Source organism: Cryptomeria japonica, chromosome 10, assembly GCF_030272615.1.
Source record: "Cryptomeria japonica chromosome 10, Sugi_1.0, whole genome shotgun sequence".
Classification (NCBI taxonomy): Eukaryota; Viridiplantae; Streptophyta; class Pinopsida; order Cupressales; family Cupressaceae; genus Cryptomeria; species Cryptomeria japonica.
Window position 1 is genome coordinate 444,308,584 of NC_081414.1, and position 72,089 is coordinate 444,380,672.

At 36.5% G+C, this 72,089-nt stretch overlaps 1 protein-coding gene and 1 pseudogene across 2 annotated transcripts; both read right to left on the bottom strand.

Moving 5' to 3' along the window:
- Positions 1-12,383: 12,383 nt before the first annotated feature.
- LOC131067546 (probable glycosyltransferase At5g03795) lies at positions 12,384-14,603 on the bottom strand. 2 transcript variants are annotated; one of them, XM_058002606.2, is made up of 4 exons: positions 14,286-14,603; positions 13,997-14,069; positions 13,484-13,832; positions 12,384-13,382 (listed from the first exon to the last, which is right to left on the bottom strand). In XM_058002606.2, the coding sequence occupies exons 1-4, from the start codon at positions 14,404-14,406 to the stop codon at positions 12,693-12,695; spliced, it is 1,233 nt and encodes a 410-aa protein (XP_057858589.2). In that variant the 5' UTR covers positions 14,407-14,603; the 3' UTR covers positions 12,384-12,692. The 2 variants fall into 2 exon arrangements, with proteins under 2 accessions (XP_057858589.2, XP_057858590.2); XM_058002607.2 differs by having other exon boundaries at positions 13,918-14,069; positions 14,286-14,353.
- A 5,202-nt stretch (positions 14,604-19,805) lies between these two features.
- LOC131067493 (probable glycosyltransferase At5g11130) lies at positions 19,806-21,921 on the bottom strand (annotated as a pseudogene).
- Between the last annotated feature and the right edge of the window lie 50,168 nt (positions 21,922-72,089).

The window sequence follows — 72,089 nt, forward strand, 5'->3', positions numbered from 1 at the left end:
TTGATGGCTTCTCTTGTCCTACCATTGGTTCTATCACCCTTCCTGTCGAAGTCCATACTAAATCCATAGATGTTGACTTTGTTATCATACCTTCTTCTGAGCAATTCCTTGTGAAGTTGGGCTATCCTTGGCTATCTTCCATGAAGGCTATTGCTTCTCCAATCCACAAGTGTCTTAAATTTCCTCACAATGGAGAAATCATCACCATGAACCATAGCTTATTTTGTCCATCCGAAAGAACCCCTGGTGTTCCTATTGATCTCTTTTGGCCTAAACAATTTCAATCTTTTCCATCAAGGAGCGATTCTCTTTTTTAATATTATCAAAAATGAAAGACGATATGATCTTATCCTTAAGTCAACCTAGATCGCCAACACTTGACATTCCTATTATTCTTCAAAATAAGGTTCTTCCCCTCTCAGATAGAACTAATCTCCCTCCTAAGGAAGATTGTCCACCTACCCCTATGGATGTGACTTTACCTTCTCTTGAGGAGAACCCCAATATTCTTCCTGAGGTTAGACCTATACCTCCTCCTCATGATGGACTTGGTCTCCTCCCTACACCTAATATTCCTCATTTCTATGGCACAGTTCCACCTCCTTCCTCTTATCGAGAAAAGAGGCATGCTTCTCCTATTGTTCAACCAAAAAGACCTCAACCTAAACCTTCCACTATTAAGGAGAAATCCATTCCTCCTTCTTCAAATGTTCCTCCTCCTTCTCAGCCTTCCACTAAGACTCGACATAATCATTGTGCGAGAGAATGCCATGTTCGAGCTCGTGAAGCTATCCCTCAAAATACTCAATCTCCTCATACTCTAACAATTGACATGATTCCCTTTTCTCCTAAGAAAGATGTTCAACCAACATATCCAAATCATAAGTTGCATAAAACATGTGATGGTTTTACTCCTATTCCTGTTCTTGCTCCTCTTGCTTTAAACTTTGATGAAGAAATGAGTAAAATGTTATTCATAATGGCAATACAACTCCTAATGCTTCTGACAGTGAGCATGAATATATTGATGTGGGTAAAATTTTATCAAATGAGTTTTCACAAACCCTAATCGTGGCTCCTAGAATTGAACAAAGTGACTTACAACATGAGCATAGTCATTGTTTGGATCTTGTGATAGCCATCTAGTGTGCTCGATATTGCTCCTTTGGCATGTTTCTCGTCTTCCCAAAATAGTGATCAGCAAGATCGGGAGGTGGATGTCGTGCTAGATTAGCGATACTAGCACTATAGATATTTCTCTCTCTTTTCTTTCTCTTTTGTGACGACTCTTCTATATGTATCCATGTTCTTCTATTCTTCCCTTAATGTCTACTTAGGGATGATGCAAAGCATTGAGATCTTCTCTTGGTCTCTTTCATGTTGACTCAAAAGACATCCTCTCTTCCCTTTCTTCTAAGGTAGTTTCCTTCTTTGGGGAATGAAGATTATTATATGCATATACATACATGATATACATGAGTTATCATACAACATACTGACCCTAAGGAAAGCAACACTACCTCATGTTTTTTGTTCATTATCCTTGGCTTTATACCTCGATTGGGGGCTAAATCCTTGGGATAACATGCTCCTTTTCTTTTCTCTCTCTTGGGTGTATCCTACTTTAAAGTAATCGCTCCCGATAAGGTGCGTGTGATCGCTTTAATGTGGGGGCATACACTTCACTCATTCTTTCCTTCTGGTGATACTTAGAATTACTTAGTGAACTTTTCTTTGCTTTGTAATCTTTTGTATCCTGGCTTTCATGACTCATAGTGAAGGGAACTTTGCTACTCACAGTCATGGTTCTCCCCTTCTTGATCGTCCCTTTTACTTTGTCAATCAAAGTTGTAAGATCTTAAGTCCACTGGGGGCTTGGCGCATCTTGCCTCCTTGACGTGGTGAAAGTCTTTCAATCTTGTTTCTTTGTACTTTACTAGCAGTATCGGCATACACTTATACTCCCACTAAAGTGGGGGCTAAATGTAGTTTCATAAAATTGCGACCCTAGCAATTTATGACCGCATTAGGGTCCTCACACATGCGAACTCGAATCCTCTAGCCTAATCGGAGACCAGAGAGTGCTCGGCTTGTGAAAATTACTTCTTCCTTGGCCTCCATATCACTCTATCCATACTTTGCCCTGGAGACAGGGGTAGGATAGGGGCATGGCACCCCTGTCTCCTCTTGGACAGAGGCATGGCGCCCCTGTCCCCTCTTGGATAGGGGCATGGTGTCCTTGTCATCCCAGGACAGGGGCATAGCGCCTCTGTCCCTACCCTATTTTGGGGCAGGAACTTTCTAGTGCAAGCATTGTGGGTTGTGCAATGAGCGGGAAATCTCCCCGATGTCGGCTCGTGATGATATTCAAATCATTGAAACATGTATTTAAGGGGCATTCATCCTCTCATTTGCATAAGTCAACAAGTTGGATAAGTTCAATAAGTTGGAAAGATTCAAGTGGCATAAGCGATCAAGCATTCTTTTCTTGCATTGAGCATTCTTAAGTCTCCCTTCAACACTAGGTGTTGCATTCAAGTCAAAGATTCAACCATTGAGGAGATCCCTTTCAACATTCAATTCCACACAAGCATTTCTATCAACATTGCTACTACAACCTCCCTTGAGGTAATTTATAATTCAGTCTTCCATTTACATCTACTTGCAAGTACTTTCTTTCATTACTTGGTTAATTCCAAAACTCGGGTTTGACCTAAAGGCAAACCTCTAATCCCAACACATTTCCCTCTCTTTTATGTGTGTAGGTTGCAGGTGCACGACTATACTTTCAGATTCGGGCTTCATTTGCAAAGGCAGAAAAACCCTTTTCATTCCATGGATTTTTTGGAGGACCGTGTACATTCCTGCCAAGGTCCGGACAACTTTTCGTCAAATTTGTATGGTGACTTCATCTCGGCCTTTTACTGCCAAATCCAGGTGCACAGCTCCATCACATATTCAAAACTCAAGTTATAATCGATTCTTTGTCACTTTTGCACTACATAATTCAATTAGTTTCCTTTCTAAATCAAAAAAAGGGAATAAGGGGATCATCATAACATTTTTAATTCATTCAGTATTCAATCTATCATATTTGTGTGGAGATTAGAACTAGTGAATTACCCCTTATCTCCCTAATGTAATGGCGAAAAGTGCTTGAAGGGTAATCAATAGTGAAACTCCCATCTCTCTTTGAGGGAAAGGGTTAGTTTTCCTCTTGATCTATCACTCATCATTTTCCTACCATTACACTTATATTCGGACACATGAAGAAATTGTTTGCATGGATGAGTTAACTAGCATGATTGGGGGATTATCTATTTTGATTGGATAGTTAATTCATGACGTAAAATTAATAATTTATTTACACTAACAAGACTTGCAATTTTGAGTCTAAGACTCGATTTTTCATGTCCTTAAAAAATTAAAATAAAAACAAAACAAAGACTCAAAACTTAAACAAATGAAATGGAAAAAAGATTGAAAATGACTATTTCACGAATTTTGAAGAGATGACTAGGCAAAACTATGGGGACAACTAAAACATTCAAAAAAATATGCTCTTAGAGAATTGGGACTATGAAGAGGACTAATTTCATAGGGGTTATCCCAAATTTAGTCCCACTCTAAATTTAGAGATAACATCACCCACGCATGGCAATTAAATAAACTAAAAGAATTATTTAATTAAAGAATTTGGAGAAAGGGATTAAATATATATAGATAATTATTTAACACTGAAATAATAATTGGTTTAGAATAAAGTGAATAATCTAATTGAAGAGGAATAGTTAGGATTAGGTGATTAAGATCAAGATTGATTGAATAGAAAGAGATAATGATGAAGATTAATTAAATAAAGAAGATTTTTAATTAATGGTTTAGAAGAATAGTAACTAAATAATTTTTTAATTATTTAATTATTAGAAGAATAATATTAGTACTAAATAAATATTGTTAGGATTCCCATAGATACTAAGAGGGGGGGTGAATCAGTATCTAACTGGTGAATTGAATTTCTTAACTTAAAACATATAGAACTTATTATAACAGTGTACCGGTATGCAAGAAATAATGCAATAAACAAAATTAAAAGCAACCACATGAAAAACACACCATAACACAATGATTTAACAAGGAAACTCGGTGTGGGAAAAACCTCGGTGGGATTTGTGACCCACAATATTCACTTACTGGCCAATAAGAGAATATTACTGCTACAAGAGAGGCCTGCACATGTAGGAAGGCCAACTGCCTAGAGCTCATTGCTCAATGGGAAGTCTCACTGACTTACAATGATGGATTATATAAATCTAGTATCTTGTATTGCTTCAAAATAGCATCTATAATGATAGTTCCAGTACCGGTTTCTTCTCTGCTTCTTACATAAACCCTTAACCTATAATTCACATAATAGGTCTGCCTTATTTCACCTAAATACAATTTTCTTCCTTACTCTTAAATGTTCTACAATGATATCTCTTATATAAGAGTCATTTTACAATGATGCCAAGTCAGCTTACAAAGATTTTACAATAATAAATAAAATATAATATAACAAAAATCCTGTCGGCCTCTGTGCCGGTATGCTTCCTTTCTCTGCCGGTATCGGTGTTGAGTCTGATCTTGCTAGTGCCGGTGTAATGCCTTGCCACTGCCATAGGATTGTAAGGTTGCCATCAATGACAAAACCTTCAATCACCTACAATGTCTCATTGGAGTGTGCATATGCCAAGAATCTCCCCCTTTGGCATTGATGGTAACACTCATGAGAAAATTCAAAAGTGTATCCAAAACTTGTAATCCAAAAATGTTTCCAAAAATATGCTACCAAAAAATACCCTGAGCAGATAAGTCTTCTGATGGTTATTTTCTCATACTACTACTCCCCCTTTGGCATCAATGACAAAGGTTGCCAAGATGTTAGTAGAGTTGTAGTCTCACTCAACCTTGTAACTGGGTGGTTACAATTTGAAAAAGATCTGCCAAAATCAAGTTTATACTTTCCATAAACTTCTTGTTGTCCTTTATTGCCGTCTCTGTTCTTTTAACTGTACCGGTGAGGTGTTGCATATGCTCTGCCGGTGTTCTCTGTCCCTGTACTAGTGCCTCAGATATTTCCTTCCGTAATGATGTTAGATAGTCCAATCTTGGACTCAGTCTTAGTCTCAAATGTTTTGCCTTATTTACTATTCTCTCCTTTTCTCTTTCTAACTTAAGTAATTCTTCCTCAAAACTTGTTATCCTTTGCTCAAAAACTGATAATGTATTAGGTGAGTTAAGAAAATTGTCTACAAGTTTATTGATTTCATCCTGTACCTTGCTTATTTTCTTATCTATGTCTACTGTCAAAAAGTTTGTCTTGCAAGTATCTTTGTACAGAGTTTTAAATTCCTTTAATAAGTTACATAGTTCCGGTAGAAGTCTGTCAAATTCCCTAGTACACTTCTTTATTTGATCTTCAAAGAATTTTTGCTTTTCAATTTCTACCTTACCCTTCAATGTCTCTTCCTTTATTTGCTCAATAGTCACTATGTTCTCAGTGATGTATTTACACAAAGTATCAAGTTGTCTTAAAGAATCCTTATTATCTATGTTACAGTTAGGAGCTATTACCTTCAAAATTGGGATTGTGTCATCTATAGTTTTATAAGCCTGTGAACTACAATCTGTTATCTTTTGATGGAGTCCAAAAGTACTTTAGTTACATTTGTTGATTTGTAACCTGTTGAGGAGGAACCAACATTCTAAATTCCGCCTGTGGAGGAAGTAACCAAGCTTGTAGTGACCTCTGGTAGGTCAGTCTGTGTTTCCATTTCTTTAAGCAATGGTTTTTGATCTTCTCCTGTTGCCGATGGCACTGTTTCCATGTGAACTTGTTCCTGTTCTGGAGCCTGTTGCTCTGCTTGTCTCTTTGTTTGTTGCTCTATTTTAGTCTCAATCTGAGTCTCTACCTGTTGCTTTGTGTTATCAACTTCAACTTTCCTTTCAGTATTGTCAATGTTGTCAGTTGTCGATGGCTCACTAGCCATATCTGTCTTGCTGGTTGATTCTTTGTCTATCACAATGTTGACCTTTTGTGTATCAACACCAACTGTGTATAGTACCTCAGGATTAGGATTTGTATCCTTTGTGTCCATACTCTCATCTGTTAGTTGATCTTCAATAGTTGTTACCGGTGATGTAATTTGAGGCAGTGGGGATAAGTTATCTTTTACTTTGATGCTCAGAGGTCCACCAACCTTTCCTTTTCCTTTGTCTCTCTCCTTCTAGTATACCTTTATTGGTTTGGGGTTCCTGCACTCTTCCTGTTTTTCTTTCTCAACAAGAAATATGTCCCATGCATTTTCTGTTTCCTCTGTTACTTCATTCACTCTTCCAACCATAATGCAATATGCCGGTGTGCAGTAGAGAATGCTGATCGGTTGGCTTCTGCAATTAAGTCATCTATCTCCTTAGGTGAGTTTACTGGGTAAACAACAAGTAACTTTTCAATTTTGATTTTCTTATCAAGCTCTACAACAGCTTGTCTTCTTGCTTCCATTCTTTTGAAAAATTCATCTGGTAGATCATCTATTACTTCCATTAAGAACTTCTTATAGATGTCCATGTGTAAAGTAACACTGTTTTCAACTTGTTCTTTGTCATCTGTTGATAGTGTATCATAGACCTTTCCTATGTTTTTGAGTTTCCCTTCCTCTATGATTTCATATAGCAATTTGTCAAGAGGGGCCATGTTTTGTTTGGTCTTCTTCTTCTTTGGTGTCAACTTTTTCTTTGGTGTTGTCTTTCTAACTAGAGACCTCACTGTCTGTTGTTTTTGTCTAGTCCTTCTAGGTGAAGGTGTGGATGCTGGTGAAGGATCCCTTTTCCTTACAACTCTTTTGAAAGCTACAGGCATGTAACTCTCCGAAGAAGTAGCTACCGGTGACAGGTGAGTCTCAGGCTGTAGAGTTCCTAACTCAACCTCAATGATACCGGTTTATTTTAATGCATCTTCTTTAATAGCCTTAGCCTGTCTAGAACCTCTTCTCACAACTACTTCAACCTTTTTCACTCTCTTCTTAGATTGAATTTGTTTTTCTATGGTCTCAGCACTACCAAATACTTCTTCCTTTGGTTTATTTGGTGCTTCCAGAAGTGCTTTAGCATAAGTTTCAATTATATGATCATCAGTCTCATAGCCCATCTCTGTTACCCAAATTGTTCTTGGGATGACTGCTTCCATCTAGATCTCATCCTTTTTTATTACAAAACATATATCATCTTTGTATTTGTTGACAATTTTATGTGATAGTCTGATTCTTTTGCTCATCCTAACCTTTAGTGCTTGAAAATAGTCATGAATGTTCTTTTCTTTGTTCTCACCCATGTTGTTGAATAGGTCTGTTAACTGTTTTCCTACCGGTATATCAAATCCAAGGTTCTTATGGCCAATACCGGGAACCTATTTAGTTATGTGTAGCATCAAGCATACAAGTAGATTTCCAAATCTAAATGTTCCTTTCTTATCCTTCTTGATTTTGCCTAAGTTATCAATCAACTCATCTTTTAACCATTCACATACATCAATTTTCACATTGTCTTTAACCATGTCATAAGCACTTTTAATGCATAAACTGGAAACTGAGTTAAGTCTGTTTGCATGAGTTGCTTTGTACCCTAAAATCATGCTAACAAATCTCACATTTATATCAGTCACATCATTAACCCTCAGAGACCTCCTGTCTGATGTTGCACCAGTTAAGTTCATTACTAGGTCATTGGAGACCTTCTTAGTCTTGTCTGGTCTGTTACCGGTGGAAGGTAACCCTGTTACTTCTTTCACAACTTCCTTTGTTATTTTGTGTACTAAATCAAGCCAAAAGAATGAACCATGTACCCTTCTTAAAACTATCCTAATCACCTCCTTGGGAAATTTAGGAATGCAGAGGATTTCAGTGAATCCTAGGGTTTCAACAATTTAATGTTCTGGTTTTACATTACCAGAATTGTCACATATAACAATCTTATACATGCTTTTAATTTATTCATCTCCTAATTCCTCTATGTTGCAATGAATATATATTCGGGGATCTTCTGCGAAAACAACTCCCTTTGGAATTTGGGAAAAAGAACCTACATTTTCATCTTTCTTAGCTAGCTGAAATATGGGCCTAGGGCATTTTATAACCTCGACTACTGTAGGGTTTGCTATGAATTCAGGTGCAGAGGAGGATGCCATGATGATGAATACCTTTTTCTTCCTTTGGATGGATTGATTGCCGAAGTGCTTTGCGTCTTTGCTCGAAATCCCTTAGCTCTGCAAATTTCACGCTCTTTGAATGTTTGAAATCTTGGTGAAGTGAAATGGAGCCAAAACCACAAATTTATAATGTTTATTTGCCATCTACCACATTTAATGTATGCCGGTTAAGTAGTCACTTAACATTGTCTGTCGGTATAGAAGTAATTTCCAACTTCTCACCATTAACCGAGGGAATTATAGCATATGTCTCATTGATTTCCAAACCCTCAAGAAAATTTTCTTCAATTTGATGAAGAGCTTCCTGCCGGTGGAGTATTACTCGGTCCTACCGGTGAAGCATCACTCTGTCCTGCCGGTGAAGTGTTGATTGGTTCTACCAATGGAGGAGTATTCCCAACAATATTTAGGTCTGACTTTCTAATCCATTGTTTTGAGAATTCTTGCTTAACCTCTTCAACTTTTTCTTTACCTTTCAAGCTAGAAATTTTGTTGTCTGCCAGTGATCCTTTACTTCTACAGAATTTTGCAATATGCCCAATCTTGTTACATGCATAACAAGTCACATTATTCTTCTGAATAGCTTTCCCATATCCTATGTCGGTTTGTGTTCTGCATTGATTAGATAGGTGTCCAAATCTTCCACAAACATAACATCTCACATTCATTCTGCAATTTTCAGAGTTGTGACCAACTTTGTTGCATTTTGAACATTGACCTGTGGGTGTGTTGATATTCTGATAATTTCCAGATCTACATTCATTTTCTCTATGACCATACTTGTTACAGTTAAAGCATTTTCCATTGAATTTATAAGCATTAGGTTGCCTTACCGATTTGCTATGATCCTGTGTATTTGCAGTACTGGAGCTTTCACCAACTTCAAAGCCAATTCCAGAAGTGTCACCTTTAGGTTTTTGATTCTTCAACAAGTTACCAAGTTCCTCTGAGCTTTTCTTGGATTTCTCTCTATGTTGATTTGCAGTATCTAGTTCTCTTTCTAAGACTTCTTTCTACCTCATCAGTTTATTGGAGTCATTCTGAGTGTGCATCAAATTTGTCTTCAACAAATAATTTTCATAACTAAGTCTTGTGTTTTCATTTGCAGCATCACTCAGTCTTCTAGTCAAATCTTCTTCATTCTTCTTTCTATCTTCAATTTCTTTACAAAATCTCATAGTCATATCCTGCATCTCATTCTTTGTTGTCATGTTCTCTTGTTTCAGCTTGTTTATCATATCATTAAGAGTTTCTTTTTCATCATTCTCATTTTGCATCTTTTCACAAAGTTCTCTTCTCTTGTTTCTTGAAATGGTAAGATTTTCTTGAAGTGCCTGAATGATATCCTGGGCTGCCTTTAGATCATCTTCTAGTTTGATATTTTTCAGATTCTCTGCATCATAGTCTAAAAGAGCTGCTTCTAGTTGCTTCATCAGATTTTCCATATCTACCGGTGTCAAGATCTTCCTCAAGCTGTTAGGCTTTTGAAAATAGAGGACCAAGCTCTGATACCAATTGTTAGGATTCCCACAGATACTAAGAGGGGGGGGTGAATCAGTATCTAACCGGTGAATTGAATTTCTTAACTTAAAACATGTAGAACATATTATAACAGTGTATCAGTATGCAAGAAATAATGCAATAAACAGAATTAAAAGCAACCACATGAAAAACACACCATAACACAATGATTTAACGAGGAAACCTGGTGTGGGAAAAACCTTGGTGGGATTTGTGACCCACAATATTCACTTACTGGCCAATAAGAGAATATTACTGCTACAAGAGGGGCCTGCACATGCAGGAAGGCCAATTGCCTAGAGCTCACTACTCAATGGGAAGTCTCACTAACTTACAATGATGGATTATATAAATCCAATATCTTGTACTACTTAAAAATAGCATCTATAATGCCAGATCCAGTACCGGTTTTTGCTCTGCTTCTTACATAAACCCTTAACCTATAATTTGCATAATAGGTCTACCTTATTTCGCCTAAATACAATCTTCTTCCTTACTCTTAAATATTCTACAATGATCTCTCTTATATAAGAGTCATTTTACAATGATGCCAAGTCGGCTTACAAAGATTTTACAATAATAAACAAAATATAATATAACAAAAATCCTGTCGGCCTCTATGTCAGTATGCTTCCTTTCTCTGCCGGTGCCGGTGGTCTGAGTGCCGGTGTAGAGTCTGATCTTGCTAGTGCTGGTGTAATGCCTTGTCAGTGTCATAGGATTGTAAGGTTGCCATCAATGACAAAACCTTCAATCACCTACAATGTCTCATTGGAGTGTGCATATGCCAACATAGAAGAATAGTAACTAAATAATTTTTTAATTATTTAATTATTAGAAGAATAATATTAGTACTAAATAAATAATAAAATTATTTAAGCAGTTTTAAATGAGAAATTGGTGAAAAGTGTCAATGGAGACCTAGGACAATTTTTTAGTGTCTATAATAACATATATGAGGACTCATTTTCCCTTATGCTTATTTACTGTAGCTTCTAAATAGAGTGATTTGATATAAGATGGATCAATAAGAGACATTATTTGGAACAAACCTAGGTTGTTATAAAGAGAATGAGTGATCCACCTAGGTTTAAAATGGATCCATGTTGATAACATTAGGGTATCACAACTCTCTTAAGGAATGGTCCAATATTTCTCTATGAGCATGTGATGATTTTAAAATATTTAGGTTGGATATTTGTAGGATAATCTTCCTAAGATGTTTAAGAAAGTTATATTGTGTGACTTATTGGGAGGATAAGGATGCCCGTCAAATGGTACCCTGACCATGCTTGGTGGTGACAACACAATTGGAGTTTTTATTGTGATGGTATTGGCTTATGAATAAGCATATTTAGTATGAATCACTACTAAATTATATGAGGTGGATGACTTAGTAGTGTTGATATTATTTTTGCAGTTATTTTTTGATGATATTTTGTTTAATATAGAGGACTAAATTTGACCAGACCTTAGAAATGGATCTTTTTATATACATAATTGCTCATTATGAAAGGAGGATACATCAATTTCTACTCACAATACCATTTAGATTTGAGTATATTCATTTATTAATGTATTTATTAATTTTTTTATGCATTTTGAGATGGTGTGGCCTTTGGCATGATGGTACAATATTCATTTTCTCTTATACCATGTAGATTTGAGTGTATTCTAATTAAAAAAATTGGTGTGTGAAAACTTTATACTTGTGGATTGAATGAGTTTTTGAAATAATATTCTCATCGAAACAATACTTAGATAGTTTCACCCATAGATGGAGAAAGGAAGCAAATATATTGTTATCATATAATTAGCCAATATCGTTGTTTTCATGCTAGGGATGAGGTCCCTTGATTGACACCTCACTAGTTCATGGCTCTAGATCAAATATAAACAATTATTCGCATCATGTTCAACAATTAGCCAATCGCTATAGAAACAATTGTTCACCAAAATATAAACATGAAGTTACAATAAATAAGTAATAGCATTAAAAATCAAATTTAAAATACTATTCTAACTCATGCAAACCTATGAGTGAGCATTAAATGTGATATGCTTATGTTGTGGTCTTGCATGAAGAAATTGTTTGCATGGATAAGTTGACTAGCATGATTGGGGTATTAACTATGTTGATTAGATAGTTAATTCATGAGATAAAATTTATAGATTTATTGATTTATTTAAGGTAAGATTTGATATTATATTTATATATTTGATAAATATATGAATATTTACTTATGTATTTATTTATTTGAATGATAGGTAATTAATTTATTTTAATTAAACAATAAGAAATTGTTCAATTAAATAATAACACACTAAATATTAATAATATAAGATGATAATATATAAAACAATGATGATTAATAATCAAACCCACACTCACATATTTAATCAAAAGTAAAGATAATAAATATAAAGATTTGAATAGAATCTCAAAAGATAAAGAATAAAAATAAAGAAATAAAGTATTTTAAATCATATGAAAATAAATATTATCAATTAAAACACTAACCAAAATGATCATTATAGTATTAAACGAATTAACTAAAGACGTTGGTTAAGAGCAGAATAAATATTCTCTCTGAAAGAATGCTTCCACATGAGGCTCTAACATCAAGATGCCCCCTGCCATAATTTATAAAATAATAAATAAAAAAATTGTGTACACTTAACCCTTATAGAATGTTCGTATTGGGCTGGAGAAATGGGGTTAAATATATCGTATCTTTGTTTGTACGCTAAGAATGAACATTTCTTTCTTTTCCTTTCAATTTGTCGGGGAATGAATGTGAGGTGGACCTCTCCGAAGCATGGATGAGGCCTCAACTAGTTTGCTTTACACAGGAAGCAAGGAAAGAATGATACTGAGTAATTATACACATACATGTAAATTTCAAAAGAATTTGTGGGTCAGTAGTCAGTCATGTGGAGTAAGGTGAACGTTTAGTCTCCTGAGCCAAATGGAATGGAGGATCATGTGGAACATGTCGTAGGGTTTGGGAGGCTGATTTAGTTCAAAATGCGTGCGGACTTGCTTCAGTCTTTGCTGCATCTCCACATATCTTGTGAGAGGGATGGAGTCGAGTATTGTCCTCAGATTGGGAATTTCAGTGGAAGGAAGGAAGAGGGAAAAGGCATTCCAATTGAGGACGTCGCTGAAAGGAAGAACGTAATCATCTGATATTATGACCGGCACACACTCACTGTAGATCGCCTCTACAATTCGGGGGCTCGCTACCTCGTATCCGCTGGGGCACAAACAATATTTGCTCTTTTTCATCATCTCATTATAATACGGGGCGAGTTCCTTTGGAAGGTATTCATACACTCGAATATCAGAAGAAGAAGAAGAATCATTATCATTTTTCCAGTGCTTTAACAGCAAAGGTCTGATTGGCCCATGATTTCCACCTGCAAAAAAGGCAAGAAGAGGCCTTCGTAGAGCAGAATTACCTCCCATCATTCCGTTTGCTGCACCCGTTCTAAAATTTACCTCGGGTAGTGATGCATCTTTGGCGGGATTGAATCCTTCTGAGGTATTTGCGTTGCACAAAACCCTAATTGCTTTGTTGAAAAGATATGGATTTACCTTGGATGTTTCTGGCGCCTGAAAAGTGCAAAGGAAGAGGCGAAATCAAGAAAGGAAATTCACAAGGAAAATCAAAATTCAGATGAAGAAAATTAAGGAAGGTTTGAGTAATGACATGCCCAATCATGGCAGGACAAGAAGAAATGATCTGCGCCAAGGCTGCGGTTCCAAAAGGGATACTTGTTGCTCACTAGACTAATGTAATCGCTCACAAAGCGTTTCAGGGGCGTCGTATCGTACGTATTAGGCTTGTATACGTAGCTCACCATCATTACCACGCTGAAAGGAAGGAAAAAAACGTGAGCCTTCTCCGGGTCTGACGTAAGGAATCGATTTCCCAATTGAATCTCGTGAATAAACCTCCCTTCTGTCGTGTATATGTTTTTACACGGCCCATTGTGCACCAGAGGCAGCTCTCCCTCTTTATACACAAACATCTTGAACCTCTTCTCCATTTCCATATAACTCCTGCAACAGCAAACATTTATATTTACTCAAAAATAGACTCAAACTCAAACCCTAAATACACTAAGACTGGAACTCCATCGCTTACCGCTGAAATGCAAAGGCGTCCCTATAGATTACGCCGCGGGGTGTGTATCCATTTGCAGGGGGAAAGCGAAAGTGCGCACCTTTCCTTATAGTTGCTCGTGCCTCTTTCAGCTCCATTTCCACGCGCATCCTCCCTTGCCTTTTTCCTTTCGCCTGCACATTAATTCGATCTTTCATTATATTTTCGCAGTCCATCAGATTGCACAGGAAAGAGAGCAAATAATGGCAAGATTGCCAGAATTCATCGAAAAAAATAGCTAGGAAATTAAGTAAACCAAACAAATTTACAGATATAGTCTCGTATAAATCTCTTAATTTACAAATTGGTTTTTTTATACTATACTCGGGTGCTATTTAGACTATACTCGCCTGAATCTTGTCGGCAATGCTTTTGGCTGTGGAATTGTGATATGTTGCGTGCAAATGATTGTGGGTGTAGTCCATCCTGGGATTTGGATGCAGTGGCACAGAAGAAGAAATCGAATTCCATTGTGCAGGGATAAAAGGGGAGAGTAAATTGAGATTGTATGAATCCAAGAGTAGAAGAGTGCAGAGAATAGAGAGAGCAAGGGAGAAAGAGGAGGTAAGGTTACAGCAAGAGGAATCCATGATGACAGGTAAAGGTCTCAATGTGATTCAACAAATGTGCGACATGGGCCGGTGTTAAGTAGTATGTTTGCTTTCGATGAAAGCGGCGAAATGGATGGGCATCAAAGGGAGACTTGGGATAACGGGCCTTCCACGAGAGATGCATATATGGAATAATTAACGGTCCCATTTAAAGGAGGTTGTCTTCGACACTTAAAATGGAATCATCTTTTTTAGCGCCGGTGTTTCAAGGGCGGTACTAAAAGTTCCTCCGGCCTCTTTCACGGTCGTATATTTTATGTAACATGATATTATTTGATTATTTTTTGGAATTTTAATTTTTATAAATTCTGAAATAATTGTAAAGGTGTATTTTATCTTTTTATGTCATTTTTCATTTAGTTTTTTACTTATCTTAAAAGAGAATAATTTTATAAAAGGACATATTGATAAATGATTTAATTTTGTGTACATGTAAATTCCTTTTTATATCATTATTTACTTATTTACACATATTTCAATTTTTATATTTTTTTCTCATTCATAAATCTATCTCTATAGAATTCCTTTTTTATATCATTATTTACTTATTTACACATATTTCAATTTTTATATTTTTTTCTCATTCATAAATCTATCTCTATAGAATTTATTGTCCACGTGCTTTTACCTTTCCATTTACCAAGTCATTCATTTGAATGCAAGATGTATATTTATGCATAGATGTGAGCTCCAAATTTTCGAATTTCAAATTCAAAGTTTGACCAACTCCCACCCATTCCTTTCTTTCATATGTTGACCAAACACACATTTGTGTAATTTATCAATTTATCATTATTTACTTATTTACACATTTCAATTTTTATATTTTTTTCTCATTCATAAATCTATCTCTATAGAATTTATTGTCCACGTGCTTTTACCTTTCCATTTACCAAGTCATTCATTTGAATGCAAGATGTATATTTTATGCATAGATGTGAGCTCCAAATTTTCGAATTTCAAATTCAAAGTTTGACGAACTCCCACCCATTCCTTTCTTTCATATGTTGACCAAACACACATTTGTGTAATTTATCAATTTATCATTATTTACTTATTTACACATATTTCAATTTTTATATTTTTTTCTCATTCATAAATCTATCTCTATAGAATTTATTGTCCACGTGCTTTTACCTTTCCATTTACCAAGTCATTCATTTGAATGCAAGATGTATATTTATGCATAGATGTGAGCTCCAAATATTTGAATTTCAAATTCAAAGTTTGACCAACTCCCACCCATTCCTTTCTTTCATATGTTGACCAAACACACATTTGTGTAATTTATCGATTTATCATTATTTACTTATTTACACATATTTCAATTTTTATATTTTTTTCTCATTCATAAATCTATCTCTATAGAATTTATTGTCCACGTGCTTTTACCTTTCCATTTACCAAGTCATTCATTTGAATGCAAGATGTATATTTATGCATAGATGTGAGCTCCAAATTTTCGAATTTCAAATTCAAAGTTTGACCAACTCCCACCCATTCCTTTCTTTCATATGTTGACCAAACACACATTTGTGTAATTTATCAATTTGTCATTGTATTTAAAGGTATTTAATTGCGCTTATTTTTATTATCAAATAACATTGAATATCATCCACATTTCAAAACAAAAGGATGAACTAGTTGTTTTGTAACTAATCTATAGGCACAAAATCAATGCTAAGTAAAGAATAGGTCTTTCATATAATTTGTAGTATTATACTAATAAAGGTACAATTTCTCAAACCAATGATAGTTAAATTTCATAATCATCATCAAGGGTACACATCTTTAGTCATAGAGCTAGGTACCCACTATCCATTGCATTTTATTTTTATAGTTCATATAATTTTCTTTCAAACTACATTAGCCCACAAATCATCATTAATCAAGCTAAGTCAATTGTTGCTTATATGTGTGTGCATTATATTGGATGGGCCTATTTTAAGGTTAGGGAAAGCATTTTTTTTCCTTTACATTTGGTGAACCCATCCAATCCTAAATTACCTACATTTTCCACCAAGGTTATCTTCTTAATTTTAGGGTTTACCAACTTTTTGATTTGATTTTCCTTTGTTCTTTGTTCTTCATTGATTTATCTTTCTTCTAAGTTTTGTTATGCTTGTTCACATATTGTAGCTTTTACCCATGTCCTACCCAATACTATCTACTCTTTAGCACCTTATATTAGATTTGATATGGGACTCATCTTATCATTTATGATACATTTTACTTCATTGTATTTCATCATTTATTTACTCTCATTATGTTTTTAGATATTTTTTACATAATCTTGTGGACCCTATGCTTTTTGTCCTTGGATAGACCTTAATTTTCATTTCATGAATCCTCATGGCCCCTTATCCTCAATCTATGAAATTCTTCCATTACTAATTACACAATGTTTATATTATGTGTGAATGTGTTCCATTTGTCCTTGACTTACTCATGAAATATATAGATTACAAATAGTACAACATTGTCCATGTAAGATTTAAATTATCATTAATATGATCCTTCTTATTAAGGATTTGATCATTACTTTTCCTTCTCTATTAAATTCCCCCCATTTATCTATGATTACCATGTGTTGCATACCCTTTCCACGAATATTGATACTATTACATACTTGATTCTAATTTTGCATACTACTTTTGATGATCTTCTCTTAAAATGATACACTCCATGGCATATATATCATAGAGGATATATAAAAAAATGTGTGTGACTTCTAATGCTATGAATAATACATTATATGATGAATATCTACAAATTATAACATGATTGAAATAAGTTATTGTACAATATCACATATCATAAGGCTTATAATTCTCCATTATTTACATCTATTAATATTGATTCAATACCCACTTCTCATGTATAAATAATGTATCTTCAAATCACTCTATACATAGGCATACATAAAAGGAAGTAGATGTGCAAAAAATAATTCATACATTAACATGTGAGAAGGTATGTGTAAAAATTGAACAAAACATAAGGTTACATATAAGGATACATAATAAAACTCTACCATAACTTAGGTTATGTGCACGTAAAACCCATATAAAAGAAAAACCACAAACTTTAAAATATAAATAGATTGCATTCTCAACAACAAAGGGTTACAATACAATCTCAAGGAGGTGCCCTCATAGGATTATCACCAATAGACAACTTTAAAGAGTAATTCTAGTTGTGTAACGATATCTACAAATCAACTATTATTTACTCCACTCCAAGCACCCAATTCAAATGAAAATAAACCGAGTCGTTTCAAAATCATGTACCAATACATGGTCCCAAAAGTGGTTCCCAAATGGCACAAATTTTAATACACAAGTTAGCCATAATATTTTAGGCTAATTTTAGAAGATACCCTTTTTTGTCATAATCTAGATCATTAAAATATTTCTTATGATCCATCAAAGATCTAAGATAATTTGGATATCCCTCTGAATGTACTTTCCAAATATGTAATTTATTTTAATACCCACATAATAAAAAATAACTTTTTGAATGGAGTTCTAAAAACTATGTTTTAAAAATGACCATAGCATGTATGTTTATTCAGAAGTTCATATTGGGCCCGTTTACAAAAAGGGGCCTGTTATTTAAATAGCAGGCCGGCCCCCATTACTTTTTGCCTCATAGGTCATTAGAATATTATTAAATGATTATTAGAATCTAGGGCTTATTTTTAGTTCCATCATTTGAACTCTATATAACAAGGTATTCATAAATACAATTATTTATATTAAAATGTAACAAAATATTAAAGTAAATTATATTATATTTCATTTCACATGGTATCAAGTATAAAATTATGTGAAAAAAGAGTATTTATTAGTGTCTTGTAGAGAACACAAGGGTTTGAAGATAAAATCATGTACGTATTTTTGGTAAAAAAACATTAGCATATTTTGAGAAATAAAAAAAATTTGGTAGTGAATCGTGGTAAAAAGGGTAGATTAATGTAGGTTTAAATCACAGGAAAAATAAGAGATTTTTTTAAGGAAATTCATGCCATGATTCCATAATTTAATCACAATTATTGTTTCAAGTGCATCAGAAGTCTTCTTCCTTCACCTCTTCCAACACTTAGATAGGACACTTGCCAACATCCTCCATAAAATAACCTTTGAACTCTTCTCCTCTTTCATGGATTTTAATTCACCATGAACTGATCACCTCCACTAAATGTCACTATCGCTAATCCGCAATTGCAACTACATACACCAACTCAACTCATTCTTTTTCACCTCTATTGCATGAAACAACAAAATCAATTACCTCAATTGCTACAACATCTTTTCCAACCTCTTTTATTGCAATGTCTTCTTCATTACCATTGATTGTAGCTATAACTTCCTTGGGTACACCTTCACTTATCATGAACAATGTACCATCCTCATTAGGTTCTTGGTCGACTTCTATGACAACCTCTTCCTTTTGAACTTTCGCCTCTTCTACTACCTTAACCTATGAAGTACTTTCACTTCCATCGTATTCTCATCTTTCACTTGCCAACTGATGGTCTATTGCAACCATTCTCTCCTCTCTTTCCTCTTGATTCCTATGGGTTGATGCTATGACATCTTTTTTCTTTCAACTGCAACTATCCTTCAATGGGGCTCTCCACATCCCATAGATCTCTTACTAATAATACTCTAAAACTCCACAATTCTCTTGAGCTCTCCTGCAATCACTATCACTTCTCACACTAAACATTCACCTTCAATCACTATCACTTCTCACACTAAACATTCACCTTCACAACTTCATCTCTCAATTAATTAGGACTTCACACCTGCAACAATTCTCTTGAGCTCTCCACAACTGCTTCACCTATTGGCTTCTAGAACTACATTTTAGGCTACTATTTGAGACTACATTGGCTTCTAGTACTACATTTTAGGATACTATTTGAGACTACACAAAGTTACTATATTTTAGGATACTATTTGAGACTACACAAAGTTTTTTTAAAATCTCTTCTCCCAAATCATCATGAAAGAAAGCTTCTTTCACGACCATTTTATCAATCTCAAAATTAAAGACTATTATAAGATATTGTTAAAATTGAATAAATGCAAACTTAATAACTATAGAAATCACCGATCATTCATTCCCTCAACCTAAAAAATTATCTAAGTAGAATTTCAAAGTTGAATATCACTTTTATAGAATAAGTACAAAAAAGGACTTTAACTTGAGCTAATCGGAAAATAGGGTTTAAAATTGTGTAAACCTGATCTCTTATACTGTTCCTATCGTCCTAGAGAAATGGGGTTAAAAGTTGGCTTTGTTAATACGCTAAGAATGAATATTCTTTCCTTTCCTTTCCATTTGCCGGGGAATGAAGTGCGGTCGACCTCTCCTCGTGTATTTTCCTTGAGAGCATGGATTAGGCACTAGTGAGTAAGCAAGTAAGGAATGGTACCTATACATTCTCATGAGTGAGAGTAGATCCGATCCTTTTCTCAGACATTGTTTTTCTTGGCTCGTCAGACAGGTATTGAAGTTGGATATAATGAGTCAGTGATGTTGGGAAAGCTGAACGTTTAGTCTCCTCAGCCATATGTCATGGACGATCATGTCGTAAGGTTTGGGAGGTTCATTTATTTCAAAATGTGTCCGGACTTGCTTCAGTCTTTCCTGCATCTCCACATATCTTGCGAGAGGGATCGATTCAAATATTGGGAGGTATACCGAAAATGCCTTGCAATTGAGGACGTCGCTGAAAGGAAGAACGTAATCATCTGACATTATGACCGGCACACACTCACTGTAGATCGCCTCTACAATTCGAGGACTTGCAACGTCGTATCCGCTGGGACACAAGCAATATCAGAATAAGGGAGGGAGAGTTGCTTTGGGGTGTGTTCATACACTCGAATATCAGAAGAAGAAGAATCATAATTATCATGTTTCCATTGCTTAAACAGCAAAGGTCTGATTGGCCCATGATTTCCACCTGCAAAGAAGTCAAGAATAGGCCTTTTGCGTTGCCCAAAACCCCCTAATTGCCTTATTGTACAGATATGGATTTACCCTGGATGTTTCTGGCGCCTGCAAAGGAAGAGGCGAAATCAACCAAGATACAATAAATATAAAAAAAATAAACGTGAAGAAAACAAGGGTGTAAGTAGTGACATGCCCAATCATGGCAGGACAAGAAGAAACGATCGGCTCCAAAAGGGATACTTGTTGCTCACTACACGAATGTAATCGCTCACAAACCGTTTCGGGGGCGTCAAATTGTACGTTTTGGGCTTGTATACGAAGCTCACCATCATTACCACGCTGAAAAGAAGGAAAAAAACACGGGCTTCCTCCGGGGCTGATGTAAGGAATTGAAGCTCGTCAATAAACCTCCCTTCGCTCGTGTATATGTTTTTACACGGCCCATGGTGCACCAGAGGCACCTCTCCCTCTTATATACAAACGTCCATCTTGAACCTCTTCTCCATTTCCCTATAACTCCTGCAACAACAAACATTTATATTTACTCAAACCCAAACCCTACATAGAAATCAAAATACAGTAACAGTGGAACTTGGTCGCTTACTGCTGAAACGCAAAGGCGGTCCTATAGATGGATGTGTCGCCATTTGCATGGGCTACTCGCGCCCCTTTCAGCTCCAATTCCACGCGCCTCATCCGTTTCCCTTTTCCTTTCACCTGCACATTCATTCAATTCTACATTACATTTTCATTTGTTCATCAGATTGCACAAGAAACAGAGCAAATGATTGTAAGATTGCAAAAATTTGTCCAGAAGATAGCTTCTGAAAATAAGTAAATCAAACAAAATTAAAAAGGTAGTCTCGTATAAATCTCTTAATTTACAAATTTGTTCCATTATACTATAGTCGAGTAATATTTAGTGCATGGATGGAGATTTTTTAACAGTCCCAGAAGATTGCAAAATTATATCATCGAAACAAGAAAAAAACAGAGCCATTTTGGAAAAGTGCTAAACCATTATCAAAAAACAAACTGTCACAAACAAATTTAGAAAGCTAACATAGACTGTATAAACCTGAATCTCGTGGGCAGTGCTTTTGGCTGTAGAATTGTGATGTTTTCCGTGTAAATGATGTTGGCTGTAGTCCAACCTGGGATTAGTTTGCAGTGCCAAAGACGAAGAAATCGAATTCCATTGATCAGGGACAAAAGAGAATAAATTGAGATTGTATGAATGCAAGAGTAGAAGGCTGCAGAGAATACCGAAAGAAATGGAGAAAAAGGAGGTAAGGTTACAGGAAGAGGAATCCATGAGAGAGAAGATTTGATTCAACAAATGTAGGATGGGCGTCAAGTAATATATTGCTTTGGACGGAGGGTAGTGCAGAGTGCAGTCAAAATGAAATCGGCGAAGTGGATAGGCATAGCAGTGGGTGTTCCACGAGAAACATGGATATTGTCATTAAAGAACACGTTTCCACTAAGGAGGTTTCCCACCCACTGTTTAAATGGAATCATTTTTTTACGCCTGATGGTGAGCATGAAATTTATCTGTTAAATCATGTTTATCAGCAATAAATCACGGCTAAAGGGCAAAAAAGCGCGAAATTAAAGAAAACGGCCGCTTTGCACTGACAAACTGCAATGGCAATGAGGGCATCCGCATGTAGTTATCCTCAACCCGAAATGAAGGCAGGGGAAGGGGAATGTAAGTTGGCGGCTGAAATGGGGGCTCACATTACGGCCGAATTAATAAAAATGCGCGGGTTTGCTGAAAGTGAGTGGCAGAGGAGGATTTGAGGTTGTATGGTGAGCAAAAGAGAGGGTATTAAATTAACGGATCATAGAATATTTGACCCGAATTACAACTGTCAAACCGAACTCAATACTTGTATTGCACGTTTAATAACCGTTTTCTTGGTATTACTCATCAACGATTTCTACATAAAAGGTGGAGTCACGTTCTCCGAGTTTTACGAATTCATAAGGGTAAATAAGTTTGATTTTATTTTGCATTCATGTTCACCGTTTTTTAAGCATTCTAATGTTTAATGCATTTAATTTTATTCGTTTGCTTTGCATTCTTTATGGAGGTTTTAATTTTAAGGGGATTGAATTTTAAAGGTCAGGATTCAAAGATGTCACGGAAATTTAAGGACATGATTTTGTGTATATGGATGGCTGATATCTATAATGCGATTGTAAGAGGTCTTTTGGCTTAATAATTATGTTGATTGGAAATGGAAAAGAATTTTTTTATAATCTAATATAATGATTCATATCTTAATATGAGACTATTCTATATTCTTTATAAGAGACACTTATTTTAAAATTGAACTTTAAAATTGTGATTTGTATATCATGAATATAAATATAGTTCGTAACTATTACTACTTTTTACCAATATTATACATAAGTATCTGATCTCTCAAAAATAATTTACTTATTCAAAAATAATTTGTGAAATTGGTGGTCTAATGAAATTTAATTTTTTTATTATTATTTTTAAGTAGTCATCTTAAATTCATACTAATAATATTAATAATAATCTGTATAATTACAATTTAAAACAAGTGTCACATAGTGGCCAGTACTTGCCTTGTTAATTTATAGTTGAAATAGTAATTTATTAATTGTAACTAATATATTCTTAAATTTAATTTATTTTTTTAATTTGTAGTTGAAATAATAATTTATTAATTGTAACTAATATATTTTTAATTTAATAATATTGTTTTATATTATTTATCTTGACAATTTGTGATCGCATTGATACCTAATTTTTTTTTATGTATATTATAAACTTTGTCATGGTACATGCAAAGTTTGGAGGATTTTAAAACAATAATATCTATAATTATAAAATATTTCATGAATAACACATTAATAACTATATTTTAGTTATGATATGTGAAAGTTTTTACTGGTCAAGAAAATATGTAATTTCCACTCTTGTGTGTTCCTTGTGTTAATTTTTATTGATATGATAAATGTTATTTTGAGTTTTTTATTAGTGTATTATGTGATTCATGTGCCATAACATTGCACCAAACTTTTCAAAGAGGCACTAATAGTTCCATAAATTCCCCTTTGTGCGTCGTTAAGTTGGATGTTGTAATTTACCCAATTTCAATACTTTGTGAAGGGTCGTGGAATATTTGACCTTGGGCAGATCCAACACTGGCACGCACAGTACTTACCAAAAGAATTACCTTAACAAGTGAACAATAGTCACGTACCTATAACAAAAGTCCCTGAAGTATAGTTACGCTCAATTTGCTAAAATCTATTGGGTTCGTAAGTTTGGGTGAAATTCAGATTTAGCTAATATATGCTACAGTTTTTGTCCTCAATTTATGAGAATTAGTAGGCTGAAAGATACATGGTCCATCCATCTTCTACTAATCATCACGTAGGAGACTTGCTATTAAGAAAAAGAGGTATATATACATTCAGTACACAATTGAGTATACTAACTGCACATACATTCAGCCTGGCCCCATGGAGATTCAACGCTACAATCTTGAGTCCCAACTGAAAGGATGCTTGAGCATCTGAGTACGAGTGACCTGTCTCTGTCCAAAGTGCCTCAACAAATGGCCTCATAAAACATTGCCTTTGAGCTGTTATATGAATACAAGTTTTATTTTTAATTTCGTAAGAAAATAAATGCCAGTCTAATAAGAAATCAAGTTGCTGCACATTTACCATATTACATGGACTGGGCTTAGAAAAAGAACATTAGCAACCAGGAATATGATCATATGCTTACATTTACATTTACTACATAGACTTTAGAAACCTCATCGTCACTATCTCATTTTAATAATAAATACAAAATGTAATGTAAAGTATTTATATAAAAATTCCACACAATTTAAAAGTAAAAATATTTTAATTTATTACATATATAATTTCAATTTAAATAGGACTTGAAGAAATAAAGAATGATTAAATTCTCTCCTCTTATAATTTTTGGTGGACCATAAAAGCCTTACATTATAGATAGAGTTCAGATTAGCTGGATGTGTCACTTTTGCTAGGTTATAAACTCATGGCGTCCTTCCTGGTTTTTTGGTAATCCAGTTGCCAAAGGATCATGACTAAAATCACACCTAACTAATATCAATCTTCATTATGTAATCCCAAGTTATAAACAACACAACTGGATATTAAATTTTCCACATGAAGCACAAAGCAATGTCTTAACTGCACAAAAAGGCCAAGGAGAATTAAAATACCAGATAATAATCTTCTTACAGTTGTCTATGCCAGTTTGAATTACTAAATGCATTATAATATTAGCCATATTTCTTTATTAGTCGTGGGCAGCTAGTTGAGTGGTAAAAGCCCATTTTCTGTCTTCTGGAAGTTTGATAGCTTTGTTTATTAGCAGTGATAGATATTAATGCAAACTTCACTGACAATATCATCCACAAAAACCTTGTCTTTGCATGGCTATCTTCGGATTAGCAAACAAATGTATCCAATTATGTTTTAATCACATCAATATCAAGATGGTATTTGATAAGAGTTAAATGATTCTGTAACTGGGCGTTTGAATTACAGTGATGTAAGCAATTACATGGTTGATCTTCTATTTATGAGGAATGGAGCTCGGAGATCCATAATATTTCATTAAATTTGTCAAACAACACAACCAAGAAAGAGCCTTCTGAAATCACAAACTAACTATAAAATACAAAAGCAAAAACATCCATGTCTTCTTAGTGCCATAAAAAAGGCCATGCTTGTTCATAGAGAGATTATGGCTATGGATAGAATTAGTCATGTGATCGTGGGGTTTGTACCAAATGTGACCACTACCATCTCACTTAAGCACCGCTAAAGTTATTTGGGATTGGGACCGGGCATATTAAAATGTCCTGTGAAGTGCATCGAATTCCCCATCTATTTGTTTCATGAGAAAGAAGGATTACCATCTGCAAAAAAAAATTCAAAGAAAACTTGTATTAGAATACAAAGATAGGGAGCAATGAAATATGAATCTTAGTTTATCAATTAATGTTTGTTTATCAATTGGCTTGAAGAGACTACTTTTTAATCTGATGGAGCTGCTTTAAGAAATTTTCTCATAAACACATACGGAGATGGGAGGGTAAGAGAAGATCTGAACTTATTGAGGATGGATTTACCGTGCAATCAGTTTGAATGCAATGTGATTCATGACTACAACCCATATTAGCAAAGGACATGAACCAATGTTTCAGAATTTTGAATGTACGCATTTATGAATTATTTTGTAACACAGAACTTACTTGTAGACTGGTAGTATTGCATTTAGTAGAAAATAATCTGCACTTTCTATCAGGTGGGCTAAAGGAGAATGATATTAAAGGCTCATTTATGCCATTGCCTGCACATAAGAGCATGTTATTAATATGCATGTGCAATCAGGTTGAATGCAATATGCTTCATGACTATAACCCATATTAGTGAAGGACATGAACCAATGTTTCAAAATTTTGAATGTACGCAATTATGAATTATTTTGCAACATACTTATTTGTAGACTAGTAGTATTGCATTTAGCAGAAAATAATATGCAGTTTCTATCTGGTGGGCTAAAGGAGAATGATATTAAAGGCTCATATATCCCATTGCCCGCACATAAGCACATGTTATTAATGTGCATGAGCAATTGTTCTACAATAAAAACTAAAATTGAAATTTAGTCTTAACATAGGCAGTAGCAATGAAATAGGGTGCAATGCATTCTACCTTTAACATGCAAAGCAACTTTTTGCACATGCTTTGTTGAACCATAGATGTTGAAAATTAAATTTATAAAATGTTGATGTAATTAGTTACTATTATGATCATATACTTTTCGATAGCTGTAGCGTAGTAATCGATTACTAAAAAATAAAAATAAATAAAGCTAAATTGTCTTGGAGGCAAATTAGACAGGAACACCTGTTCGATTTCCAAGAAATGGTGATCTGGATTAGTGCTGATTTTCTAAGAGATGCAGGTCTGCATGTTTGTTTAGGGTGTGATTTCTTAACAGACCGTGTGCAGAAATGAATGCCCCTACAACTACGAAAATATATTAGAAAGCCACATACATTCAAATGACCAATTTAAAATGAAATTCTCCACATAATGAGTACCTACTTAATTCTAGCATTGTATAAATATGGCTATAAATTGTTTTATGTTTCTTCTTTATATTTCAGATGTGGAGAATTCCCTGTTGAGATTTCAGTAAACAAAAAATTAGCTCATGATATGTGTTAAGAACTTGTAGGAAAAGCAAAGGAATTCAGATGTATTAACAAGAGGTCTTTGAGAAACTGCAACAATCAAATCTTTATGTGAACATTAATTTGACTATTGAACAACCTCTTGTAGATGACCAAAATGTTACACAAACTGTGAAGCGTGTGATACATCGAAGAGTTGATGACTAGGTTGCACTTATTTCCCCTTCCACTACAGACTAAGAATTCATAATTTTTAGTTTTGTTATGTGCAATTGATAAGTGGTTTCCTAAAGTGTTTCGACCAGCTGCAGCTGCGACTATTGCTCACATAGATATGTATGCAGAATGTGGAAGAGTAGAAGGCACGTGAATTGTTTGACAGAATGCCTCAAAGAGATGTCATCAGATGGAATGAAACCATTCTCAATCCTTCACACACAAAGCACAAACCATTCTCAATCCTTCACACACAAAGCACAAGCTCTAGGATAGCGTATGGAAATCTAAAAGAGCATAAATTTTGTATCCTCCCAAACAACTTGATGCCAAATTATGTGAAGTGTTTCACTTGATTTAGTTAAAACAGGGCAAAGTATCTTGCATAGTACAACATTCGTTGCCAAAAAGTCTGATTAGGAGGGTTGCCAATATAGACATCACCAACGCATTAAATGGTGGCCTGAGAAAACAATAATACAGGTGGGTTCTATCCTCGATTGATTTTTGTTTTTTTTTAGTTCTTTGAGATAATTGCATTTTTCTGTATGAAAGTTTTTCAGGAAGAATACCAAGTGTTCTTAATGTTGAATCTATTATTAAGCATGGCACCAGGTCTACGCTATCATCTCTTTTATCCATCTGCAGGGATTGTTTATTAGCATTATTAAATACGATGGCTTTGGGCTGAATTGGACATCCCTTCAATGTATGGTCACATGGAAGGAACTATAGTCTTTTTCCTTGCAATGCACATCATTGCTTTGTAGAAACTAATTTGAATGCTAGGGTTCATTGTTTGAGCAACACATATTATGGGCATCTCTAGAAAGGGTAGAAAGACAAGCTTCAATAAGACCAAATGCTTGTCTTCAGAAAGTGCTCGTGCAGAGCCTTTAGAATCCAATGGAGTAGTTGAAAACAGAATGATGGTGGACACCCTCCTGCAAATAAGAATGAGAAGCTTTTAGATACCTTTGAAACTTTTAAGAAAATCTTAAAGGAAAAATATGCAAAGTTGGAGAAATCGGCTTACTAAATGAGGGCAATAGGGTAGTTCCAGATAGAAGACATTAACATTAGAAATATTGTGCCATGAAAGCTAGAAAGTGAAAATTTATGTGCTTGTCCCAATGGAGTGGCCCTTGAAAAAATGACTCCTTCATTTGGTTTGGAGAAACTCTAAACAAATATGCAATAAAAACTATCCCTAAGAATAGAGAAACCATAAACAATGTCCACATAACAACATAACAAACATTATGCCCATTTCCAGAAACAGATTTGACAATTTCTGCTCATATCAAAACAAAGTATTCCCAGAAAGTTAAACAAATTGAAAATCCAATTGTAGTGCTTACATTCTCTACTCCCTGAAGAGGTCGATGTATGCCATGTATGAAGCTTTCTAAACCGGCAAGCTTCCGAGAAACCCGTGTATAACAGGGAAAAAATATTAGCCAATCATTAAGAAGATAAATATTTTTTTTAAATTATAAAGTTAACAAATATGCATGTATACTTTAACATAAGTTAAAAAAAAATTAAAAAAAAATTAAAAAAAGAAAAATATTTGTTTATGATTGGTCTAAATAGTTTCTTTTAATAACCATTTAAGCACTCAAAATGAATTTTTATTACAAGAGTATTGCCTAACGACAAGTACTAATAAAGAGTTAAAAGAAGATAAAGAATTTTGTGGAAACACATGACATTTTTAGCAATATCTTATTTTTAGCTTCATGAATATTTAATTTTGTTTTTTATTTTAAGTTGTCCTCTTAAATTTTATTGTTTATTAAAAATATGAATAATATTTTTTTTTTAAATGGGAGACAAATGATAAAGAGGGAAAGAAATTTATGGAGCCAAGTGTCATTTTTTTCAATCCCTCACTCATGCCTACACTCCCTCCTCCCCCAACAATTTTAAATTTGCATGGGAACATATAATTTTGAAATACAACTATTGAATTTGTTGGCAAGAGACATTGCATAAATGATCCAATGTTGTCATTGATGTCAATTAATGCTAATGCATCCATCCACATAGCTCAGTTTGTTCATACCGGAAGAGTGATTGATTTTGGTTAAGTCCAACAGATTGGAAAACAAAGTATTTGATAGAGAACATGTTGATCGATCCGTACTTCAATACAGGTTTATATCTTGCATTGTGGATCTCAGGGAAGCATTATGGATGTGTTATCTACCATATTCCAAGTTTGTGGCATCTGGTGTTGACTCGTTGCTGAGTTAGATGATCCGGTGTGTTGGTTCTTAGTTTGTCAGAGCCGTTTAGCAGTATTGTGTAAATAATCATTGTGTGGATTATGTGGATTGATTTTGGTGCTTAGTTATGTGATTATGGCATGTTATTAGACAATTTTAGTATCCTGTTTGGTTCGCATATGCATTGGAGTTTGAATTGAGCCGACTCGGTATACACATTACGTTATTTATAAAGTGTTCTTGAAGCCAACATGTAGAAGATCTAATTTCATGTTGCGGATATAAAAGATTGATGGATATGATCATTTTGGATATCAGTGGTGGTGTGGAAAGTGATTTTGATCGAGTGTGCACAATTTCACATGTGCAAGTGAAGGATTTCTGCTCCGGAATATTGAAGAACAATAGGATAGAGCAATGTAGCAGAGCGGGAATGTGATTAAGAGTTTTGTGCTTAATCGAAACTATACCCTGGCATTTGTAGATGCTATTTTTCAGTTTAGACATTCCAATTTTATTTTGTAAAAGATTTTATAAGGCAGTGAGCCTTTCGGGGTTGTTGCCCTTCTTTCTTTGAGTAGTGAGCTCTAGGTAGTGTGCATTACCAATGTAGTATTTTTATACTTCTAATAGAGTATAATTATATTGTGGGTCTCACTCTCGCCATGGTTTTCCCTTAACTGGGTTTTTCGCATATAAAATTTGGTGTTATGGTGTTGTTGTTGATTATTTTTTGTTTCTGCATCTCTCTTTCATTCATTTGCATTAAGTGGTTAAAAGGACAAGTTAATAAGGTTAAAAATTGCAGGACACTGATTCACCCATCTCTTAGTGTTCCTTGATTCCAACAATTGGTATCAAAACCTAGTTCCTCAGAAGAAGCCTAACAGCTTGAGGAGGATCCAGGAAGGCGAGTCAATGGATTATGGTAGTCTTCAACATCAAATTATTGTGGCACTTGAGGATCTTGATCAATCCCAAGCTGAGGTCTGGCAGATAAAAGCGAATCTTAAAGATGCTGAAAACTTCATCCAGTCATTAAAAGATCAGTTGAACAAGTCAAGAGAAAAGAGAAAGGAAATTGTTGATAAGCTCAAGGAGAAAGAAAGCCAAAGCATTGATGACCAAGCCCTGAAGAAGAAGACACAGGAATATGAGAATCTTGCAAGAGAGAATGCAACCCTAAAACATGAGATGGAATCTATAGTGATGAAATTGACCAAGGAGATTGAGGAAAGAAAGAAGAATGAAGAGAATCTTAATTGGTCCTTGAAAAAAAGATCTGATGAATGCAACAGACTTGGTTGTGAGAATGGTCAACTAGAGCATGATTTGCATGAAACCAAAGAAGAACTTGGAAAATAGATTCTTCTTCGTAGATATGATCTTGAAGCTTCAAATGAGTACAAGGAGATGTTCAGGATCATCTCAGCCAAACTTAATGAGATTCTTGAAATCCAGAAGGATGCTAATGACATAAGAGGTCTTGGATTTGAGAAAGGTGAAAGCTCCAGATCTGGTCAAACCAATCCTGGGTATAAGAATGGAGTTGTGTCACACTTTGGGCCAACTGAGGGTAGTTCGACCGAACTGAGTCCAGCCGGACTACCCTCGGGCCGCGTGGCGCTGAAATGACATTGGGAGTTTGGTTGGACTCCCTTAGTTCAAATGAGTCCATTAAAAAAAAAATTAAATATTTTTTTATAGTTTGAAATAAGGGTAGTTCGACCAGTCCAGTCGAACTCAGTTTGACCAGACTAGCCTATGTGTCATGTGATGTGGCACAAAAAAGGTGAAAAACTCTATATTTCTAAAACTTTTCAATTTTGCTCAATTTTTCTTCAAGCAAAATATTTTTTTACAAAAATCGAAAAATACCCTTTTGTAGAGCTCGAAGTCACAAATCTAGACATATAATTTTTTTAGTATTTTGATCAATTTTAGTATTTTTTGTTAATTAAACATTGTGAGTATCTTTTTAAAGTTAAAAAAGAGGCTGATTAGAAATTAAAAAAAAATATTAAATGATATTAAAAAAAAATACTTTTCACTAGATGAGAGAATCTTTTCGAAAAGGGCTTTTTTTTTGTTAATGATAAATTTAGTAGTCAAAAGGTGACACCGAATGAAAACTATCAAATTTAGCTATGTTGAACTTCAAAATATTATAACAAGAAAAATATGCATCAATTTTTTTAATTTTTTTTAACACTACATATATATATTCTATATTTGGAGAAAAAAAAAGTTTGTTTTTATCTTTTTTGGTGACGCTGACTAGATCCCCTGATTTTCAGCATTTTTGAACAATGAAAAATCTATCTTTGAATTTATAAATAAAATAACAAATTTTTTCTTGAATTTTTAAAAAAATAACAGACATAAATTTCATTCATATTTCTACATTTGATCAGTTTACTCAATTTACAAATGCCACTTTTATGCGATTGAAGTTAAACAGTTTTAGTTATGTTGGTAGGTTCCTTTATAAAAATATGACACAACATTGTGCTTTTACTCTTCTAAGTATCAAACTTAGAAGAACAAAGATAAAAGGTCTCTGGTAAGGCAACTTAATGCCAATAAGTTCAATGGCAACTATTTTGTTTGCAATAAATTTGGTCATATGGCTAATCAATGTAGAAATAGAATGAATCAGAATGATCCATCTTTCTCTGGTCAATGTTTCAAATGCAATAAGTATGGTCATAAGTCAAATGAATGCAAAAGTGTGATAAATAACCTTCAAAATAGAAGAAATGCCAAATGTTATGCTTTTGGTAGGTTTGAACATGTTGTTGATCAGTGTAGATCAAGAGGAAATCAAGGGAATTTAGGGCCTAGACAAGAAAATGTGGTATGCTACAATTGCAATAAATCCAGTCACATTGCAAGATTCTACATAAGAAGAAATGTGAATAGGAATGGTCCAATAGACAAGAACAAGAATGTGAAGGCAAATGATAAGGGCAAAGATAAAGTTGAAGAGATCAGAGAACATATGAAGAAGACATGAGTGAAGAAGAGAGATAATGATGCAAGGAGTGGGTCTGCACCTGATTCAGATGTTGAAACTTCATCTGATAACTAAGCTAAGGCATCTGACATTAGGCGAGTTTTCATGAAAATCATATAAACCCCTTGTTTGAGATCTATGCCTGATTTCGGTAGGTTGTAGAAGTTGTAATTGGTCTATTAAAAGGATTTTCGAAAGTGATCGAGTAATGTTGAAGGTTTGCAGAAGATATTTTTGTGGAGCAAGTCTGTGATACAGAGTATCCGGAGAACCTAAGGACATGTGCATTAATTACACTGAAAAGTTAGGTTTGTGAATGATATAAGGCAATTCTATTAATTCATTTATCACTTGGAATTCAAAGTGGCAGTGCTTGAGCGAGCTCTGAGAGAAGATTTCAACAAGCTCAAAGCAAGAAGGAGATTTGAAAAGGAACCCTAGTTCGATGAACAAGATATTTATCTGAGAAGCTTGAAACCCTAAAATTTGTGAACAATGGCTACACCTTTGGTTGTGGATATTACAGAGAGATCCTGCCCAAATTTCAAGAGGCACCCTTTTAAATCAGTAGAAACAGATCCTCTTGGTGCTTTTTTGTCTGTTTCATATGGTGTATTGCATGTAGAGGACGTTAGAGCATACATCCACTTGAAAATTGATGAAATTGGTGGATCATAGATCCTGAATCTATATAACAATCAATTGCTTGATGATAATTTCAAATTGAAACTTGAATTCAAAGTGCTAAAGGAGAAGAAGTTCATTTAGGTGGTTAGGTTTCTAGTATTTGATGAAGATGATTGGGTGTGGTACGTTCTAAGAAGAATCCATGATGAATTCATGTGGTTGAACCCCCCACATAAGATTACCAAAGAAGCTATCCAGGCTGTGATAGGATTCAGCTCAATCGGTGGATTACCTGCGTTGAAGGCGGTGAAGAACCAAATGGTGACATATGCAATCGGTTCATAGTTTAACAAAAGAGCCATGACTATTAGTGACATATTGGAGCATGATGTAATATTCACATTGATGGTGATTGGATATAAAATATATCACTCTAGCAGAGACAATTCTATATTTGGAACGACCATCTATGTTGCCTACCAGATGGTCCGAGAGAACAAGGAATTTGACCTATGTGAGTTTCTCCGGTTATAGATGATGGAGAACTTAGCAAAGATCAAGGACAAGAAGAATTCCTTCAAATACAGTACACTCATTCTATGCCTATTTTTCTACTTCATGAATGAAGTTCCAAGGATTAGCAATGTACAATGGTCATTAGATGCTCCGGTAGTTATCCAAATTTGAAACTATATTATGAGTCTGGGAGACATGAAAATATGGAAGATAATATTATGAGGATATTTCAATAACTTCCAAGGCATTATGCAATCAAGGGAAAGGATCCCTAAGGAGATTGTGGAGAAGTATAAGGATACCATATGCTTTATGGTTGATATTGACCAATGTTAAATGGAAGCGGTGGAGCCAAGAACTATATTAATAATGTCAATGGGGTATGAGGTAGAAGATGAAATCCTTAAGCTATATGCTCAACATCTTCTGAGAAGACTAGTAGATCCATTTGAAGAAAGGTTTGGAACCTTTGTAGAGAAAGACCCGCACTCCACTTACAATTCAAGAAGCCAAAGATTGTGAGAAAGGTCTGGAAATAAGTAGATGCATATGCAGAAAGAATAAGGATCACTAAAGAGGAGGTTCGAAAGGCAAGGGAAAGGATTGCACATGCAAAAGAAACCAAGAAAAGTGGTCTAGGAACTTCTTCCAAGCCAATGCAACCCAAAAGATCAACGGCTCCATCTGGTCCAAAATTGGTGAGCACAAAGAAGCCAGTAGGGGAGCCATCTGGCAAGCCAGCTAAAAGGTAGAAAGTACAAGTGGCTAAGGAGAAAATCACTGTGGAGGATGATGAGGAGACAGAGTCCGATACTAAGGCCACTAAAGTTGCTAAGGAGAAGCCATCTGGTGGAGTCAAGCCAAGTAAGAAACCAAAAGCCTCTGGAATAGACAAGGTGATTAAGCAAGTAAGATTCACAGTTAAACCTCTTATGTCATTAGATGGAATTGTAGATGAGATTGTCAAGCATGGGAATTTGAAGCCAATGTCTCAATGGTATGACAATTTTGATGATAATGGAAAAAGGACTTTAGAGGAAGCTACTGTTAAGTATTTGAATGTGTACAGTAGAGCTCTAGTAGAAATAATGTCTGAGATACCCAAGAGCTTGTATGATATTTTGGAGATGAGAAGGAAAACTGCAAATAAGGAAGCTGAAAGGTTAAGAGAGTATGTAATTTTGAATTTATGTCCAGTAATAGCAGTTGCAGAAATGAACAAAATACTTCAAAAAGCTAAGCCACACTTTATAAGAAAAACTAGAGTCAATAAGCTTATGATAGGTCTAATTGATGAAGTAATAAAGGATACAGAGAAAATTCTTAAACCAATTTTGCAAAAAAATCAGTATGATGTTGTGTCATTTGAGTGTGAAAAGATCAAGAACAGGATACACAGGATGATGTAAATAATTCCTCTATTCCGAAAGAGAAAGGTTCAAATAAAAAGATGGAGGATGACAAGGATAAGAAAGAAGATGAGGCAGTTAAAGAAAGTACAGTTGAGGTTACACAAAATCCTCTCGTACAGCCTCCAGTGACCAACATTCCAGCTAAGGGTGATGATGCTAAAGAGACTAAAGTGACTAAGGAAAGAGACACTATCGGTGCAGTAAAGGAGTTATTAGAGAAGGATAAAGAGATGTTGGATGATCCTGAACTCTCACAGGGTCTAGTAAATTTGGCCTCTCTCTCTTCGATCGAAAAGTTGAAGTTCGCATCTTTTGCACAGGCTAAGGCAAGAGAGAAGATTTTGAAATCTCATGTTGAGGACAGTGAACTATTGAGATAAGCATCCATAATTTTGGAGAAATAGGTTCTCTCCTTTGTAAAGGATCCATCGGAGTCCACATCTAGCCAATCAAAATCCTTGATTAGCACTGTAAATACACATTTTGAATCACTTAAAAAATCAGCAGAAGCCTTAGTCTGAAAGGAGTTTGACATCAAAAAGTTTGATATGCTGAAAAATGTAATTGTAAATGATAGAGAGTTGTTGATTACATGCATTAAAACTATTGAGGAAATTTTGACTGAAGATGGAAATGTATATAAGTCATGCTTGTCATTATCTAAGTTTGTTGGAAAATTTGATAAGGAGATCAAGGACAATGAAGAAAAATTGGCAGCCATATCACAATCCTTTGATCCTCTATTAGTAGCATCAGTGAGTACTCAGGAGAGTCAAGTGATTCCAATACTTGATAAAATCAAGAATCTGATACATGAGAAGGACATGATGATTAGCAGAGTAAGTGAACTTAGGTGTCTTATTGCACCTAAAATGGAGACAATGAAGAGTGCCTTGAGTGAAGCTAATGATGTAGCAGTTGTGTGTGTGAAAAAGTGGTCTATAGCTGCAAGCACAACACTTCAATTAAGTCATTACATGTATGGTTAGTAAATAATAATCAATCAATAATAAACCATAACAAAGAGACTAATTGCCTTCTAAAAGATGCAAGTATAAGATTGCTCTTAGATTTTTTTATAAGCAATACCAGTGACTAGACTACACCAAGACAAAGGATTTAATCTATATGATATTAACTATATGGATGCAAAATGGATGAATAATTCAAGCAATAATCAATTCAAGCAAATATGGATTCAAGCAAATATGGATTCAAACAAATATGGATTCAAACAATGATGGATGCAAATAATCTAAAAAGCACAATGATCTTCAATGACTCCAGAGTGAAATTAGCGTGATAATAATCTCCAAGCGTGTTCTAAAAAATCTCTGGGGTGAATTGGAATGAGAGTTGAAGATTGAGTTTATAGAGAATCACAAGAGAAAAGCTAAAAAAAACTCAATTAGGATTAATTGCAAATAATTGAGAAATCAGGTTTAGTTAACCTTGAGATAGATTCCAATTATAGTTTAATTGAAATGCATTCAAATTAGAAGTCCAAGTTGCATTGGAAATAATAATAAATTAATTCCATGCATTTGTGATAAAAATAGATAATTCTTTTATTTATTCAAGAAAAGAGTCTTTTCAATGCAACTGAACTTCTTTTTCTGAAAAGCTTTGAGTTCCAATTTTATAGAATAATTCAATTAATTGCTTTTCTAATTTCAAGTTATAAATTTAGAAAAAGAAATAGTATCTCAAGTTTGATTTCTCTCTCAATTCAATTCTTTTATTTTAATTTCAATTCAACTCTTGTTTTGTAATTAATTCCTCTTTTGTAATAAATTAATTCCTTTTGCATGATTAAATGGCAATTTTATTAATTAATTAAATATGCAAGGATATTTAATAAATTAAATAAGATAATTGATCAAAATGATATTCTTGGAAATGATTCAATTAATTAAATGAATATTTAATTAATATTGAGTAATTGATTTGCCATGTGATATTTGATGATTAAAGAATTAATAATGTGCTCAAGATTGATTTATTGCCTTTGGTTAGGACCTTGGTGATGTTGTCGAGATTAGGGGCCCATGGTTTAGATGATCATTTTTAGGGTATTACATTTGCCCCTCTTTGAATTAATGTGCGAGCAGCGCGTTGGTTCAAAGAATGTGTGATGTCTAGGAGATACCAGTTCTGAACTTGATTGATCACGAACCAGATGAAGAGCAAGGTGTTTAGCTTGATTCGAAGCGACAAAGCTGAATGAAGTCTAATTAAAGTGATACCATTCCCGAACTTGATTGAACTTACGAACGATAGAAAACAAAAGATACCGAACTTGAACTTGATTGATCAAGAAGCGGATCTTACTAATCTAGAACTTGATTGAACTTAGATATAGTGAGTGATGATAAAAATTGATCTTGAACTTGATTGATCAAGATACGATGAAGATAAACTATCCAGCTTGATCAAGAAATGAATACTGAACACCTACTTAGATTTAGTGTATGATCAAAGATACTCTTTAAACTTTTGATTGAATTTAAACGAATAATCAGCTTGATTTGAAGCGATGAAACTGATTAACATTAAGAGACTGATTCAGATGAAAGACAAATATCAGCTTGATTTGAAGCGATGAAACTGATATGCCCCTGGCGATTGATTCAATTTAGATGATCGAGAGATCTCAACTTGATGTGAAGCGATGAAGCTGAGATGCCCCTTAGCAAATAAGAATTGATTGATTTTCTTTAGAATATTTTGCTCGACTTTCGATGAAGATTTGAAAAAAAAAAATTCTTGACTTGTGAAGATGTGAAGTCATAAGGTCAGGAGTATGCCCCCTCGGGAGCGAAATTGAAAAATAGCGAGGGATTGATGATTATAGGCAATTGTGTGGCGAAAATAAGTTATTTGAGCACAAATTGATTCTAAGGAATATTTGAAGAATTGGCGTTGATTGATGAGTTAAGTGCAGAGTTGATTGTAAAATTGATGTGTAGAATTGAAATTGATATTCAGTGTTGAAATTTAGCGCAATTTGAAGAAAGAATGAGCATTTGATGAAAAGAGCGCTAAGTGGTCCAAATTGTGAAATTGACTAGGAAAATGATCTCGAATTTTGATTTTGATCCCGAAAATGGAATCAGAATGGGCAAATTAGCTAAGGGTACAATTTTCATGTCCATCGGAGCAAGTTGAAAAATTAGGTTTTTTTCTATATATGGGACAAAAGTGTCATTTTCAAATCATTTTAACCCTCCAAGTTTGAAAATTCAAAAAGCCTTCTGCAAAGAAAATGGTGGTGTAGACACCTAAAATTGTCATGTCTAATTAAATAAATATTTTATTTATTTAATTATCTAACCCTAATTCTTCTATTAATTGAATAAATCTTTATTTATTTAATTAATTCATTTATCCTCTTCTAGCCTTATTTCTCATTTAAATAAATACATTTATTTATTTAAATTGTCCTTTTCCTAAATTAAATAAATATCTTATTTATTTAATTGATCCCACTTCTTCTATTAATTAAATAAATCTTTATTTATTTAATTAATTCATTAACCTTTTCTACTTATGATGCATGTCATTCATCTCTTAATTCCTACACTACCTACCCTCTCATTATTTTCTTATTTTCTCTACCTACCCTTTAATCATAGCCGATCATTTATCTTTTACACCTCTCAATCTTATCCCTCTATTTCTTATGGTGTCTTCTATATAAGGAGATGCTTCCTTCATTATCAAACCAAAACTAACTCAATTGTGCACTCGACTACACTACGCTTTTGAACTTTCATATGCGATCCTACTTGCAACCACATTTCCGTTCTTTGTTGAGCTCTTGTGCACATATAAAATCTGAGAGCAAACTATATCAAGCAAGATCAATGGAGATAGGAAGAATGGAGATCCAAACCCTATTGGACATGTGATGGTATAATCTTTGTGATTTCATTTGATTTGCATTGTCTTAGGTAATCTCCATATGTTATGGTGGATCTTTGTTGTTGTTAGGCTAGGGTTTTGTGGTTGAATTCATTTAGTCTTTCAATATTGTTGTTATCCATTTTCACCGTAAATAGGTGGTCCCTACTCGTACGCATCATTTTGAGCGGCAAAGATGTCATTATCGACCTTGAAACTATGAGCCAACGGTAAGTGATTGATCTTAAGCCTCTTTATGTTTTCAATTTTGAATTTTTTTGCTCATTTTGCAAGTTTTTCGCATGTTTGGGGTTAGGTTTCACGTTTTATTGTGCGAGGCAGGATTATGTCTCGTACGAGTAACTATTAAAATTTCTTTTGTCATTTAAGGTCATTAGAATTTTCGTTTGGGACACACCCTTGTATCGTATGACATGTCCATATAAAGACCATTTTGTCATGCGAGGTCTTATAGTTTGTCGTTTGGGGTTGTTTTATCATACGAAGGCTATTCCTAACTCATACAAGATGATGCCCCTTTATGTTTTGTCGTTCGGGAGACAGTGAGCATTTTTTAAGGTCGAAACGTGAAATTTTGATTTTGCATTTGACTTTGTTGGATTTGCGTGATGTTTTACTTATCTTGGAAGCTCATTTGGAATGTTTTTTTATGCTTCTTTGTTGGGTTTTTGCAGGTTCAATTACCTCCTGTGCTTTTCAGATGCATTTATCCTCCTACTATGGCATTAGTTCAACATTTATCTGAGGTTGAGTAGGCTCATATTGATGTATTTGGTTTGACTCATCTTCTTGGTTTACCAGATATCCGTGTGAATCATGGTATGCTCATAGCATTGGTAGAGAGATTCCATTCAGAGCATAACACATTTCATCTACCAATGGGGGAGTTGACTATCACTCCCGAGGATGTATATAGGATCCTTCGTATCCCTTTTGCTAGGGATAAGGTGGATTACGATTCAGGACACCTTCCAGGATTACAGGTAGTGAGGCATGTCTTTAGGGATCCTGACATTTTGACTCATTCCATTAGTTGGGACATATTGATGAGCAGATACAGTGAGGAGTTTCCTTTGGTGTGTGTTCTAGCAGGATTTATAGGTTGTTTTCCGATGCCAGATAGAGGGCAGTAGGGTTTCCAGTGTGGTTGGGGCAGGATGTTGATGAGATTGATGGAGACCCCTCAGAGGCTTGGCTGGGGTTCTTGCTTGCTGGCTCACATGTATCGCGAGATGCATGAGATCGTATATAGAGATGGTCAGAGCATGGCCGCAGGTGTATACATTTTACAGGTTTGGGCTTGGGAGCATCTTCCCATTTGTCGGCCTATTGTAGATGATAATAGAGAGCTTGGGTAGCCGATTATATATAGGTATGTTGGTTATATTACGCAGCCCCATCTGGGCAAGACAGATTTTTGGCGGCGATAGTTAGATGATTTGATAGTCGTAGTGTGGAGACCGTATAGAGGTTTAGAGCCTTGGGATGACTGGCAGCTAGTTCGCAGGGAGCTTTTTTTCATGCGCCCACTTATTGGGAGATCACAGACTATTGTGGAGCGGTTTGTCGTTTCTCGAGTGATGAGGTAGTATGGCTGGCCTCAGGGGATCTCGCAGGAGTTTACAACGTATGCACGTTACACGGATGAGGAGAGACATGGATGGTCTCCATGGTTATCTTATGCCTTGGCCATGCAGGAGTTGAATAGTCTACAGTGCCTCAGATGGGATTATATGGATGATGTAGTAGATGCAGGGGTATTGCCCCAATACAGAGAGTGGTTCCAGCAACATCCTTTTCCTAGGTTTACTGATCCGGGTGAGCAGGCACCGCACATTGAGGATATTGAGGATGATGCTCCCGCATAGGTACAAGGACAGGGTCTGAGAGAGGGCCAGAGATAGGGACAGGGATAGAGAGTCGAGGCTTTGAGGCAGACAGGTGGTGATCCTAGTGCTAGTAGTAGCAGGTTCCAACTGAGGGTGGACAACAAAGGGGTGAGGGAAGATCCCTTGGGAGAGTAGGAGTGAGATTGGGTGGATTTGAGGAGGAGCGAGCAACTTTGAGATAGGTTCAATAGCGGCGAGAAGAGAAGGGTGGTACTAGAGGTGGAGATGGGGGTGGAGAGCTGATGAGAGAGCAGGGGACAAACGCAAGACGGTCGATGAGAGTACGTCTTGCAGAGCTATAGTCACAGTTGATAGTGGCTCAAACTCAGCTGGAGGAGTGAGATTGTCAGCTTACGGAGCTGAGATCAGAGCGTGATCGTCAGGTCGCGGCGATGAGAGTGGAGCAAGACACCCTCCAATAGGAGGTTTTGCATCAGAACAATAGGGCCGCCTACTATGTTACAGCATATAGCATGGCAGTTCTAGTAGAACAACAGGTGATTCCTTATTCTCACTATATGGCACGTTCTGAGGGAGCTCGGGCACCTCGATAGGATCTTGGTCATCAGGCTCCTCCTCCTCCACTAGGCGATGAGGGAGAGGCTCAGAGCTAGATATTCTTTTTCATAGCTCGGATATATTTTTTGTAGACACACCCCATTTTTTGTAGCCTATACGATTCTTGCTCCGATGAGAGTTTGTATATGTCATTCGACATCATTTTGTACCTTTAGACTTGACATGATATATATACGAGATCTGATTTGACTTCATCGTACTTGTGTTGATTCATTTATGAGATGTCTTTTATATGCTTTGTTCTATACGTATGCATTTCTTTTCAATATGAATATATGTAATGCAAATGATTATGGATGTCTATTTTTGTTTCTTTTCATATGCAAATAGATGAATGAGCAATGAGTAATATGAGTAATGCAATGTTTTCATTTTTCTATGCAATAAGATGAATGCAGATGAGTGAATAATGAAATGTATGAAGCTATATTAAATGTTATGTATACAGCTAAAACATCTCAAAACACAAGTACTCGATTGAAGAAATGATGATAAATAGACCACTTAGCGTAAGAAATGATGATTCTTTTAGCTCTCATTCAGAAGATAAATAGATTATTATCATACTGAAATCACTCTAAAGTCAAAAAAATGCAAAGTGATATGCAAAATGACATGCGAGATGATTTACAAAATGCAACCTAAACCTAGTCACTGGATTTAAAATACTCAAGATTCATCACCGAGCATAACGAACACAATAGGTTAGTTAGAGTTCCTTTCCTTCTCAATGTGCAATATTTATTATCTTGTCCGCAATGACCCTTTTTTTGTTCATATCCTTGGATAGATTTCACAGGGACCCGAATTGCATCATAAAGAAATTCCCTCAAAATAGACAAAGAAATGATATGGACCTCCTTGTAGCATACAAATAAGTGGAGTCGAGGTATGTGAGGCGACTTCACCTTGATGTGAAGGCTCTTATCACAGACACCCAGCTAATTTAAATGTTTCTAGATCATCAGAATCATTCCTACAAGCAGAAAACAAAGAAAATATTATGCCCCCAATCATTGCTCCTCTTAGTCACAATAGACTTCCTCGAGTTACTCAAAGGGCTAATAATCGAAAATGAATATAAAAGACAACACATAGAGAAAATTTTCAGTCATAGCTCAAACTATTTAGTGATTGTTTTTCGTTATGTTGTTTTTCTTGTTTACTCAGTGATAAAAAAAACTCTTTGGTAGTTAGGAGACAGGTAACTGACTCAGAGTGGACGACTAGATTTCACTGACGGAAAGATGACTTGGTTGACATTACTTAGGACATGTGAATTGCTCTGTCGAGTGACCTAAGACTAGGACACTGATCAGTTTCAAGTCATGAGGGTTCCAATGAACTAGGATGTCACAAAAGTGACTGAAAAATATGTACAAGCGAAAGCAAGGATGCATGAAAGCAGGAAATGCCAACGTTGCATTGATAGATGGAGTGCTTGAGTACAAGAGGCGCCTGTTTGCCAAGTTTTCACCTGCTTGGCAGAGATTCTTTTTTTTTTTTACCAAGGTGCCTGTTTACCAGGTTTTCACCAGGGCATTTTCTCTCTTTATCAGCTGTACAAGTTGACGGCACAGAGAATGCTAAGTGAAGAATTTCTTCAAGTGGATGGTGTTAATCGGTTCATAGAGTTGTTCTCCTTCCGAATTTGAGAGTTGATAGGCACCAGAGCCAAATATTGTAGTAACGATGTAGGGACCCAGCCAGTTGGGTTCAAACTTCCCTTTATTGTCGCGAAATTGTTGATTTTTTGGATTTTCTCTCAGAACTAGGTCACCAACCTGAAATTCTCTTTGTTGAACTTTCTTGTTATATCCTCTAGACATTCTCTTCTGATACACTCTGAGATGATCAAACGCCACTTGCCGATGCTCATCCAGCAATTCGAGTTCTTGCAATCTAGATATTCTATGATCTTCATCAGTAACAAGACCTTGCAAAGAAACTCTTAGAGATGGTATTTCTACTTCAATAGGTAGTACTACTTCGGACCCATACACCAAAAGAGAAAGGTGTAGCCCCAATAGGTGTTCTGATACTTGTTTTGTAAGCCCATAGTGCAGGATTGAGCTGCAGATGCCAATCCTTCCTGGATTTGTTCACTGTTATGTGCAAGATAGTCAGTAGGTTTTTGTTAGATGCCTCAGCTTGTCCATTACCTTGAGGGTAATATACTGATGACCAGTGTTGCTTTATTTTGAATTTCTCACAAAGCTCGTCCAGATCTCTATTCTTGAACTGTCCTCCATTATCAGTCATGATGGACGAAGGTATCTTATATCTACAGATGATATGGTTTAAGATGAATAGGGTGACTTGTTTACCAGTTACTTTGATGAGCGGAACCACTTCTACCCACTTGGTGAAATACTCAGTGGCAGTTATGATGAATTTATGTCCATTAGATGAAGCAGGATATATCTAACCAATGAGATCAAAGGCCCATTGCTGAAAATGCCAGTGTGTAATAAATGGTATGAGGTCCCTTGCCAGGGCGTGTATGAGATTTCCATGAAGCTGACATTTATCACAAGTCTTAGCAAATTTGATGGTGTCTTTTTCCATGTCTAGCCAATAGTAGCTAGCCCGTAGTAGTTTCTAAGATAAAGTAAGCCCATTCGAATGAGATCCACAAATACCTTCATGGACTTCTGATAATGCACGTTTAGATTCTTCAGTTTCTAGACATCTAAGCAATGTACCATCCAAACCTCATCTAAATAAATCATTAGCTATGATAACATACCGTGAAGCATTTTGGGTTAAGCTTTGTTTCTCATTTCGGGTAAGATTTCCAGGGATAATTTGGTCGTGTAGATAGGAATAGATGTGGTTGTATCAGGATGAGTCATGTCCAATAATAGAATAGACTATTTGGGTCTTAGGAGAATCATAAGTGGGGTAATATAACTCTTCCACCAGGAAATCAAAGCGAAAATTGGACTCTTGTACCTCAGGTATAGATGCCAAGGTGGCCATAGCATCTGCTGCTCTGTTTGTGGATCTAGGAATTTGTTGGAATGATACAAAAGAAAAATACTTCTTAAGATCATCAACCATCCTCTTGTAAGGTATCAATTTCTCATCTCGAGTTTGATATGTATCGTTGATTTGATTAACCACCAGTTGAGAATCTCCATAGATATTCAATTCAACAACCTTCCATTCAATGGCTAGCTTCATTCCATTTACCAAAGGTTCATATTCCGCAATGTTGTTTGTGCAAGGGAATAGAATCTTGTAAGACTTTGGGATTGAGTACTTTTGAGGAGTAATGAATAATATGCCAACACTTGAACCATTTTGAGTAAAGGACCCATCAAAGAACTTTTTCCAAGGTTGTTGAGTAAGATGCATTATAGATTCATTTGGAAACTCTATGTGTAGTGGTTGAGAGTCTTCAAGCGGAGCTTCAACAAGTTGATCAGCAATTACCTATCCTTTTATGGCTTTTTGTTCCACATATTCAATGTCAAACTCTGTAAGGATCATAACCCATTTCGCCAATCTTCCTGTAAGTGTTGCTTTATTGAGAAGATATTTGAGTGGATCAATTTTGGCCACCAGCTTGACTGAATGTGCTAGCATGTAGTGTCTCAGTTTTTGTGATGCAAAGACTAACGCCAAGTATGCTTTTTCTATTATAGTGTAGTTCATTTCATAAGACACCAATGTCCTACTAATGTAATAAATAGCTCATTCCTTTTTGTTGTCATCCTGTTGTGCCAGAAGTGCCCCCAGTGATGAATCGGTTGCTGATATATATAAGATTAGTGGTTTACCTTGAATCGGTGGCATCAATATCGGTGGATTCGATGGGTACTTTTTTATTTGCTAAAGTTGTTGTTCACACTACTGATCCCAATTGTATATTACTCCTTTTCTCAATACCTTTGTGAAAGGTTGAGCTTTGTCTGCTAGCTGAGAAATGAAGCGTCTGATGGATTGGAGACGTCCCTGTAGACTTCTCATTTGACTAATGTTCTTCAGAGGTGGCATTTCCATTATGGCTTGGACCTTCTCAGGATCAACTTCGATTCCCTTCTTTGAAATGATGTAGCCAAGTAGTTTACCAGATGTCACTCCGAATGCATACTTCTTTGGATTTAATCAGAGTTTGAACTTTTCCATTCTGTCTAGTATAGGACCTAACTCTTGAATATGTGTTGATCTCTCCATAGTCTTCACTAAGGTGTCATCAACATAATCTTCCATATTCTTATGCATCATGTCATGAAAAATGGTAGTAACTGCTCTTTGATAGGTTGCTCCTGCCTTCTTTAGCCCAAATGGCATGACGTTCCAGCAAAAGGTTCCCCATGCACAAGTGAATGTTGTCTTTTCTTGATCTCTAGGAGCTATTTTGATTTGGTTGTAGTCGGAGAATTTGTCCATTAGTGAGTACATATCATACCCAATAGTCATGTCGACTATCATGTCAATATTTGGCAATGGAAAGTCATCCTTCGGACACGCTTTATTGAGATCTCTAAAGTCTGTACAAACTCTGATAGATTTGTCTACCTTCGATACAGGTACTATGTTTGAAATCCATTCGGCATAATCTATAGCTCTAATGAATCCAACTTTTAGTAGTTTTTCTAGCTCATCCTTGACTAGTAGTGCCACATGTGGGTGCATCTTATGGAGTTTTTGCTTAACTGGTTTTACTCCTGGTGTTATTGAAAGATGGTGCATAATGAGATCAGGATCCAAGCTCGGCATATCAAAATATGTCCATGCAAAGTTTCTTTTCTTTTCTGAGAATAGATAAGTAACTCCTTCAATTCTTCTACTGATAGTGATTGAGCTACATGAATGATGTGTGGTGTCTCTTGACTCCCAATGTTCACTGGATGAGTTGGTTCGATCAATATGGAGGACCTTTCCTAGAAATGACTTGGCAGTATATCAAGTATCTCACCTTCAGGTGCCTCAGAGAGGTTTTCACCTTTAGGTACGTCCTTTATTTTCTCTTTTTTAGATTCTGATACCGTGACAATGTGGTTTTCGCCATTAGATCTTTTATTTTTATTTTTCTTGTTTTTGCGACTAAGATACTTGATATCCACTTCAGTCATATTTTCACTCTGTTCACTGGTGGAAGAGTCTATAGGTTCGACTGCATTGAGATAATAGGCTAACATATAGTCATTGGCAAAAGTAGGTATACTCATGGGCTGGTTTTGTAAAGTATATTCAATCAATTCGAGGTGTATTAAGGATAAATTTTGGATAGGTTCAAGAGCGTTCATGGTATTGTTATCATAGCGATAGATCGAAAAGTTGAGTTCCAGAAGAATACCTTGCGTAAGTGTCTCGAGACCAGGAAGATTCAGATCATTATTATTAAAGTTCATGTTAATATTTAGTTGATCTTGTAGCTAGGAATTCGGAAATCATCACAAGTAAATCAATATACTAATCTAGCTCAATCACTAAAGCTCAAATGCAATGATCAATCCTAAACACACTCAATAAAGACATGAAAGCAAAACATTCAAGATTGAAAAGTAAGCAAACCAAATGAAGATCTGAATGTCTTCTTCATGTGGCTCCATTGTCCTTCTTTCTTCTTCAAATAACTTTGTTGTGGATCTCACCTACTAGTGCATGATCATGATATGAAAGCAAGTAGACAAGATGATTTCTCAAGAATACTTGAAGCGTGATTGATTTGACGAAGTGATTAGTTCGATAATATGATTATTAGATTGAGATTGAAGAAATTCATCCAATTTATAGACAAATTGGAGAGATGATCAAATTAGCATGAAGAGATTCAAATGGAAATTGCAAATCAAGAATGTCAATTATGACAAATTTATGACAAATTTGCACTTTCTATGCAAAATTGATTGATTGATAATTTATGACAAGATTATGACAAATTGAAATGCCATTCCCATGAAATTAGGAAGAAAATAGGAGGAAATTGAATTAGAAATTAGGAAAATTAGAAAAATAGAAAAAAGGAATTAGGAAATTAGAAAAATGAGGAAATAGGAAATTAGTGAATGAATTAATAATTTTTCATTTATTAATTAATTCACAAAGAGGGAATTTAGAAATTGAGGAATTTAGGAAATTAGGAATGATGTGAAATTAGGTAAATTAATTAATAATTTGTCATTTATTAATTAATTCACAAAAAGAGGAATAATTAGCCAATTAAATAAACATTTAATTGTGACTCGAAGACCTAGGATAAATAAATAATTTATTTAACCTAGAGAGAGAAATGACAAACAGGATTAAATGAATAAATCATAAAACCCTAGAAGATGAATTAGAAATGCAAGGATGACAATTAGGTCTTGACAAAGGATAATCGATATCGATTCGATTTATTCATGATTCTGACTGATAAAGGACCAATGCTGACAAACGATTTGATTAACAAATGCACCAATTAATGAGGAACAATGACTAATTGATCGCAAAAAATGACAAAATTGACAAGAAGACAAGGATCGATGACAAAATAGATTGCAAAATGACAAGATTGATGACAAATCAATCAAAAGACAAGAATCAATGACAAATCGATCAAAAGACAAGAATCGATGACAAATTGATCGCATGATGACAAGATTGAAAAATGACAACGATCGATGACAAATCGATCGCAAGATGACAAGATCGACAAGAGGACAAAACCCTAATTAAGATTGACGATGTCCAAAAATAATGACAAATGAATATGCACATTTGATGCGACAAGATAAGACCGACCAAATTCATGACAAATATTGCTATTGACAAGACCAAATTTGAGAGCGAGATAAATGAAGAATGCAGAAGAAGGACTCGATGCTCGCAAATGATAAAGACCAAGTGCGTGACATAGGAGAAAATGTTAATGCGATGCAAAAACCTAAAATAAGGCAATGCGTAAATGTTAAAGTATGATTCCGCAAGCATTGACCATTTTTAGGTGTCTACATTTTGCCCCTCTTTGAGACAATGCGATTTTAAGCGTTGTTTCAAAGAACAATAATGAAAATGCCCCAGAGAATGACAATGACATATGCATGCCCCCTCGAGGAATTGGCCGGAAATATCCAAGAAAGAGGCCAATTGATCGATAAGAATGATAGAACATGATAGGAACAAACAGACTGACAATCAGAGACCGGATGCACGAAGGACAAGCAATTGAAGATGCAAAAGACCGCGACCAACATGAGATGGAGAGAGTGCACGTCCATCTATGCACTAACAAAGATCTATAAATGAGGCAAAGAGAGTGAAATTGGCTCATTTGCACTAGCCCAAGAAGAGGATTTGTTGCTCTGGAAAAGGACACTTGCAGAGAGATGGCGAACATTCCAAGGGCAGATCACCTCGGAGAACATGTACGCACATTTAGACGACCAGACGACGCGGGAGCAGCGGTATGTATCTCAAAAACCCATGTCTTCAATTTTATGAATTTGACTTGCTTGCAGGACATTGCGGGGCCCACAGGGGATGCAGAAAGGGACTCCTGCGCTTGTGTAGGGCGAATTCTATGCTTGTGTAGGGTCTTTTGCGCTTGTGTAGGGATACACAGGTGCAAGATGCAGAACACAGGCGCAGAAGTGCATTGGCAACCCTAATTTTGGTCAAAACAACATGCAAATGATCTGAAAAGGGGGGATAAGGGTATGATAGGTCAGAATAGCTTAGAAACACCCTGATTTGTGGATGAAATGAGGAAATGCAACCCGTAGGAGAAAACCCTAAAACTAACAAAATGTGCCCCAATTGTGATGCAGAGTCGACAGTATCCATTGATCACACGAGAGAACTGACCTGACTGCTTCATGTTACGACATAGACTCAGGAGCACGGATAGAGATACATTAGCAGGACTTGGGATATACTATATCACATTCATACCCGAGATTAGGGCAAACATAGGACTGCTTACCGCATTGGCAGAGCGATGGCATTCAGAGACTTCCTCCTTCCATCTGGCGACTGGAGAGGCGACTGTGACACTAGAGGACGTATGGCATATCCTCCGCATTCTGATTCATGGAGAGATGGTAGAGTATGACCCAGTGATAGGGAGAGATGCGTTGTGCAGATTATTTGAGTGTGACATAGAGGATCTAGATATCGTAGAGAGGGAGATTGGCTGGGAGACTATGGCATCAGAGTATGATCAACGATATGTGGTGATAGCAGTGGTGATAGCATGTCTACTAGCAGGGGACAGATGAGGACATGGATTCCCTATTGGATGGGGAAGAGTGCTAGAGTGGATGGTGACAGAGGGGATGGTCTATGCATGGGGACCATGTGTACTGGCTATGCTGTATTTTCAGCTGCATCAGATAGCATATTAGGGAGTGCAGACGTTGAGTTGTGGAGTCACATTGTTACAGGTATGGGCATTTGAGCACATAGCCATATGTCGACTGATTACAGAGAGACATATAGTACCACATCGACCATATGTGTACTGCTATGGGGGAGCACTGAGACAGGGTCCTTTTGCATACATATTGTATTGGCGACATGAGCTAGACAGATTGAGAGAGTTCATATGGAGGCCATATCGTGATTGCCCTGGATGGTCAGATGATAGTGAGGAGCTGCCATTTGTAGATAGGAGAGGTACCTGATTGGGCGACCAGTGAATCACCAGAGAGTGATTGAGATGTACCTACCAGAGAGAGTCAGATGACAGTTTGGAGAGAGGCAGGATGTACCCAGGAGGACTGCACACTTTGCCCGATCTCACAGAAAGACAAGTCAGTGGGGGAGTATGATTCAGCCACACATAGCATATGCTGACTTCACACAGCTATAGCAGAGATAGTGGGATTGGAGATCAGATGTGGAGGACGCCGGGATGATAGAGGAGTATGAGAGATGGTTTGCACGACGGCGGCCAGTGCCATTGACAGATCCGGACATTCCAGTACTTAGGAGATAGGAGGACTTCCCACTCACTGGAGAGGAGGAGGGAGATGATGAGGATGAGGAGGATGAGGGTAGGGATGAGGATGAGGGGGATGACGAGGACAGAGATGAGGATGGGTATGACGAGGATGAGCCAGATTTAGGCGAGCACGAGCATGGCAGGATATACCCATAGAGCCGGAGACAGCTAGCATAGAGGAGATGGAGATGTGCAAGGCTACCATAGCAAGTCAGCATGATCATATTGTGACATTAGAGAGATAGAATGATCAGTTTAGAGCGGAGATAGCTAGACTCATAGTGGCTCGAGATACAACAATAGCGCAGGCACAACAAGAAGAGCAGAGAGTCACTGAGTATATTGGGTCGATTAGGGACGCCAGTGCACAGGAGATGGCACAGATGTTGGTAGAGATCGGAGAGGAGATATGCCATTGGAGGACACTATATGAGAGTGCAGTTCCACCAGAGAAGAGAGCAGTTTCATATCAGGCACGATCGAGGACAGAGAGTAGGGCACGCTCTCGGAGGTCATTGAGCAGCATGGGGGTGAGTGGACCTATGAGACCACCATAGCCAGGACCAGGAGGGACATCTTCCACGAGACATGGTAGGGATGAGGAGGATAGAGGGAGCACCCAGTGACAGAGGCACGTGCTCTGTATGACGGACAGTGGACATTATGTAGTTTGACATTTTGTAGTCAGCCTGCAGGCCATACTTAGGACAGATAATCCAATTTTCTACTCCGATATTATTTGGATAAATGATATGATATGCATCGATATGATGGGATGCAATATGTTATGACTGATGCACTGTTTATTGTGGAACATGTATGGATGCATTTTTTATGTGTTTTTGATGCATTGATAATATGAAATGAATAAAATGCTTGATATGATGCAAATGTACTAACCAATGAATGCAGGATGCAACAGACGTGTTTGGGGAAATCGGAGCACTAGATCAAACTGAATATCCAAACTGATGGAAGAAATGTTAGTAAGAAGAAATGAGACAAAGGACAGTTAGAGGCGAAGAAAAACTTGCTTTCAGTAATGCACTTTGTAGGTGAGAACCTTTATTTTAATGTAGCAAAATGGATGTGTAGCATCATGGCATTGAAGGCCAGAGCTGAAATGCAACCCTTTTTGTAAAAGACAAACACATCACAAACAAACAACAATCACAACAAAAAAGAAAGAGACCATGAACCATCCCAGTCACTCTAAATCACTCAGTGACATCATCAAGCAACATAGGAACATGATCGAAGATAAATCAATAAAAAGATAAGATGCACAGATCCCAACAAGTCAAACAAACATCTTGATCTTCATTGTCAAAAGTTGAAAGTGCTGATAGGACGATCATGCTGTCTGGTTTCAGGGAATGCGGTACCCCGTCTAAGACAGGACACAGTCTGGTTTCGAGCATACCACTCCCTGTATAAGACCCATGATAGTGGTGATAAGGACAAATGATTTTGAGGTTGAGTGATTGACAATTTTGATCAGTTTGAATGTCTGGTTTGATGGAAAAGTTCATCTATTTAAGCATGATTTCATTAAAGCACAGTGTTGGATTGATTGTCATTGGATGGATGCTCAGTGATCTATCTTATGCACCAAGGGGATATATTTTTTTTTTGTTTTGCTTTTCGAGATTTTACAATTTTTTTTTGTATTTGTTCATTTTTTCAGGACTTTATTTGACTTTTTAGGGATTTATTTTTTTTTAAGGGCATTTTTCAATTTTTTTGGATTATTTCAGGACATTTTTCAATTTTTTTTTGATTATTTCAGGACATTTTTCAGTTTTTTTTTTTATTTTGCCCCTAGTGTCTAGCAAGGCAAGGAATATGACAGGTGAATAAATAGGATTTTTGAAATGTTGGTGGATAGAGGGAAGACAAAGGCTTTTTATTATGGAGACAATACGGATGCAATTTTCAAGGGTTATTGCGTGATGGGACAAGAGACTAGATATGACAATGTAAAGCAGGAACATGGCATGAGGGACATGCCAAGAGGTTTTTGAAACCATGTTTAAATTTTGCATCCTTATGTCAGATCAAGATCAAGGAATGAAAAAGTGTGTATGGATAAGATAAGATATGGATAGGATAAGCAAGACCAAGAATGGATAAGGGACATGGACTGAAGGTCAGGATAGGATATGGGATAGTGGCAGAAAGTTGCAATAAGACAGGGAATATGGATGAAAGGTTATAATAAGCAAATGGATAAATGACCAAAAGCTATGATGGACTAAAAGCTACAAACAAGATGTGTGATGCTCATGAAGATCCTCAGCCTTGTCAAGATCAAAGGTGGAAAGGAAAATGGACATGAGGGATAATAGGATATGAAGGGTAATGACAGGGGTTCAATAGGATAATGGAAGGGAAATAGGATATGAAGGAGGAAACCTGCCCCCAAGTGTGATGTGTAAGAAGTTCATAGATTACTCATGATGCCTATTTGCCAGGTTTTCATCACGGTACTTGCCCAAGGCGCCTGTTTGCCAAGTTGTCACCAGTGGATGAATTATTTTTGCTTTACTTTTTTTTTTCTTTTTCAATTTTTTTCACTTTTTTTTTTCTTTTGACTTTTTCAATAGAAGATGGACACATGATAGGGGATGGAAGAAGGAATCAAGCATATTATTGTTTGGATAGTAGCCTTGGAAAAAATGGACCATGACCTTTAAAAGCATGCTCAAAGACGTTGGTAGGATAAGGACATGGAAAATAAGATGAAACTAAGGCGAGGATTTATGCAAAGGATTGGATTAAAGGGATGGAAGGATGGAAAATATGCATTGGATAATGGATAGGGTATTGGAAGAATTGGGCTTCAGTGGATGAAAATGAAGGCAAGATCAACATTGGCACACACCTTGAGGGGTGATGGACTGATGGAGGAATAGCTTGGGATTTTGGGACATAAGGGCCCAAAATGGATGAAGAAGGTGATGGAGGAACAAATTTGAGAGGGTTGGATGGAGGAATAGAAACTTTGGATGCCAAGTTAGATGTTTCTTTAGGCTTTTGTGCTTCAAGGAGCCGCTTAGGGATCCACATGGTTTTTGATTTTAAATGCTTTTGTGGTTCCTTGGAGTGCATTGCTTGCACAAGGGATTTAGGAACCCATATATATTTTGACTTTGCTTTATTTTTCTCAGTGGGCCTTTGTGGCCTTTTGGATATTTCTTTTTCTTTATAGATCATATTGTTCTTTGTTTTGACATGTCGATTATATTGGACATGTTGATCCTTGAATACATGTGGATTGCTAGACTTATGACTTTTATACTTGGCATCCAAATTGTTTGGAGGGGGAAAGGAATGCATGGATGGATATGAATGAAATGGACTTCTTTTGGATGGATGAAATTTACTCAAGGATGTGTGCCTTTGCTGACCTTGCATAAAGGATGAAGGAATATAAGGACCTAAGATGGATGGAAAGTATGATGGGGAAGGTGTATGTTTTGATTTTGAAGGGATACCAACATCTTGAGAGTGAGTTGTGTAGACATGAGCCTTAAGATCTTCTTTGATATGGAGAGATTCTTGCTTATGGAGATCTACTCCTTTGCCTTTATGAATATCTTGACTTGTAGGATACTCTTTTCTTTGAGAAGAAGACGCGAGTCCATTATGAGGTGGATATGATATGAGAGAAATAATGAGATCTTGAAGTGGATCAGATTGGACCAAAGTGGAAGAACCCATTATGCATGTCGAGGGTTCATGAACATCTTGCACTGACACATTAGAATCATGAGGGGGATTAGGATCATGAGGGGGACTAGGATTGTGTAGTGGACATGGTTCAATGGCAGGCTCTTCAAGAGATGGAATGGGAGAAATAATGGGATCATCAAAAGAAATGCGATCTTGGAGTGTATATGGAGCATTAAGACAAGGAGATGGAGGAACAAGTGGATCTTGTGGAGGATCTGAAGGAATGATAGGGTCTTGTGTTGGAAATAAATTTGGAAGGATACTTTGATCTTGACAAGGAGGAAGATCATTGGATTCCTCTTTAAAGGTGCTTTGTTCTAGACTTTTAATGGGATCATCAGAAAGGATGGAAAGGATATCTTGATCTTTCTTAGGAAGTGGAATGCCAATGGGATTTGAAAAGACATTGTGTTCATGACATGGAAGGGGATCATTTGGGATTGGATGAACTGGGATATCTTGATCTTGCCTAGGGAATGGAGTGTCAATAGGACTTTGGATAGGATGGACAAGAATAGGGGAATCATTGCGAGTGTCTGGGAACATGGGGTCCTGGTCAACAATTGGATGGGATGATAAGGTTTCAAGATCTTGATCTTGATCTATTTCAAGACACGTTTCTTCGTGCTCTAAATTATCCTCTTGACATGAGGTTGGACTTTGGATATGCATGGAGTATTCTGACAAGGAATCAATGTTTTGGCATGAAGGAAATGCACTTTGAACATTTGTGATGGATTCCGGTAAGGAATCAATGCTTGAACATGAGGAAGAGGGACTTCGAATGGGGTCCTCTAAAACAGGTAATGGCAATAAAGTGCATGGTGGCATTGGGTCTTGTATTTCTGAAACATGACAAGGATGTGCAACATGAATTGGATTATCGTGGCAATCAATTATGGATAGCCCTTGGGTAATTGCATCCTTGGGTGTATTATTTGATGAGGACAATATAGAAGGTTCTTGTGAAACTTCTAAAGGTGTAGGGATAGATGCCACTGGAGAGTCAATTTGTTTGAGGGGGGATGAGGCATTGCTAGACATAAGTGTATTATCTTGATCTTCTTCAAAGAACTCACTTGGTAGGTTCCTTAAGAGCCTTGCAATAAAGCCACCTTTCTTTCAAGGTTTTGTCATAGTTGTATCTGGAATTTGAACTTGTTTGGCAAGGAGTTGGTTCTGATCTGATGTCATGTTTTGATTTCGAACTAGATGTTGATCAAATTGGTTTGACATGTTCAAAATTTGGCTTGGTGCATGTTGCAAGTTTTGTTTTTGAATTTGTGATTGTGGTTGTTCACATTGATATGTTGACTGAACTTGTTGATATCCCACCATTGGTTGAACCATTTGTTGACATTGTATAGTTGGTTGGACATATTGTTGAAATTGGACCTTTGGTTGTATTGGTTGTATATGTTGAACAATTGGTTGTATTGGTTGAAAATCTGATTGATATTAAACACCTTCTTGTTCTTGTTGTGGAGGCACATAATGTTGAAATTGGTGTTGTCTCTTTTCTTGAAATTGTTTCATCATCTCTATTTGGCAGAGGAGAGCTGGTATGTCTGATCGTTCAAGAAGAGATCTTACATCAATTGGCTCAATCTTTGGATTTTGACTTGGAAATTTTCGAAACATTTTGGACATTTGTGATCTATTCTTCTCAATGTTTTTCACTCTTTGTTCCAAAATCTCATTTTCTTGAGCTAGTTTCTCCTCTAGTTTTTGTATTTGGAGACTTGTTTCATCATAAAGAGTTTGATCGATATTGCCTTGTTGTTGGGTTGGATATAATTGTGATTGCCTTGGATTAAAATTCGATTGCATTGTCGGTTGATACGTCAAACTTTGTTGCATCATTGGTGCTTGGAACCTTGTTTCAATAGACATGTCACTATGCAATGCAATATTTTTTTTTTGGAATTTTTCAAAGATAATGTATGATATGCAACTAAATGCAAACTAAATAAATGAAAATGCAATCTATGGCAAGAATGCAACCTATGTTTTTGTTTGTTTTTCAATATTTTGACAAACTTTTTGGAATGCAAATCTAAAAGAGACCCTTAGGAAATTGAAATGATGTCTAGACCTCAAAGGACAAAAGGACCAAGTGACAAAAGGACAAAATGACAATGTCTCCCCTATATGCTTGGATACTAAGCTAGGTTTGACCAAATGACAATAATGACAAAAGGAGAAAAGGTTTGATAAGGTCTAGACTTCTTAACAACGACTTAGGGTTTATCAAAGATTTGGATTACTCAAGTATGACAAAACCTAGTTTTGACACTATATGCAAAGGGACAATTACTATGCAAATAACCCTAATATGATATGATAATGACCTAAACTTAATGAAGAGACCTAGGGTATGCAAATATGAATGTATGACACTGGTATGACTTTAATGCAAGAGGAAACATGCAAATTGATGACCCTTATTGATATGCAAAGGAGTATGACTTAGGTGAAACCTAACCTTGGTACTTGATAATGACTTTGCAAAATGCAAACCTAAGATGCACCTAAATCTAAGTGACATGAATGTTGAGACAATACTTTGAAAAATGTTTGACAACCATGTTTGAAGGTGTTTTGAACTTTGTTGGATGAAATGTTCTTGTGTTTATCCTTGTTTTGAATCAATTTGTCTTGTTTTTGAAATGAGATGCAATTCAACTTTTGACAAGCAAAGAAGACAAGATATTTCAACTTAGACTCAAGACAATCATGCTCATTCACACATTTCTTATGGTAGGCAAGGACATTAGGTACTTGAGAGGTAGACTCGTTATGAGATTCAAGGAGAATACATAGATGCTTGACCCCACGGGCTCCCCTCCACGACACTCACTTCTTAGGGCAGCCAAGCATCAGTCCCCATGGAAATCTCCCCATGGCGAACTTAGTATCTCTTCCAAGTATCTGAACTTGTCCTTCTCAAGCAACTAGAAGGATTTTTGGCCTCTAAATACAAGGTGTTTAGTAAGGATTTCTGTTAAGCATTACTCCTTGGTGTCACGCAAGGGTGATTGAGGCATTAAGCCCACCAAGATACCAAACAAATGTAGTCGTGCAAGAATGATTTAGACCATGAGGTCCTACTTAGATGTTGATATGAGAAAGAGTTCAAGGGTCATCACTTCCCAAGTAACTGCAATTCCCACGTAACCCTTCCTTCAAAGCTTTCGCTCATCAGGTATTTTTTTATAGTGAGTTATAATGCCAAGGTATTCTAGCCATACTCACTTTGGGTCATTCCCTTCTCACGATTATCACTTGCTTGCAAAAGCAAATGGTCGGGAAGGCAGGCCCTCTAAAGGTGACACACAATCAAAAACATGAGCATGGTATTGAAGATCTAGATTTCTGATCACCCTAAGAAGGATGAGAGCATACTCTCCTACTCCAATGTCAAACTCAACAATCAAAGCAAACATAGATTCATTCCATCCTATTTAGAGATCATACTAGGTGCCTAAACATTAATTGCAAACACAAAGTTTAGTTGTAGTCCAAGGCAACCTACAAAACCCAAGTCAGAAGTTTGATATGTTTAGTCTTTGACTATCGAACCTGCATAAAATGTGTTAGTAGTTTCATTTGTTGTCTTTGTCATGTGTATGCCAAGGTTCTGCATAGAGAATTACTACCAACAAAACCAAAAAAGCAAAAATAGAATGCAAAAGAAAACAATTTGCAAGTGAAAAACACAGTCTTTTACCTCTATTTCTGGTCCTACACAGGCGCAGAATGTCTAACACAGGTGTAGAATGTCTGACACAAGCATAGAATGTCCTTGACACAGGCGCAAAATGTTTGACACAGGTGCAGAATGCTTGACACAGGCGCAGAAGTTCCCAGAAAACACTGCACTACCCTGTTTCTTGGGTTTTTGACCTGCAAATCAACTCAAAAGCACTCAAAAGCATAATTAGGGGGTTAGTTCACATCGGGTTCACCAATTAATGTAGCTAGGAATTCGGAAATCATCAAAAGTAAATCAATATACTAATCTAGCTCAATCACGAAAGCTCAAATGCAATGATCAATCCTAAACACACTCAATAAAGACATGAAAGCAAAACATTCAAGATTGAAAAGTAAGCAAACCAAATGCAGATCTGAATGTCTTCTTCATGTGGCTCCATTGTCCTTCTTTCTTCTTCAAATAACTTTGTTGTGGATCTCACCTACTAGTGCATGATCATGATATGAAAGCAAGTAGACAAGATGATTGCTCAAGAATACTCGAAGCGTGATTGATTTGACGAAGTGATTAGTTCGATAGTATGATTATTAGATTGAGATTGAAGAAATTCATCCAATTTATAGACAAATTGGAGAGATGATCAAATTAGCATGAAGAGATTCAAATGGAAATTGCAAATCAAGAATGTCAATTATGACAAATTTATGACAAATTTGCACTTTCTATGCAAAATTGATTGATTGATAATTTATGACAAGATTATGACAAATTGAAATGCCATTCCCATGAAATTAGGAAGAAAATAGGAGGAAATTGAATTAGAAATTAGGAAAATTAGAAAAATAGAAAAAAGGAATTAGGAAATTAGAAAAATGAGGAAATAGGAAATTAGTGAATGAATTAATAATTTTTCATTTATTAATTAATTCACAAAGAGGGAATTTAGAAATTGAGGAATTTAGGAAATTAGGAATGATGTGAAATTAGGTAAATTAATTAATAATTTGTCATTTATTAATTAATTCACAAAAAGAGGAATAATTAGCCAATTAAATAAACATTTAATTGTGACTCGAAGACCTAGGATAAATAAATAATTTATTTAACCTAGAGAGAGAAATGACAAACATGATTAAATGAATAAATCATAAAACCCTAGAAGATGAATTAGAAATGCAAGGATGACAATTAGGTCTTGACAAAGGATAATCGATATCAATTTGATTTAATCATGATTCTGACTGATAAAGGACCAATGCTGACAAACGATTTGATTAACAAATGCGCCAATTGATGAGGAACAATGATTAATTGATCGCAAAAAATGACAAAATTGACAAGAAGACAAGGATCAATGACAAAATAGATTGCAAAATGACAAGATTGATGACAAATCAATCAAAAGACAAGAATCGATGACAAATCGATCAAAAGACAAGAATCGATGACAAATCGATCAAAAGACAAGAATCGATGACAAATCGATCACATGATGACAAGATTGAAAAATGACAACGATCGATGACAAATCAATCGCAAGATGACAAGATTGGCAAGAGGACAAAACCCTAATTAGGATTGACGATGTCCAAAAATAATGACAAATGAATACGCACATTTGATGCGACAAAATAAGACCGACCAAATTCATGACAAATATTGCTATCGACAAGACCAAATTTGGGAGAGAGATAAATGAAGAATGCAGAAGAAGGACTCGATGCTAGCAAATTATAAAGACCAAGTGCGTGACATAGGAGAAAATGTTAATGCGACGTAAAAACCTAAAATAAGGCAATGCACAAATGTTAAAGTATGATTCCGCAAGCATTGACCATTTTTAGGTGTCTACAGATCTAATCCGATAGACATACTTGTAACATCATTCACTACGCCAGATTGGACATCATATCATGGTTTAACAGCGATAAGATTAGTAGACAAATTTTCATTGTTTGTATCAGCTGATTCAGAATTTGAGGCTGAGTAGATATTGTCCTGAATAGGATTGTCATTAGAGTTATCAGAGTCATCGGATGAAGTTTCTGAGTCTTCTTCAAGTGATTTAGTAAGTGTGTGTATAGTATCAATACCAACATCTTTAATACTACAAGTTCCTTCATGTTGTGGTTCATTTGTCATTTGTATCTGACACACCTGTTGACACGATCTTGATGTTTATGTGATTTGTTGTCGTCTACTCCATTCAACTTCTTCTGGGCTGATAAATGGTTCTTGTTTTGTAGCTTCCAACTCTTCTTGTGTAGTGCTATACCTAATTTGTTCTATTTTAGGATAGGGGTACATAGATGAGAAGCTTTCTGGTATTCTTTCTTCTTTCCGTCCTTGTTCATAATTTTCTTGTCTCTTTTGTCGAATTTCTTGTATTTCTCTCATGTTTCAGCTTCATGCAATTGTTTATGTTATGACCTTTATTCCGATGGAAGTCATAGTATTCATTTTCTCTCCACTATCTTGGTTTGACTTCTGGATCATATGGTCTAGAGTTATCTGGTAGTGTTATCAAGTTGTTTGCCAACAAAGTTTTGAAAGTGGATTCATATGATTCTTCGAGAGGAGTAAAATCACGCTTAGGTTTGGAAAGCCAAGGCTTTTCTTTGAACCATTCTTTTGTTTTCTTTGGTGGATTTTCTGCTGCAGCCTCAACAACTTTAAGTGCTTGTGTACCACTAGCCAAGTTGAATATTGTGGGTTTTGTGTTAGTTTGAACAGTGCCTACTACTCCATCATTAACAACATTCTTGCTGTTGTCTTTGCCAAATTTCCAATAATTGTTCTTCTCTTTAGAGCTAGATCTTGGTTGTGTTTCTTTCCAAGGTGAGATATCTCCCTCTTTTATGAGCACATCTTCCATTCGAATAGCATTATCTACCATTTTGTTAAATGAGAGATGTACTTACATTTGTATGCTATATTTCAGTTCTGGGACCAAGTTATTGACAAATATATCCATTTTCTCAGAGTCTAGGATGGGTCGTGGATACCTAGAAAACATCTTTCTCTAGTGTTGGAGGAAAGAAGAGGCTCCCCTATTTTTTGTTTAGTATTGCAAAGCTTGATCATAGTCACAGGATGTCAAATGTTGTATGAGTAATATTGTAAAAATAGTTGGATTAGTTCTTCAAACGTTTTTATTCCTTTGGGTAGACTTGAGAACCATTCCATTGCTTGACCCCCTAAACTCCTTGAGAAAAGGCGCATGAGGTATGTTTGATCATGCATGAACTCCATACAGGCAGCAAAAAACTCTTTGACATGTTCTTGGGGATTTGAGGTACCATCATATTTGTCAAATTTTGGGATCTCCACTCGTGAAGGAAATGGAGGCATGTATAGATTCTTGTCAAATGGAAAGGGACGTATTGTTTCCAGAGAATATTGTTTTGGGGACTTGTCCTTATTTTTCAATTCTGTGACCTCCATTCATAAGGCTTGTAATTGTTTGTGTACCATGAGTATAGGCGATTCTTTCTTTTTAGTAACGAGTGTCTGAACATCATATCTAGTAGGAAGTTTGGCACCTTATTTTGCTAGTTCTAAGAAATAGTCTTCCTTCTCTCGGGCCAGGATAGCTTTCATCATTTTTCTAAAGTCTTTGTCCTTTTGACAATCAAGGATATCTTTTTCTCAAGGTTCTATGTCTTCGTTAGCCTCACTTGATGAGGAATCATTGTCATTTTTGGGAATGTTATTATCGTCCTTGTTTCCATCATTGTGTTCCATCTCATACATAGTGGGAGATTTAGGCTCATCAAAAATTGGTCCACCTGATTACGATGGTATGTCAGTGAGTGGGTCCTCCACATAGAATGGATTATCTTGATATTTGAAGGGTTGTTCTTTTCCTTTGGCTTCTTTCTTACGAGAACTCCTAGTTTGTGTAGGCATTTTTATGGATTAGTGTGACCTAAAGTTGTTTGTGATGCAGAGGTCAAGATCAATTTCAAAGCTAGTTGTTCTATTTAGAGTATTGTTTGGGAGAAACAACTGAGATTCAGTTTGGTTTCAGGAACGATCTATCCTGTATAAGACATTTATCTAAGTTGATTCTAAGAGTAGTGTAAGATTCAGTTTGGTTTCAGGAACGATCTATCCTGTATAAGACATTATCTAAGTGACTAAAATTTGATAGGTAGTTGGTTGAACTAGCTGAAAGATGATCGACCAAATCGTGCAATGCAAATGGCAGAGGTACACTATCTTGATCTGTTTATGCTCAAGAAAATTGATAACCAGTATTATGTTTGTTGTAAGTTGTTTTTAGGCAAATTTGACTATTCTGTTCTGACAAAATCAGAGACTCGTACGACAGGATTTTATGAACCGGACGACAATTTTGCAGCTACAGGATGACAAAAGTTCTATTTCGTACAAGTTTCTACCTCGTACCATACGACAGATGGGTATGTGCAGGATGACAAAATTCTCAGAGCAATTTTGTTTCATATGACATAGGATACAGAGCTAGACAACAGATGAAATCAACTCGTACAACACAGGATCAGGTCTAGGACAACAAACCAAAAGACTCATACGACACAGGATCAGGTGCAACACAATAAATTATCAGACTCATACGACTATTCATAGGACAGAGCCTAGAAATTCTGAGGTTTTCGATTGCTGAGTATGATAACTGAGTATGACCAATTCCGAGATGGACTGATTTTTTACCAAAATTCAGAATTTCGACTTAAGATGGACAAGTTCTGACATGGACAGAGTTTTGACTTAGGATGGACTAGTTTCTGACATGGATAAAGTTTGATTTAGGATGGATTAGTTTCTGACATGGACATAGTTTCGACTTAAGATGGACTAGTTTCTGACACAGATAGAGTTTCGACTTAAGATGGACTAATTTCTGATACAAACAGAGTTTCTAATCACTGAGTTGTTTCTTGTCTTCTCCAATTTTTGGTATTTTAGTTTTTATTTCAGGGATGAAAACACGTAGTATAAATAGTGACTCCAATCACAGCATGCAAACCCTAAGGAATTTGGTGAGGAAAGAAAACCTTTGCTTGTAGGCTCGGGTACACACCCAATAGCTAATCAGAATACGGCTGCTGAGTCTCACGCAATGGATCCTCAATGTCATATTATCTGACTCCAAAAGCTAATGGGGGTACGAAATGACAAGTATCTTGGGAGAGTTACTATCTCTCTTGCACAAAGATTATCCCCCTTTCGGAGATGAACCGGGTAGCTTCTAATTTTAATTGGAACTAGTTAGGGATTAGTTCGACGCGTCGAGGTATAAACTCAATTAAGAGGTCTCCCAGCCTTGAAAACCAAGGTTTAATATACCCGAAGATACGAAGGAGAGCTATTCTCGAGCACTGTCATTGACTTGATTTTCATCAAATCACATTTATTTTATAGTGGGTTGGAGTACTTGGTGTTTAGCCGTTCCCACTTAGGTCGTTCCCCTCACACCGGCCATAATGACTTTAAGAGTTTTTCAACCCCTCGGGAGGGTAGGCCTACTAAAGATGTACAAATCTCAAACAAAGAAAAAGCCTCAAGGGCCTGGATTTCTGATTGTCTAGAAAAAGACAAGAGCATACTCTCCTACCTCTCAGAATCTTCTAAAAACATGAAAGACAGATTTGTTCTTTAACTAGATAGCAAGTTAGGTTCCTAAAAATGAATTTAAAGAATACACGATGTTTAGTCGATTCTCCTTAGGCAACCTGCAAAGACAACGAATCAATAGTCATATTGTCTTTGTGCGACAAGCATATTCTTTGAAAAGCGTTTTGCAAAAATTGATTAGGCTGTGAAAAATTCTGAGATAGACAGATAAATAGTTAGGGTTAGTCGTCAGAATAATCAATAAAAAATCATGAAAATTTGCCTCTTTTTTAATTTTTTACCAGAAAATACAGAGTCATACAATAGTATGAAAACTCGTACGATACAGGATCCCAACTCGTACAAGACAGGATTTTAGTTCATACGACACCTATAGCTTGTCATTTTAGCCTGTGAGAAATGTCATATGAGATGTACGGACAAAAAATCAAAAAATCTGAAATCTGGAAAATAACAAAAAAAAATAAGCAGTCAGTCTTGGAGGTCGAAAAATGTAGTCTTCTGCCCCATGGTGGGTGCCAGAAATGTGTGTGTGAAAAAGTGGTCTGTAGCTGCAAGCACAACACGTCAATTAATTCATTACATGTATGGTTAGTAAATAATAATCAATCAATAATAAACCATAACAAAGAGACTAATTGCCTTCTAAAAGATGCGAGTATAAGATTGCTCTCAGAGTTTTTTATAAGCAATACCAGTGACTAGACTACACCAAGATGAAGGATTTAATCTATATGATATTAACTATATGGATGCAAAATGGATGAATAATTCAAGCAATAATCAATTCAAGCAATATGGATTCAAGCAATATGGATTCAAGCAAATATGGATTCAAACAAATATGGATTCAAACAATGATGGATGCAAATAATCTAAAAAGCCCAATGATCTTCAATAACTCCAAAGTGAAATTAGCGTGATAATAATCTCCAAGCGTGTTCTAAAAAATCTCTAGGGTGAATTGGAATGAGAGATGAAGATTGAATTTATAGAGAATCACAAGAGAAAAGCTAAAAAAAGCTCAATTTAGGATTAATTGCAAATAATTGAGAAATCAGGTTTAGTTAACCTTGAGATAGATTCCAATTATAGTTTAATTGAAATGCATTCAAATTAGAAGTCCAAGTTGCATTGGAAATAATGATAAATTAATTCCATGCATTTGTGATAAAAATAGACAATTCTTTTATTTATTCAAGAAAAGATTCTTTTCAATGCAACTGAACTTCTTTTTCTAAAAAGCTTTGAGTTCCAATTTTAGAGAATAATTCAATTAATTGCTTTTCTGATTTCAAGTTCTAAATTTAGAAAAAGAAATAATATCTCAAGTTTGATTTCTCTCTCAATTCAATTCTTTTATTTTAATTTCAATTCAACTCTTGTTTTGTAATTAATTCCTCTTTTGTAATAAATTAATTCCTTTTGCATGATTAAATGGCAATTTTATTAATTAATTAAATATGCAAGGATATTTCATAAATTAAATAAGATAATTGATCAAAATGATATTCTTGGAAATGATTCAATTAATTAAATGAATATTTAATTAATATTGAGTAATTGATTTTCCATGTGATATTTGATGATTAAAGAATTAATAATGTGCTCAAGATTGATTTATTGGCTTTGGTTAGGACCTTGGTGATGTTGTCGAGATTAGGGGCCCATGGTTTAGATGACCATTTTTAGGGTATTACAGCAGTCACATTTGATCTAGAAGATCTGCAAACATCTAAGATATAGGCTTTGTTATTCAGTGGTCACATATCCATTTTGGAATGCATGAAGAAGAATTGGGACAATGACTATGCCTTGTTGAAGAATATTTTTTGCTAATTTGTTTAAGTTCATATAAATATGTATAGTCTGTGTGTATATATCTGGGATTGTACATAAACTTTTGATGAGACCTTTAGTTTTTGGAACCCCATATTTGCCATTGATATCAAAGGGGGAGAGTAGGATAGTGAAAAAATGTTGATCTTAGGGGGAGTTTTTGACTTTTGGAGTCCGGTTGTTAGATTTTTTGTTGCAGCGCATAGTGTTTTGGTTTTGGTTCCGACACGATTATTTTCCACTGTGTTTCCATCAATGCCAAAGGGGGAGATTATTGGCAAGAGACACTGCATAAATGATCCAATATTGTCATTGATGACAACTAATTCTAATGCTCCCATCTGCATAGCTCAGTTTGTTCATACCGGAAGAGTGATTGATTTTGGTTAAGTTCAGAAGACTAGAAAACAGAGTATTTGATAGAGAACAAGTTGATCGATTTGTACTTCAATACATGTTTATATCTTGTGTTGTGGATCTTAGGGAATCATTATGGATATGTTATCTACCATATTCCAGGTTTGTGGCATCCGGTGTTGACTCATGGTTGAGTTAGATTATCTGGTGTGTTGGTTCTCAGTTTGACAGATCAGTTTAGCAGTATTGTGTAAATAATCATTGTGTGGATTATGTGGATTGATTTTGGTGCTCAGTTATGTGATCATGGCATGTTGTTAGACAATTTTAGTAGTAGGTGGACAATTATTTCTGGTCCGCATATGCATTGGAGTTCGAATTGAGCCGACTTGGTATACATGTTTCATTATTTATAGTGTTCTTGAAGCCGACATCTAGAAGATCCAATTTCATGTTGCGAATATAAAAGATCGATGGATATGATCATTTTGGATATCAGTGGTGGTGTGGAAAGTGATTTTGATAAAGTTTGCACAATTTCACATGCGCAAGTGAAGGATTTTTGCTCCAGAATATTGAAGAACAGTAGAACAGAGCAGTATAGTAGAGCATAATGTGATTAAGAGTGTAGGATTTTGCCAAGATCAAGGGCACAATGAAAAGCATAAAAGAGAGACAATAGAATGATAAGAACAAACTGTATTCTCATCAATATGCAAATGATCAACTAGATTAACCAATACAATGAATATAGGCTTGCTTATATAGGCAAGGCCATATGGATGTACGAGCACACAATTATGACATGTGGCTCAATGAGAAACAAGGGTAGGTAAGAAATACTAAGGGTAGGTAGGAGAAATAATATAATATTCCACAAGAGGTGGATGACCCACCGAATGTGGAGTGTAATAGCAAAATAAGACCACAAAAGGTGGAATTTCTCCTACAAGCACTATCCCTATGTGCACACTTCCCTAAGTGTCTCAAATCCAAACTACGAAGAGATGCATTATCCTAAGTTAACTTAAGTAAGTGTAATAATATCCAAAATGAATATTTATTTACACCAACACCCCCCCTTAAGTGCAACTTAGGGGAATGAAGACTCAAGTCAACAATGCAAGATGGGTCTCGGCTACTAGGCCATGATAGGTACCCATGTACAATATGCAAATGCAAGAAAAACCATGCAATGCAATCTCTCACAAATGGAGAAAGAGAGAAAACCCAGTGGGAAAAAACTCCCCCCAAAAGAGAGATGAATGTACAAAAGATTCTCAAAGAAGAAGGACAAAACCTCAAAGAGGAAAAATTCCCCCCCATAAGAGAGGAAGGAGAAGTCAGCTGACCCCCCTAATGACACATCCCACACCCCCAAGAGAGCTTGCAACTACTGGAACTTACTCTCGATGAAAGGTTTGGTGAATATGTCAGCAACCTGCTCTGCTGTAGGACAATACTGCAAATCAATGACTTGCTCCTAGATGAGCTCTCAGATATAGTGCATATGAATCTCGATGTGTTTGGTCCGCTGGTGTTGGACTGGGTTCTTCGAGATTGCAATAGCACTCTAATTGTCGCAATGTAGAACTGTCGACCATGGAGTGGTGAACCCAAACTCTGTAAGAATCTGCTGGAGCCAAATGGTCTTAGTCGCTGCGTTAACAGTGCTTCAATACTCAGCCTCAGTCAAAGAGAGAGCAATAGCATGTTGCTTCTTGCTCTGCCAACAAATGGGGCCCGAACCAAGGTGAAAACTGTAACCAGAAGTAGACTTACGATCATCAAGATCGCCAGCCCAATCGGAGTCTGTGTAACCAACCAAGCAAAGTCCTGTGCCTGCTGCATAGTGAATCCCATAGTGATGTGTACCCAGGATGTAATTAAGGATAAGTTTGGTGGCTTTCCAATGAAGCTCATGTGGTTCCTACATGAAGCAGGAAACCATGCCAACTGCAAATGAAATATCAGGGCATTTATGGGTCAAGTAGATGAGACTACCCACAAGTCGACGATACAAAGTGGCATCAACTGGTGGAGAAGAACATTGAGCCTCAAGCTTGACTCCTGAAAGAAAGGGAGTTGGGGCAGGCTTACAATTAGCCATATGAAAGTGTGCAAGTAGATCAAGAGCATACTTGGGCTGCGATAATGTAATCTTGGAAGGTGATTGTGAAATCTCTATCCTGAGAAAGTAGTGCAAAAGACCCAAGTCAGTCATAGCAAATCTATCATGCAAAGCAGATTTGACCCTGCTAATGATGGATGAAGTACTCCCTGTAATGATCAAGTCATCAACATAGAGCACAAGTATCAAGTGAGAGTCATCCTGTCGCAAAATGTAGACATTCAGATCGGAATGACACCTGGTGAACCCTGCGGAGAGAAGAAAGGAATCCATCTTGGCGTACCAAGCCCTGGGGGCCTGCTTAAGGCCATAGAGAGATTTCCCTAGTCTGCAAACCAAGGAAGTATCCTGGATGAAACCCTATGGCTGCTCCATATAAATCTCCTCATCAAGATCACCATGAAGAAAAGCACTCTTCACATCCATCTGATGTACAACCCAACCATGAGCTGCACCAATAGCAAGTGTCAAACAAATGGAGTTCATCTTGGCTACGGGTGCAAAGCTCTCAGTATAGTCAACACTTGCAACTTGCGAGAAACCTTTCGCAACAAGCCGAGCCTTATACTTATCCACACTACCATCCGCTGCAAACTTGGTCTGATAGATCCACTTACATCGAACCATCTTTCTCCCCTTAGGGAGATGGACTAAATCCCATGTTTTGTTCCTCATCAAGGAACTATACTTTTCCTCCATAGCTTGGTCCCACTCAGGAACCCCTGATGCTTCCCTAAATGTCTGTGGATCGGAAGTGGTAGCAATGAATGCATGTGGAAGATCCTGATGTTGTGATCGAGTTCTCCGTGTATCTGAAGGATCCCCAACAAGAGAACCCGCGGACTCAAGTGTCTGTCGAGCCCAACGAGGTCGAGGTGGAGGTGGAGAATGAGGCTCCTCAACTGCAAGTGGACCTTGCGGAGGTGTAACCCTATGATTCGGAGTTGTAGGAGTCTCATCATCTGAATCACTAACATCACTATCCACAATGGAGGAAGGTGGAGGAGGTAGAGAGGCTAAGCTAGGAGAGCTTTCCTCAAAGTGAACACTCCTCTCAATGAACACCTCAAGTGTCTCTAGATCCATCAATCTATATGCCTTAACACCCTCAGGATATCCAACAAATATGCAAGGCCGACTCTGAGGTTCCAATGCCTTGCATTTCTGTGGAGGTATGTGAGCCCATGCTGGACACCCAAAGACTCTGAAATGTCTCACAATCGGTTTCCTACCAGCCCAAGCTTCAAAAGGAGTAATACCTTGCAAAGCTTTGTGAGGAACCCGATTCTGGATGTGTGTGGCACAACTGATAGCCTCTGCCCAAAAAGCGGGATCAAGAGAACGTGCATGTATCATACAGCTAGCCATTTCTTTGAGAGTTCTATTCTTGCGTTCTGCAACTCCGTTCTGCTATGGAGTGTATGCTATAGAATGCTGAAGATCAATCCCCTCAAATGTACAAAAATCTTCAAGTCTCTTGTTCACATATTCCCTTCCATTATCTGTGCGAAGAATCTTGACCACTTTCCCTGATTGCTTCTCCACACGAGCCTTGAAGTCCTGAAATCTGTCAAATACTTCGCTCTTATGAATAAGAAAGTAGACCCAAGTGAAGCGGGAGTAGTCATCAATGAAGGTGAGAATATAGCGGGCCTTACTAAATGAAGGTGTTGGAAACGGACTTGCTACATCGCTGTGAACAAGTTGAAGAACTTCCAAAGCTCTCCAAGCTTTCCCCTTATCAAACTTCTCCTCGGGATGCTTGCCCATGGAACAACCTGAACATACACCCTCTGAAAAACTGATTCAAGGTAGACCTGTGACCATGTCTTTAGTGCTGAGCTGCTAAAGATAGCGGTAGTTGAGGTGACCAAACCGCTCATGCCATAGGTTACTTTCTGAATTTGAATGAGTAAGCAAGGCCCTAGAAGGTGAACTTGGCACAGAGTGGGAGAATGAATAAAGCCTTGAGTTGTCATTGACTTGTCCCACTACTACCAAGGCATCATCATTAAGTTCCTTTACCACAACTGAATCTAGTGTAAACTCAACCTTTTTCTCATTCCCATAGTGAGTGATTTGGTAGATGGAGAGAAGGTTGGTAGACAAGTTAGGAACATAGAGAAAATTCTCAAATGTTCCATCATCCATGTCAATTGAACCTTTCCCTTCAACCTCTACTTGTGTATCATCACCTATGTAAATGTGAGGTACCTTAGATGGCTCTAATGAAGAAAACTGCTCCTTTGTAGAACCCATGTGATATGAGGCACCCGAGTCAAGTATCCATTGCTGTGAAGAACCTGTTGTAGCCACAAATGCTTGCCCTTTTCCCTTAGACTATGAGGAAGAGGAAGGAGATGAATCCTTCTTTGTGTAGGCGGATGGCAAGTTGATGTTGTTTTTCTTGAGAAGATTAGTTAACTCATCAACTTGCTTTGCATGGCATCGATGCTCATCATGACCATACTTCTTGCAATATGCACAAGTTGGTTTATCCTTCTTAGGTGGTGTCCCCTTCTTGGAAGAGGATGAAAAATCGCCTTGTGATGGAGAGGATGATTGTCCTTTTTCCTGGTGTCACTTAGACTTGGAGTGCTTCTTCTTTTTGTTGGAATCTTTGCCTTGACTTCCTTGATTCCCTTGATTAGCCACCAAAGCCTTGGACTTTGAAGACTTGAGAAGCCCCATGTTCAACAACTTAGATTGTTCCAATATCAATATTTTTGTGAAAGCATCAAATGAAGGCATAACATAGGAACTCCCCACTGTCAAACGATGAGTTTGGAAGCTAGACACAAATGCTGCATATTCTGGTGCAAGCTTGTCCAACAAGTTGAATATCAACTGAGCATCCTTTTTGTCAATTCCACAATCCTTAAGCTTTGCTCTTAGCTCATTTGCTTTGGTGACATAATCTTGGATTGTATCAAAACTCTTGGAATCCAAGTTGGTGAGCTCATTGTCAATCTGATAGCCTCTGATTTCATCAACTTGACCATACAATTTCTGAAACATATCCCAAGCCTCTTTGATTGTTTTACACTTCTCAATGTGAAAAATGAGGTCATCTGATACATAGTTGCGCAAAGTTCCAAGAGCCATGCAATTCTTTGTGAGCCATTCTAATTGAGCATTTGGATCAGCCTTAGGATCAGGTGGTGCTATTATTGTTCCATCTATGTAATGTGTGAGACCCTTTTCTATTAATTTACTCCATACTTTAATTTTCCATGATGCATAATTATGTGGAGTTAAAGGTGGAAATTTATTAGGACTCATTGCAACAAAAATGGAAAGGGCACAAAGAGAGGCACAATCACACAAGACACCCCCCCAAATTCACTCAATCAAAGAACCCCCCCCCAAAAGTGATGATTTGGCACTTTATACTTAGTGCGTATACAATGGGCCACTTGCAAAAAATGGCAAAGTGGACTTTTGATTACAATTTTACAACTACCTCAAGAAGGCCAAAAGAGACTCAAACTGATAATGCAAGAGATCTAACTAAGATCCAAGCAATTTACAAGTACCTAATAGGCCAAATAAGACCAATGTTTGAAAGTACAATTTCCACTCAAAATCTCTGAAATCTGATCATAGATTATGAAATTAGACAAAAAAACATGCATTTTCAAAAAAAACGGCACCTGAAAAGGAGGTCGTATGAGCTCAAACGAGGCCTTTGAAGTTACAAAATTGAGGATTAGACAGGTACAACTGAGAGAATCCAAAAATTCTAAAAAACCTATGCACCAAAATCAGAAAATAACCACACCACTGTGAAGATCATGAAATTTTAGCCCATTTCAAAAAAAATTACACCAAAAAAGGAGCCAAAATGAGCAAGATATGGCCTTTCAAAGTTGGACTGCAAAACTGAAAAGCTCAATGGAGAGGGGGTCAAAAAATTTCAAAAAGCTGCTGATATGGTGCTGATGTCAGCAATTCACTATCTTAAATTTGATAGTCGTATGACCGTTGTGAAAACTTCGCCTCCTTGTTGACTGGGCATCCGTACCGTACGGACAGGCTAATGTGGCAGTCTGCGTCAGCTCTGCGTGGCTGGTGACGTGGCGTATGGCTAGATTGCGTGGCGCGGTGACTATGTGTACAAACTGCCAACCATGGGCCAGTGGCCACTTGCCATGTGGCGGGCGCGGATTCCGTCGATTTTGTAGCGCCGGTGGAGAGAAGGCGTCGCCGGAGGTTATCGGCGGCCGGGAGCCGAGGCACCAGAGGTGGAGGGAGCTGCCGGAGGGACGGAGACTGGTGGGCCGGGAGTCGAGGGAAGCCGCCAGTGGGAGTGAGGCGGCCGATGGATGGTCTGGGTGGTCGGCGGCGGGAGACTTGGGCTCTGCGGGAGGTGCACGGCGGTAGCGGCGGCGGGAATTCTGGGTGCTGCAAGGTACAGCCGGCGTCGAACCTGCAACCTGCAACACGCAGGTACAAAGGGCACGGGGGGGGGGGGGTCTGTGGACCCCCCAAAAATATATTTTTTTTGTTTTTTTTTAATTTTCTTGATCGCCCTTTCAAATTTTTTTTTTCGAAAAATAATTTTTTTTGAAATTTTTTTTTGAAAGCCATACGATAATA

Excerpts from the sequence above, each read along its gene's own strand:
- LOC131067546 (XM_058002606.2), bottom strand. The coding sequence starts at position 14,406 with ATGGAATTCGATTTCTTCTTCTGTGCCACTGCATCCAAATCCCAGGAT. Across the intron at positions 13,833-13,996 it reads ACGAGCAACTATAAGGAAAG|GAGTTATATGGAAATGGAGA; the intron begins GTGCGCACTTTC and ends TTGCTGTTGCAG. Across the intron at positions 13,383-13,483 it reads TCTTGTCCTGCCATGATTGG|GCGCCAGAAACATCCAAGGT; the intron begins GCATGTCATTAC and ends TGCACTTTTCAG.